This window comes from Balearica regulorum, chromosome 1 (assembly GCF_011004875.1).
Source record: "Balearica regulorum gibbericeps isolate bBalReg1 chromosome 1, bBalReg1.pri, whole genome shotgun sequence".
Lineage (NCBI taxonomy): Eukaryota > Metazoa > Chordata > Aves > Gruiformes > Gruidae > Balearica > Balearica regulorum.
The window spans coordinates 82,749,042-82,821,130 of NC_046184.1; the positions used below are offsets into that span (position 1 = coordinate 82,749,042).

Genomic DNA, 72,089 nt, shown 5'->3' on the forward strand with positions numbered 1-72,089 from the left:
GTCTTCTCAGTGCTGGCAATTTTTTGTCAAAGAAGTGGTGGATGTCCTCACCTCATTCGAATCTTTTGGCAGAAGGGAAAACTCAGGCTTCCGGTCTGCCGAAGATTTCAAAAAACATGCATTCATAGGTCACACAGCAGAAAAAAAATATAAAAACACATTGTGCTGGAAGATGTGAGCAGGAAAACAGGTATATAGCCACTTAAATAGGGTGAATAAAACCCAGGAATATCAAATCAAACCAGAGAACAAAAAGTGAGCTGTTTGTGTCTTGTGTGGGAATGGAAAAACTGTGCTGGGACAAGGACATGCATAGTGGCAGACAGGTGAAACCAGCAGTTAATCATTTAACTTTCCTGTACCTGATAATCTACTCTTGCTTTTGACATAAGACAGATAAAATTTAAATAATAATTTGGTTAAAGGTTGTCCACTGATCCTGACTGGATTGCTCTCAATGCAAGCAGAGTGCTATAAACCACTGATCACACATTCACTTAATGCTTCAAAAGGGCTAATTTCACAAAGATAGGGGAGTGGCGGGGGGGAAATGAGGAAGCAAATTTAGATGGGAAAAGTCAGGCAAAAAAATGTGAATGAAATCAGTGGGGTTTTTTATTATCTTATTATTGATTACCACGGTTCCACCACACATGGTTTGGTCAGAAATAAAACAAATCCCCTGGTGACAGATTAAATGATTCTGTCTGTTCTCAGATTTAGTTTCCCCTTAAAGAGACTGACAATTAGTAGTATCTTAAATAGTTCCTGTCTCCAGACTGGCTCTTCTGCCCACTCCACCAGACACTAAAGAGAAAAAAAAAAAACCCCAACCCAAAACCTCTTAGCTCTTCTAATTCTTCCTCCCAAGGTGGATTCCTGTTGCACATGCAGTAAAGCCAAGCTTGCTTGAGCACAAAGCCAAGGAGGAAATGTTTTACCACTAGGGACTACCAGCACAGTAGTATATGCCTTGGTCATTTTGTTTATACTTGCTCTGAATTAAGCTGTCTCATTCCTTTGCATTTGCACACCCTTTAAAAGCTCTTGCCTATTATGATATTATATATTACCTGTTTTCAGCGCATTGTACTGCAGTACTCTCAATTCATTTTGCAGGAGCTGAGGTGATTTTCTGCATTTCTGAAAGTTCAGGTAATGACTGTTTTTTAGGTCACGAAGGCATCCCACTCTTTATGCTGTGCCACAGTCATAGCTGCCTTCTCATGATACACCGTGGCAGCAGAGTCCTACCTCCACTGCTGACTTGCTGAGGAATCACACATCAATTGCTTCATCATGCACGAGTTGCTTCATCATACAGTGAATTTCCAAGTTGTCCTGGTGGTGCTCAGCTGCCGGCTGGGCCTAAACCACGACACAAGTTCAAAAGTATTACTAGTGAGAGCAATGTATTACTACTGTAGCACCCAAAACATTGAGTTGGTATTTATGTCTCATCAAGCATCACCAGAAAGTGCTAGTCTGAAAATTGAGTTCTTCTCTTATGGCTACTATATTTCCTCATTACAAAGTTATCCAAAAAGTCACATTTGTGGAGGGGCCTCAGGAAATTAAAAACCATTCATATTTGAGATAAATAAAAATATTTGAAGCATTTTGTTTCAATGTTGACCCCTATGTATAACTAGAGGTCATAGATCAAAAACCAGAAAATCTAGACATTCTGGAACATGTTGATGTTTTCCAGACTCTAAGTTCAAAACAAAATTCTTCAAATGTCCATGACATTCTATTGAAGTGGCATATTAAGATGGAAAAATGATTAGATGATAAACACTTTTTATTCATCATCACCAATAGGCCAGATTATGATTTCTGTCGTACTGGCAAAATTCCCACTGTCTTCATTGTGCTTGCCAAAATGCTAGTCCTTTGACTTTGGTAAGACACATTGTTGAAGATGCAGAAAACCACCAGAGCACATATTCCTCTCTCTTCAGTGTTGTTGGCATTGACCCGGGGCGTGGGAATAAAAGTTGATTTTAGAAATTTAAATCAAATCTGGTTAAAATGTGGCATTTTTAAGAATCATTTTCCAGAAAAGAAAAATACAGACCCTAAGGACCAAAGACTGTTCTTTAAGAAGAGCTTGTCAAATTCCATTCCTGAATATCAGGGCCAGATTGTTCACGTTAAGTTTACATAGAAATTAGAAAGGAAAAAAAAATATATTGGATTATATTCAAACAAATATTCAAACAAACCCCGAATACACTTTCTATTCAGATAAAATGCTTGGCACTTTTTTGATAACAAAATGACTTCAGGCTGAAACTCTATATAGTTTCAAGGAGTTTATTTTACAGGAGTTCCCTTTAACAAATAAACGTAGGTCCTTGGAGTGTTTACTCTAAGAAGTATGACAGCCAGTTCCACCTAACCCTATTTCTACAAAAACTCATATTGTGTCTACTGGAAGTTGCCTCCCATTAGCAACTCATGCCGTATTTCACTCCGTTTCTTCGACAGACCTATGCTATTGCATTGGCCTTGCATTAGTTTGTGGAAACCACTGAGTTGAATTCCCTTGTTTCCAAGTGGAATTTGTCCATGTCATCAGCTGGCTAGCATGAACCAACTTCACGTAGGTAAACACAAAACAGCCTTAGTGTGGCACACCGTCGAATCTATTAAACTTTACTGAGAAACTAAATCATGTCCAGGGAAATTATAGGGACAGAAGAACAAGGATATATTTCATTTCACCCACTAGCATGAGCATATCTCAACAAGAAGTTTTGCATTATCTATATGACACAAGCCAAGAAAAATGTTCCAATTCAGCCTGAGATAAACTCTGTGTACAAGAGGAAGTCACTAACTTTCGTTTCTTCTGAATTTTCATATCTAATCAAAATGCCAAAGTTAGAGACCTTACACCCGTCTTTCATTAATGAGCAAGAGATGTAAGGCAATGTAAGGAACTCCGGTGGGTTTAAACACTCTTAGACATAACTGCTTCTCTCCAGTGATAATAAAAGAGAGCAAAGACAATCCCTCTCCTAACTGAGGAAACTCAGGGTGTGATGGCCCAAGAATGTAAGGAGATGAACTTGCACTTGCGTGTGAGTAGTTCAAAGCTCCTGCAATAACTACTACATTGTAAAATCCCATGTAAACCAACTCTTGAAATCATTGCTTTCAGTGCTGCATTACGAACATAGCAATTCTCAAAGAAAAACATCCTCTAGTCAATGCTTTGAGTTCTGTGTCTTCTCTTCCAGGTCTTTTGTCTTTCCCCAGTCCTTAACCGTGTGTTGGATATTCCATCTTTGTCCTGTGCAGGTCTGCATAACAAGTCTGTATGAAACCGCATTGTCTTGTACGATTTCGAGGCATCTTTTAGTGCTTCTGTTGATTACAGCTGATCCCTAGAAAAAAAAGAAAGAAAATATGAGAGAAACTGAGGGCTTGTAAATGTGCTCAGACAGGAAGCAATTCTCTTGGCCTCTACAAATGTGTCTGAGAAGTACCAGTAGGTCAGAGACCTGAAAAAAAAAATAAATTGTGTTTTCCTCGGGCTAATGAACCAAGACATCTTATGGAACTCTCCAAGGCATATTAAAATATATTTAGAGGTTTATTTTGTGTCTGCTTTTTGGAGTTAGGGAGGCAGGGGTGTGTGTTTGGTTTTTGTGGGTTTTGGGTTTTTTTACAGTTCAAAAAAATCATTTTAGTAGATTTTAATACTGTATCCTGTTTAGAAAGAAGAGAGCTAATAACAGGTAAAAGTATATTCACCTATTATCTCTAAGTCAAGATTCCAGTATCAATGGGTGAATGGGGTGGGGTGTGATTAAATCAACTCATCGTGCTGGAAATGAGGATTTTCCTAAGGGGTTGGGCTCCAGAACAAACAGGATCTTACCTGGCTCCGTCAGGCAGCCAGTTGTTTCACTATGATAATTCCTGGTGCACACAAGGAACTTAAGGTTTACTTTTAAGGTGGGTCTAAATCTTCCAGAAACACACCCGCACATTTTTCTAAGTTTCGTGGTTACAGACCAGAATAAAGATAAAGGAAAGCCCATGTTAGTGGAATTTCTGGAGACCCTATATGTCTATATTATTTGGTGCACATCACTGAAACTTTTGTCTTTCACCAATTCAACTCCTCTGTTCTCTACCACTCTCTCACAAGATTTGTCTCCTGCTTAGTTTTTCACCAAGGGATACAGTAAACAGGCCCATACATTACTGTAAAAATAATTATTAATTATATAAAGCTAATAAGTTTTGAATTGCCTGAGAGGGGAGAAGTTGCATGGCTTGCTTTCCTACCATCCATCATTATTGCCACTGGCTGTTTATCCTGCCCCAGCAGCATGGCAGTATCTGTCTTAGACTAGCTGGCTAAGCTAGTATCATCATATTCTGTATTCAGAGGCACTGAATACAGAAAATGAAAGTATCAGTTAGGGTCTTAAGCACGTCAGCATTGCCTGACATAAATCCTGCACAAATGGAGACAAGTGAACATGGCATGAAGGCTCTCATTGCCAGCTGTAACCTCAGCTCTGAAAGGATGAACCTAGCCTGATCTCCAGCAAGGATTTCCATGCTCAGATGCTGGTACAGAAGATGGTACCAGAGAGTGAGCAGGACGAGGTGTCAGCCTGCTTTTTCCTTAAGACCAACAGGGAAAGGCTGGGAGGGCAGATGGTGGACAGTGGAGAGAGTTCACAACATATAGTCAGACCATCAAAAAAAAAACTAACAGAGGCACCTGGACTTGCACATTCCCTGCCTGTCAGCTGAGCTGTAGTAACTGAGCAAATGAGTGTTTTCAGTCAGCCTGGCTAAAAATTAAAATACCTAAACTTTTAAGTTAAAGGCTTAAACCAGCTGATTCTACCAAGATACAGAGTTAGACGAGTGGCTATGGTTCAGATAACAAGTGAGAACTGGTTAAATTGTGGAAACCCAGCTTCAGCTCTGTGACCATCCCTTTGTTTTTAATATCACACACCCCTGAAGATTCAATCAACTTCACCTTAGCTCCTGCAGTGGCATCTGTAAGACTTGAGATGGAGGCAATGTTATTCAAACTGCTTTGCAAGGCAAGTGTCTAAGGATTCCTTATAATGGGAAAGCTTATTGAAATGTGGGAATATAGAAATGCACCTACCTGCTTAAAATCCCAGTACAAGTTCAGGCCTTTATTCACAGCTATGTTACATTGCTCTAAAACTGGCAGGTCCCCATTCCCAGGGTCTGTTAGGCATCTATCAACTGTATTTCGTCGGGCACGTAAACCTCCTATATACATTTCTCCAGTGCTGTGAAAAAAGATGTGCTGAAAGGGAAGGTGACACCACTGTCAGTGTATTAAGATACCAAGGAAATCTCACCAGCAGATGATAGCAGAGACGTCCAAAACTGATGATGAGATATATCAGTTGTATAGCACCAGCATTCACTAATCTCTCAGTAATTAAACCAGGATGAATTTGATCCTAGACAACATCTTTGTCCTTTCTGATGAAAAAAAGCAAGATGCTTACAACTGAATGGTAACCCTTAGCTTCCCTCCTACTGAGGGGACAGGTAGTGAGGTGTGAGAAAGAGCTCCACCTCTCTCCCATTCATCCCACTGATCTGTTAATCAACAAGATCAATCAGCATCAACATGAGGTCTCACAATCTTTTGGCAAGGCTAAACCAAAAGCCTTAGTTTAATGCACTTAGATCTCCACAGGAACCTGCTCTGCTGCCAGTTGCATTGGGGAGCAGAATTTAATGAAATAAAGGTTAATATTCCCCTTTAGACAGCACAAAGATAAAAGTTTTGAAGTGCCTATTGCATGGCCCTGCGGATGCTTGAAAGGAACAATTAGCAACAGCTCATATGTGAAGATCTGATCACTTGCTTGCATTACCTGTGGTGAGTATGCATGACAGGGATACATAATCGGCATGTTTCCAGGGACAGGGCCTTGATCAATACAGATGTCTTCTTTCAATGTATTCTTCATCTGCAGAATAAAACAGGAAATTTACTGTGAGGAACAGCAATCCTGTTTTCAACTCCTCACCGCTAATTTTAGAAACTGCCCCGAGAGCAAGGCTACTTTATTCAGAGCTCTGCATCGAATCCTGAAATGGAAGATACAATATGGGTTTAGAAAAACCTCATATTACCTTTGTAGAAATGATTCATCACAGCAAAAATCAAAAGTAAGTCTAAGGTCCTTCAAAGACTCATCAATATTGTGCCATGTAGCATCATGCCAGAAGTCTCCAGGCAGCTCCATACAGGTAAGTGCCACTGCCCAGCTCCAGCAAGGTATGCAAGCTTGGGTCTAGAAAATGCCTACCTCTGTTAAGAAGCCACTGCAGCCTGGATGATTAGTTCTCATTTTGCAAACAGTGGCTTGATTTCCAATGTATTACATGCTATCTTGATTCATGTCTGCATGCTTTCCAAATTATCCTGCTAATCTCTGCAGGGAAAAAAATCCATTCAAAAATTCAGGCCCTTACAAGAAGATAGTGATCCATTCTCGTAGGTCAATGGATGAGCTTTGCATGCACTAAAAAAATGCGTGTTAAGCGCTTTCCCAAACTGCTGTTGTGCTCCCATCAGTACCTACACAATAACCACAGCTTAGAAATTCTAGACTGACAACTAATATGAAAAAGACTTCAGAAAACTTCAGTGTCTAGAAAGACATGTAAAAGTCTTTTTGAAGTTTCTAGGAAAATATATCATAATAAGCAAAACAGTCTTCACGACAATTCTTCATAACAGTAGAGCTAATGAGTTGTTCCATATTTCAAATAAACAGACTCAATACTTACTGTTCCATAGCCAACAATGTTGGGAAGAAATACTAAATTAGGGTAAATGTTTTTTATGTACCAGTCAAAGCCTTTACAGTTCAGTTTTTTCCTTAGCTCTTTTCTGGAAGAAACATCTCCGAAGTCTATTCCATGATTCTGCAAGAACAACATATTTAATTTCAAAAAGTTAAGGTGGTCTGAGAAACTATGGAAAATACAGACTTATTTCTCCATATTGTCTATTCATAACACAAATAAATATATTTAAAAGTTAATTTAAGCAAAAACTGTACATTTTTTAAACTTCAGAATTTCAGAATGTTTGCCTAGAAGCACCAATAAATTACTAAAAAAACTAACATGTTATGACTTCATAAATATAAAGAATATCAAAATTAGATAAAGCTAGGAAATAGTTTTCATACTGGTAAAAAATCTAGCTCAAAGTGAAAAATAAGACAGCGCTTGTTAACAATCGTAGTTTAATCAAGTCTGTTGACTGCAATGCTCATCTTATACGGGAGCAATCGAGATTCAAACTATTATTTCCAAGACTATGTAACTTCTTAAGCGAAGTGGAACAGTTCCAGCAGGAAAGTTCAACAGTAATCAGTCCAACAGGAGCTTACACCCTGTCTTCAAGCAGTTCTGTAAAATGCAGTCTGTGACCTGAATAAGTTAGGTTAGTAATTTCAAATAGACTTGTACATCCCAGAGGAAAAGAGTCATTAAAGATAAACAAGTTTTACTCAAGTTTCCTTCAGTGCTAAAACTGAATGAATGTGTTCCTACCCATGGCTTGGTTTTTGATGACTAGCATTTTCAGATGAAAAATCCCAAATATTTACAGTAAAAGTTAATTAATGAGGAAAGTGGATTCTTCTAAAGTTTTAATTTATGCTATATCACTATATATTTTAATTAGTTTCTTTAATAACTGTTCAAGAAAACATGAGGAAGTGTGAGGCTATTCTTCTTCTGTTAAAGATTCATAAATCCATTGAAGTGTGGACTGGGAAGATTCATACAGGTTTTTTTATTAACTGAAGTTATCAGTACTCAAAAGAGCTGGTCTTGACACTTCCAGTACCTTCAGCAGTTTGTGCAGGAGAAATGTTAAAACCATATTCAGAAGTACTGAAGTTAGTCAAAATGAGAAAAAAAACCCTGTAATTTAAAGGATTTAGATGATGATTATGATGATGATGATTAAGTTCTTAATTTCCTGGTATTACCATTTTTCAACCTTCCAAGGATGCTTTAAGACTTTCCCCTTTTTCTTCCAGGAAAACAAAAGTAAAACTTTGGGCTGCAGAGAGGAGAGCTTGCTTAATAAAAGTCATTGGGTATGTGATGAAGAGTAATTGAATTCTCTATTTCAAGTTCAATTTTGCTTATTTAAAAGATATTCAGGGACACTTAGATCACTTGAGACATGCTTTTTCATCTAAATTATGAATATTCCAAATAAAATATCCCATACTCTCCCTAAAAAATTTAAAATACATGTTAAATAATTTCATTTTATATTATTTAAGCTAGGCATAAGCTTTTGGTCTGAGCCTAAGAGGAACATGTCAATGATCATGACTCTTGGATGCCATCCATATCAATAATTATTAACATATCAATATTAATTTTTTGTCCACAGTGAGTCTTACAAGCACACTATGCCTTTTCTTTGTGTGACCACATGCTCTTATTTCACCACTTTTAGACTTTGGATTCCAATTTGAGACACAGAGAAATTCTGCCACCTCAATTGGAAGATTCCATGCAAAGTAGACCATGTACTTGTAGTCATCCATCCACACTTCAGCTACCCTCAAGGCGTTGCGTTTCACCGCGATGCTGAAGTCTGGCAAGTAAGGCTTGTGAGCTCTTTCCAAATGAGCGATTCTTGAACAGGGCAGCACTTCTACTTTACCTCCACACTGCCAGGCCTAGGTCAAGAAGAGAGAATTTGAGGTAAAGTTGCCTATTTACCCAAGCTCTTTGCACGTTTTGTTAAAGCGCTCCCATTTCTGCTCCCCCCACTCCTTCACCAGATAAACCCACATGCCATCAACATTCAAAGCTCTATTTCCTGGCTTGAGTGAATGAAAATAATTTTTCAATACCTTTAATTTCTACTGTATGTAGCCCTACCACAGGTCCAGGAGAGTAAAGGCATGTTCTTTCTTCTTTTTCTTTGCCATTACCATTAACAAAACTACTCACCAGTTTCCTGTGACAAGGCACTCAGATCAATTGGTACAGATGCACTAAGGCAAACTGGTACATACATCCAACTGATCTCGCTAGGAGCAAAACTGCAAAATACTGTGGTGGCTATGGACCTGAACCCTTCAGAAGCAGTGACATTGCCCATGACATGCCAAGAGCAAAACCGGTCCTGCAAAATCTTACACATTAGGAAGAATTCAAGAGAAAGAAAAAAATCCATTGGATTCCTGGAAATTATCTACATGGAATTCAATTCCTAAGCAGGCCACAGTCAATGCTTCAAAACTACTGAAGGTCCAAAACAAACACACCCAACTTAACCATACATGAACCAGTGTAAGTGTGGAAGCTCTTCAAAACGCGAGCAGCTATGCAGAACTGAACCCGAGCTGGCAAATCCACACGGCACTGCACAATGCCGATTTTTCGATCTCACACAATGCTCCATTATGTGCTATAGACTTCCTTCACATGTTCACATTAAATTTTCCAGGACTGGCAGCTGGCTAAAGAAAAACACGAGAGGCTACTTGCATGCTAACCAAGCATATTTGACACAAGAAACCCTCAGGATGGAAATAAACAGAGATCTTTAATACTATTTTTACAGTCAATTTTCAGAGCAGCTTTGGTTTTTAACTGACGCATTCTTCATTGTTTTTGCCTCCAGCACTTGTGTAAATGACTACAGAGTAGACATTGCCACCACTGTGAATGGTGCAGGGCAATAAAGAATAAAGTGGAAATGTATTTTTCACGCAACAGAACTGAATTATTAATTCACAACCTGCCTCACCAGTCATGAGGTGATGACATGTGATGTTTCAGTCTCACAGACAGAATATGAAGCATGGGGGTTTGGCCATCTCCACCACAAGTAATGGACAAATGTGCAAACATCTCCAATATAGTATCAAGTTAGCACATCCACGTGACTCAGTGTGATGCCTTACACACAGGGGCTTTGTTTAACATAAGATTTAACATGTCTGGAAGACTGTTGCTTTACTCCTCTTGATCATCTTTTCTACAAATCAGAAAACTTCATTTAGGCGTATTTCTGCTCTAAGGACACATATTATAGGAACTCTATTTGTTCTCTTTCTTTTCCTTCAGATTATTCAATTGCTTCACATATTTCCTGATGGTCCCAGCATTCAAAACACAACTCCAGAAGAGAACTTAGCGGTAGAAGGGAAGCATCATCAATGACATCATTTCCCATGCAGCTGTATGGCCATGTTGACTCATACAAAGCCTGTTACTCCCAGTTCTTTTCTAGCTGGATGATCCCCAACCTACGCTTCTGTAGCTGTTTATTCCTCATCTTTCTCCCAATTACTGCCATTTTTCTTTCTTGCATAAAGCAGGCTACTCTGTTATAGAAAAAAAAAAACCTAGACTTGTTTGACGTGATTTGTTTAGACAAATGTTTATTATCTGTATTATCTCTTATGTGCTTACTAATAGATACCAGAACAAAAAAAAAACAAAACTGTAAGAACATGAGAAAATGCCCATACCAGACCAACAGTCCATCTAGCCTACTACTATTCTGTATTCTGTAGTAACTGCAAACTTATTCCTGGGGAATGTTAAGAACAAGACAAGTACATACGTTAACTCTCACAGTCCCCAGTTACTTCCAGGTAGGGGACTTTCTGCATATTCCTCTTCTTTACTAAATCTGAGTAGGTTTTTCTTCCATAACTGTTCAGTGTCCCCACAAATGACTGCAAGTTTTTCAGACCCACAATACTCTTTGGAAGGAGCTCTGCTCCTCATCTGTTGGTCACATCTGCTACTAGAAGAATTAAGTACCTCCTCCTCATGCTCATTTTGAAACTGGCTACTGACTTCTTTCAAAGCCCCCTAGTTTTCATATTTACAGAGAAAAAGAATAATCAGACTCTTTTTTCCTAGATATTTAAGACTTGGTAACAGGTTTATAATTCTCATGTCCTACCATCCTTTCTCTTCTTTATAGAGATAAGTATTATGTTAATCTTTTTTCTTCTCAGGTCTAGAATGTCTCCAACTACCATTACTTTTAAAAAATACTCATCAATAGAATTTTTAGTGCTCTCACATGTTCCTTAATAACTACAGACACTCCAGATAAAGAAAAGAAAAAAAAGAAAAAATAAAATAAAATAAATAAAAAAATTCCTCCATTCTTGATTTGAAGACAACCAAAGTTGAAGAATACATTACTTTCTAGGGCAGATAGACCTCTTTCTGGTTTGTTTTTAGTTGGTTGGTTTTGGGTTTTTTTGTTTGGTTGGTTTTTCCTAATACATAACTTCATTTAACTTGATCTTATCTTATTCTTCTGCTGAGCCAAGAGACATATACCTTAAATTTCTACAGAGAACCACATCTTGTAAGATCCAGTATTTCCTCACTAAACTAGGTTTTTGTGTCAGGAGTCAAAATCCTTAAGAAGTATCAACAAAAGCCTGCTGATGAGCCTTAAATGCTATTGGAAATCTATCACTTCCCTTTGGTACACAAAACAAAACAGAACTGTTCTGAAATATTAACCTATACTTTGGACAATAACCAGTGGCCTGAGTGCTTTCAAAAAAATCACATACTAATTTTTACTGTATTTCAGAAAAAGATATAAAAAATAGGCTTACCCTCAGGCCAAGTTCCACATTTTCTCCGCCATATATGTGCATTCCACTGTCCAGTACACCAATCTCACCCAGAAATTTCCTATCTGCAGCAAGAATCCCCATTATAGACGGGCTCCTGGAGAGCAACAATGATGGAAATAAAGCAAAGTCACATCTTGAACTTACAGAAGGATTCCAGTTGTGTTGAAGAGAGAGTAAGATTTAATTCAGAACATGTGGATCAACGTTAAAGAATCCAGAAGACAGCAAATAAACTTGATCAATGGTTTAAAAAGCATTTTTTTAAGAATTAAATCTATTTTGAGTGGAGATGTAAACCACAGCTTTCACGTATTTAAAAAAAGAAGAAAGAAATCAGACCAAACTGCAGCAAGGAAGAATTAGGTTGTACATTATGACATTTTACCTAACAGTAAGGAAACTTAAACACTAAAGCCTGTTGCCAAGGGGGATTGTGGAATCACTGTCGATTAAGGTTTTGAAAGAGAGATGAGATGATTGTCTGGCAGGACCAATTCCCCTGTAGATTAATCCATCTGAAAGGGTATTTGGTGCTCTTTTCATATCCCCATTCTCTATGACCAAACGCGCTTCTATTTTCTCTGGTCTAAGAATTGTGGACACTCCCCTGTGAAATATTCTTTAACCTACATTTAGCTTGTTTTCATTCCATTCTTCTGCCCGAAACACTAATGCTCACTATATAATGTTTTTAACACATACGGGCTCCAATTTCACTCATAGTTCTTTAAGTATCTGTGCAGCCTTATCTCCAATGCTTGGCTACCAGCTGTAGGAGTATACAAATGAAGAAATGTGCCAGCTCATCTGACAAACAGAGTACAGTATTTTCAAATGTTTTCATGGTGCCTTCCCTCCTCAGGATCTACACAGTAAATTTTAAAGCCTTTTATATAAATAAGTGTGGTGGGTATAACCTTGGCTGGCTGCCACCAGGTGCCCACAAAGCTGGTGTCTCATTCCCCCTCCTCAGCAAGACAGGGGAAGAAAATAAGATGAAAAAGTTCATGGGTCGAGTTCATGGGTGTTGATCTCTGCTCTGACATGGTCCTCCATTGGCTGCTGTGAGGATATCTGGCCAGCACATTCCTCATGTGCTGCAGGGGGGCAACCTGCTTCACCATGGCCTTCTCCATGGGCTGCAGGGGAATATCTGTTCCCGTGCCTGGAGCACCTCCTCCCCTTCCTCTGACCTTGGAGTCTGCAGGGCTGTTTCTCTCATATTTCTTCCTCACTCCTCTCACTCACAGCTGCCATGCAGCATTTTTTACCCTGTTTTAAATATGTTATTGCAGAGGCACCACCAGCATTGCTGATTGGCTCAGCTTTGGCCAGCACCATGTTCATTTTGGAGCCAGCTGGAACAGGCTGTGTTCAACATGGTGGCAGCCTCTCACCTATTCTCACAGAAGCCAACCCTGCAGACTCACACACTACCAAAACCCTGCCACGTAAACCAAATAAAATATGATAGGACTAGAAAAATGTGATGACTATATCTTATCTCTTGTTAGGTTTTTTTAAATTTTGTTTAATAGATGGCTGTTAGTAGCTAAGGGACAATCAACCACATCTGACATCCTCGCAGAACAAGGAAACAAATTGATTTATACATTCAACATGAGAAGGCTGCTGGTATCATAGTACCAGCAACCATCTTGTGTTGAATACATAAACTAATCTGAACAGTTAAGGAAGGTATCAGGAACAGAAGCAAATATATTGGATCCTAAGCCTAGCAATAAAGGGTTACTTTAGGTATAACAGCTGTGTGTAATGTGTTCGTGTCTTTTTCTTGGTTTTGAGTGATACACAAGCAATAAGGGTTGAAAAAGTCTGCCCAAGATCACCGTAATCACATGTCACTCCAACATCTCCAAAGAAAGAACTGCACAACTTGAATCCATGTGAATCCTCACAGCTCAGCCATGCAATTGTCCAGCCAAGCTGTGAGATTCTTGGGCAAGCGTGGAGAGGGAACGCAGTTTATCTTGTACAGTCAATAAATATTGCTACCACACTCCTAGCTAAGGAACATAAGACAGAAAAATCAATGACTTAGGGATTGCCTGAAAATCTGACAGCAGGATCAGCGCAGGGCAGATTCTGTAATACAACCCTGCAACTGATATACTGAGACTTTCAGGGCTGCTAAAGAACCCACACTTCCAAACCAACTATCTAGATGTAACATACTTCATAGGTATCTATCCCACCACCTATGAAACATCTTCTTCCCTCTGCTAGCTCTACACTGGATATCACGTATCTTGGCTCACTCTCAAATGCTATTCATACTTACCTGACTGGAGCTGTTTCGTCTTTAAGAGCATACCATTCAGCTGGTAAAGGTTCATAAAGGCACCAGAGCCCCCAGTCAAATCCATCTGCAGCCACCGAATACTGAAGAAGCTCAAAGTCATCAAACCGAATATTGTCAAATACTGGTGATATTATAACAGTGCGATCTTCTTTTATTCGTGACAAAATAGGTTCAGCCCTACCAAAATTAACAAACAGAGACTATTCAGCTTGAAAATGTGGAAATGTATTAAACAGTACTAAATTTTACCACCCGTTTCTAAAACTGAGTCAGCTAGGTTATTTAAGTCGTTGGCCTCTACAAAAAGTTTAGTCTTGGAGTGCTAGTAACGCAAATTGCTAACACCATGGTTCAATTCTCCCTTTCAATAGGCACCTTCTGCATTTTGACTGTCACTAATTATAAAGTTCCATGCTTAACTTGCTGGGTTTATTGCCAACTGGGTCTGCTTCCTGCAGGCCCTAAAGAGTCTTCACTATCTGCATAAAGAGAGAAAGAGAAAGAAAAAAGGAAGGGAAGAAGACCCTGGGAGGTGCTCTAAGCCCTGAGGTTGATCATTCACCCTCTTTCTCCTGTGCCTTGATGGCATGGCTGCTGAATGAGGAAGAGGGTGTGATGGATCAATGAACCCCTATGATGGAAGAAGGCTCAGAGAAGATAAGCAAGGATGATGCACTCATAAAGCTCAGAGAAGAATGTAGGGAGGAACCACAGCTATTGCAAAAGAAGCTGAAGTTAATCCAACACCAAGGGGAACGGAGTGTGGCCTTTTTGTAGATAAATGGCTGTATCGGTTGAGTAGGTCAACTGATTATGTACATGGCCTTCCTAAAATAATCAATAGAAAGTATTATCTTTCTGACCCAGCTAGACCAACATAGGAAAAGTGTATATGAGGCTCAGCCCAACATAGAGTATAAAAACTGAACACCCATCAAAATTAACTTTGAAGAGAGCAACACACTTGACTTGGCTTCAACCCATGTATTCCTTCCCAGCAACTGGGGATGCCCAACATCTTGACAGTGAGTTTATAGAGAGCGGTAATATGAATCCCATTTGTATTGCGATTCAACTGTATACTGCAATTGCTATATTGCACTCGTGTTGTGATTTCAGTATATTGCTGTATCACTTTTCTAAACCAAAATCTTGTGTATCTTCAAGTAAGTATATCTAGTATTAAACATTAAACCCTCCTTGGGTAGGATATCTAAAAGAACTCGGTCAGAAAGTATTGGACTCTGACAGAGGAAGTCTTTTTGCTGGAGCCCAATTGTTGTTAGGCCTGGAAGAACTGACTTTATCTCTCCCTACATACTCCTGACAGCCCCAGCTATCCCAAAGAGTTCTGAAAGCCATGACTAAAGGACTTCAGTATCACCTTTAAAACTGTAACAGCAAGAGAGTCTCAATTAGTGCGTTATCAAGAGGCAAAGAGAGATCTGGACCACACAGAGACATTTTGGCTTGGGAAGGGCTGGGAGAAGAACCTTGTTCCTAGAAAGTGAGACAGCATGGACAATAGTCAGCAAGTGAATTCAACAACCCAGAGGGGTGAGAATGTAGAGATTTCACACAAAACAGTACCACGGACATCACTACCCAACAGAATGTAAATATCCATCATCAGCTGCTTGTTGTCTCTCTATGAAAAAGAGTCCCACAGAACAATGATGCACCGTTAAACTAACGGGCAACAGTAAATAGACATTAGCCAAAGCTGGAATAAGAATCAAACCAGTTTAAAGTCATTGGGTATTATGGCTGTCTAATATGCTTATAAAGAGCCACTAAACAGCTTACTCTGTTACCTGTCTGCTTTGCTACTTATTTCAAACAATTGTATCCATTTTCCTCTCAGAAATAAATGACTCAGTGGTTGTTAATTAACATGTGGCAGGCCAGAAAGGAGAACCATACATGGGATGTCTGACTCAGCTACACAGTTATACTCCTTGTCCTCCTCCCTCTCCCCACTTCAGAACCCCCCCAGTCTTCATAGTCTTACCACGCCGTGTTCACTTCAATATGGGCATCCAAAATTGCAACAACATCTGCAGTTGATGCCTCCCAGCCAGAAATCCGGGCTTGTGTTAGGCCTTGTCTTTTCTGATGTCTGATGATCTTCAGCAGTCCAGGATATTTTGCATTGTAATTTTTTATGTGTGTTTCCAAAGGTTCTTTCAGATCATCTAAAACCAGCCCCCACATTTTAATGATTTAAAAAATATTAATAAAAAAAGAAAGAGTTAATCAATATTAAGAAATGGAAAACATCATGGCTTTCTAGCTTCTTCCAGTTCCAGACTGAAAACTGATCTTTTTCTTTGCAATGAACAGGTAGAATTATTCAGGTACTCATCAATTCAAGAGTCTTATTTTTAAAACTACCTTCCATTCCAGGACTTCAGTTAAGTATCTAAATTTCATTTACATATAGTGCTACTGTATGGCTTCTAAATTGTGCACAAATACATCAGTGTGTAGAAACTTTAGACGTGTGCCATAACAGCAACCAATTAGCTGTCTGAGTGCCATGATTTCTGTGTGTATCTTCTACCATGTGAAAAGGAAAAGAGAAAATAAACAAGCCCTGAAAACACGAAATACTCCTATAAGAGTGGTAAGCATGCTAACTCCCTCATCAAAGGAAAAAATACCGTCAGAGAAAAGGAACAGACTGTTGGGATCTCTTAGCATTGTTTTGGAAATTCACTTAAACTCTTGCTCCACCCAAATGGACATGTTTTTCTAGCAGCTACAAAGCATTAGATAAATGAGAAATCAAACACATCTCATCAGGGAAGGGAAAAAAAAAAAAAGGAAAGAGCACCCTTATGATCAGGGCATGACTGTTTCTTACAGATGATTATACAATGCTTTGTTCAGCTCAATTTTAAGAGCAACGATGCACCCACTGCTTCCCCTAGGAGTATTTTCCACAACCCAAAACTCTTCAAGGAGTTGTTTCAGGTACTTACAGAGTTAGGGTTTTTAGCATACTCTTACTTTGGTACTTTGCCTGATGAGCCAGTGATCATAAACACTCTCCCACTTCAATTTTTAACCTTTTCAGATAGTTGCAGAGAATCATCCTGATCCCTATTAGCTCCTCTTTTTCAGGCTATTAAGGTGTATTTTTTTCCTCATGTACTCAATTTACTTCTTAATTTTGAGCAGTCTACTCTATGTGCACCCAAAAGGCCACCAACATTCATTTAACACAATAGTGGTATAAATTAGTAAGAAAGAGTCCTGCCTTCCCTGGATCACTTACCATTTGAACTGTAATCATCTATCAGGATGATTTCTTTCAATAAATGAGAAGGTGTTCGGTTAATTATACTAGTAATTGCACGTAAGATGATTGACAGTGCTTCATTTATAAATATGACTACAACACTGAGTGTTGGAAGGTCTTTCGGATATGTTTTCATTTTACAGCTGTAATAGAAGAATGAAAACTTTAGCACAGTTTCTAAAGAAAGTCAGAGAGCAAGACAGATGCAAGAAGGCAGAATTGGGGTGTTGGGCTTAAAACATATAGTAAAAATCAGCGTAAGAGTGGAAAAAACAGAATTCCCAAATCCAAGTTTCATTATTAATTTGAGCTGCATTATATATGTATATAAACTACTGGGGGGAGTTAAAATTTCTGTTAAGATAAAAAGAGCAATTACTGTTTCTCAATCCAAAATGCTTATAAAATATTGAAACTAAAGAATACAGTTAACACAGCCAGGGATGATTAGCCTACAAGGCAGTGGACATGTGAGTTGAAATTTGGCTTTTTGCATTTGCAGAAGATGACAATGGCCAAACTTGACAGCAGACAAAAGCAAATTAGATAATAATCCCTTTGTATGTGTAATGAAGGAGAACAAGGTAGGTCTACCTATAAACTGACGTGGGAGAAGGATTCCCTTGGACAAGGGATCTCTTTAGGAAATTCTTGAAAGAGCTTCAAAAATACTTACAGAGTAAATCAGACCTTGTGGAACTCCATGCTACCCCAGAATAACTTGTTTCCAGTACTGAAACAAACTTTTTTGTGCTATTTGAATACCTTTAGACTCCCTGCTTACCATCAAAAGATTTTTTAATATTTTTTTTTAAAGTATATATTTGGGATATTTATCAAGACGGTGAGGACTGGGTCTTCTTCATAGTGCTAAGCACTAACTCCCTCTAGAGCAGACAACAGAGCATAGCTGGATTCTCAGGCTGTTAATTCCCTCCCCTTAGAAATCCGCTGATGAAAGCAATACTCAGACTGCATGAGTTGTATAGATACACAAAGTAGCTCTCAGAGCCAGGTTCACTGTTCAAGCAGACCTCTACAGTGGCAATTGTGCACGAATTGAATGCATTTTTGTTGGAATTTCTCCATTAGCTTTATTCTCCATTAGTACAGGAGCCTGAATGACTGCAAAAGGCAGTCTCTGCAAATGCATCTTTATGATGTATTTTTATTTCTTTATGATGTATCTGTATTTCTTTATGATGCCAAGCAGAAGAGTGCAGTTGCATAACCTGCTCTTTACATCTTTCCAGAGGACTGCCAGTAAGACAGCTTCCCTTTCCCCAAGTGTGACATTGTTATTTCACATCTACTTGCAATCCACTCTGCCCTCCACATCTTTTTCTGAAACGCTCCATCAGATTTAATACAAGCGACCATGAGTACAAAGGTATAGGCTTTCAGTAGACCTGTGACATTCTTCCATGTTTACACTGTGGAATTTTGTTCCTCTAAAGCTTACTATTACCTTTTGCAATAAATTGTGTATCTTATCATACTATACAGAAAAAAATGGGTTTGCTTTTTTAACAGATACTTGTTCCTTATGGGGATTTTAATGGTCACCTGTGCCAGCTCCCATAGTACCACTGGTCTGCTTAAAAAATATTATCTATTGACTTCAAGAACCAATTCCTGGAAAAATCCCTTAAGCTTACTCATATGAAGTAGACTGCATACCTACATCTTAATCCTTTAGATGTTTACCCCACTATATTTTCCATGTAATTAATCCTCAAACTCTTTGATAACTTGAGAGGGGAACAGAGAGAGAAAACAAGGCTATAAGGAAACTCACATGGTCACCATTCCATTGTGGCTATGGCTACAATACTAACAATAAGAGTGACAGGATTCAGCTCCAGTGCTGAATCTTAAACCTCACCCTTCATGGGACTCACTAGCCAATAATTAGTTCCAGCCACCTCTCCTCTTTGATTTCTAATAATCTTTTAATAAGCAGTATAGGTATTCCCCACTTATGGTCTGCAACATAGCTAAGAAAAACAACCATTTTGTTAAAAAGGACAGAATTTTACAACATAGGGTCTACTTCTCCATTGATTATATTTTGGGGGCTTTCAAAAGGGGTTTGTGCATGTGTAATTAAAAACTCCTCTTTGGATATCTCAGCATATAAGAGGCTTACATAAGACAACATAACAGACAAGAGAAAGCATGCTTCACATGTCCTGCCTTTGGGGCTTAAATAGAATGTAAACAGACCAGAAGGTCTCATATCTTCTGAATATTATGGTTAGTTTTTCCCCTTTATATTGACAGTTAGAAGTCCTATATCAATTATAATGTTAACATCAAATTCTCTTTCTTAAATGTCTTCTATACACTGTGACTTCTTTTCACAGTCTTTGGACTATTACAAGTCTGAGCAAGACTTGGAAGAAAATGATAGAAAAAAACCCCTAAACAAACAGAGTACAAATTGAGATCTGTTAGTGGATTATTTAAACTTAGTTCAAAGCAATAGATCCCTTCCCCTTTAGTTTCATGTCTCCTTGTGAATGTAAAGAGGGCTTATACTGTACCTGGGAGATCTGGTGTCTCTGATAGGTCGGTCTAGAGGTAGATGATCACTGAGATAAACATTATACCCATAACTTAGAAATAAATTCTGTGCAACAGTTTGCTCCTCTTCACTTAAATCTGCACCCCAGCGTTTAAACAAAACTGAGTCCGGGTACAGCAAACGGTGTACAATCTTCTTTTCCTCCTTTGCATTGTCAGCTTTGTGTACTTCAGTCTTGGAACTACCTTGCAGCTTCAGATTATGCTCTATTTGTTTTATATTTTCATGGAATGCTTCCACTGATTTTGCTGATTGAAAATAAAAGAGGATTGATTATAACAGCAATTGAGAATGCTTTCTATTACCATAACTGAGCCAAATTCCTTTATAACACTGTAGGTTAAGAGATCTGTGAAGTTACAGCTAAACTGATATTCACATGAGAGTAGCATCAGACCCTCCCTCCTACATGAGAACAGTTTTTAAACATCACATTTCACAATAACCTGCAACAGATCCTGCTCTCAATTGCAGAAGTACAGAGCAAGGGACACTGTGCTGGCATCAGTGGAGAAATCTGGGAGTAGAAGCAACACACAAATTGTTAAATTTGGCCCAAATAATTTCCATGACATTATGCTCGAGTTTTACATTAATGTGTTACGGATTCATCACAGGATTCCTGTCTAAGTCAGGTTGCTGACACCATATTCATCTTGAAGGTAAATACAGTAAAAGAGCCTTTTGCCATCTCCTTTAATAAGCTTACTGGAATCTTTTGACTTCTGCTTAGAAAGATTTGAATAGGGTGAGCCCTAATCTCTCAAGGTTTTGTTAGGTTTGCAATATTGTGCCATAAAGAAAGGGCACAGATAGCCTGCGTAAGATCGTTTAGGACATCCTGCTCTTGAAGGTAAATACAATAAATGAGCCCTTCGCAACATCTCTTGAAATGCTTATTGTCAGTTTTGACTTCTGCTCTGTCAGAAACGTTTGAACAGGGTGAATGCTAATCTCTCAAGGTCTTGTTAAGTTTACAATATTGGACCGTGCCATGTAAAAAAGACACACAAACCCTGAACGAGTTAAAGCTTTCTACAATTAAATTACTGTCTTGATGAATGAGTGGAGCGGAATAGATGTTGTTTCAACTCAGGTAAGGCTTCTGATCCTGCCTCTCATGCACAAGCTGAGGAAGTACGCATTAGGTAAGTGGATAGCAAGGGGGATTGAACTGCAGGATCAGATGGTTGTGATCAGTGGCACAAAGTCCAGACGGAGACCAGTCATTAGTGGTGTACCCCAGGGTCAGTACTGATTCCAATATTGTTTTAATATGGTCATTAATGACCTTGAAAATGGGGCAGAGTGTACCCTCATCAAGTCTGCATATGATACCAAACTGTGAGGAGTGGCTGAAACACCAGAGAGTCCTGCTGCCATTCAGAGGGACCTGAAGAGGCTGGAGAGATAAGCCAACAGGAACTTCATGAAGTTCAACATAAAGGCAGGTACAATGTCCTGCACCTCTGGAGGAACAACCCCATGGACTGCCACAAGCTGAAAAGCAACTTTGCAGAAAAGGACCTGAGGGTCCTGGTGGACACCAAGTTGAACATGAACCAAGGGTGAGCCCTGTGGCAAAGAAGGCCAACGGTACCCCAGGCTGCATTAGGAAGAGCATTGCCAGCAGGTCGAGGGAGGGTGAGGCCACACCTGGAGTACTGTCTACAGTTCTGGGCTCCACAGTACAAGACGGACATGGACATACTGGAGCATATCCTACAAAGAGCCATTAAGATGATTATGAAATTGGAGCATCATCCTCCTCAAGGAGAGGCTGAGAAAGCCTGAGAAGGCTTGAGGGCAGATGGGGGGATTTATCGATGCATATAAATATATTATGAGAGGGACTAACAAAGACAGAAGAAGAGTTTTCTCCTGGTGTCCAGTGAAAGGACGACATGCAGTGGGCACAAACTGAAATACAGGGAATTCCATTTAAATATAAGACTTATTTTGTTATTTTGTTTTGTTTTTTTTTTTAACTGCTGGAGTGACCAAAAACTGGAACAGGTAGACCAGATAGGTTGTGAAGTCTCCATCCTTAGAGATATTGAAACCCCAACTGGACAATGTTCTGGGCAACCAGCTCTAGCTGATAATGCTTTGAGCAGGGGAATTAGAACAGACCATTTCCAGAGGTGCCTTCCAACCTCAACTATTATGTGATTCCATGACTAAGTGTTGAAATGAAGACTTCAACTTTCTTTCAAATGGATCTAAAATAATTGACAAAAACTATGCCCAACTATTGATGTCCATGAGAATAGGTGCCAGTGAAGACACTGTGAGTAATAATAGTGACATGATAGGACAGGGGATATTAAACGTGACCAAGCTGTACAGGGAAAATTCCTTATCAAGTTCAAGGGTGCCCCAAGTGGCATTTCAAACAGCTAGTTTCAGGCTTGGATGATTGAGACATTCCAAGTTTCTTCTTCTGTTCTACCTAACTCACATCCAGCTCTAATGTGAGGAGAAGCAGACAACACGACAGTCAAAGCAATGCCAGCCAGCAGCGTTCTGGCTGCTTTAGCCCTCCTACCATCGCCATGAAGTGATGACATTCAAACAACATCAAAAAAGTGTGAAATCAAGGGGTCCAAAGGAAATAAAGAGGTGGATTCTTCAGCCCTTATTCAGAGATGGTTCTATTGTGCCCACTTCCCAACAGCCCAATCAACCTACAACAGATGCCTGAAAACAAGGTCAAAATTCACAAACACTGCTCTGAGAAAGGAAAGGCCCTTTCTAAATTAATATTGCTCATATACAAGCATATCTGCTGGGACTCTGTTTGCCTTTCACTGTGGTGGGATGAGATAGAAATAGCCCTGCCAATAGATTTCAGCTAATGCTGCTTGAGAACACAGTCCAATCATGCAGGTGATGCAGAGTTCATCAACATCTTTTCCTCACAGCAGCTCCGTTGCCTTTATGCTCAAGGTACACGAAGGAAAAAGACTGAGTCACAGTTCCCCTTGTTGCTCACCCACACAGAAGAGGCTGAGGAAATGGGGCATTTCCAGTTTCTCTCAAAAATAGCTTTTTAATGGCAAACAAAATAATGACAGGAATAATAGCTGCCTGAGATGAGTATGCTGGTACAATCACCTTAAAATTACTTAACACTTCTAAAAGAGTTCAGGGTCAGGAGCTGTCCAATATGCAAAAAACCACGATGATGACTGTGAAAGACTTTATTGTTTTGTGTGTAAGTAGAGAAGCTATCACATCTTTTTCAAGATTGTAATTAATTGTAATTAAAAAAAAAAAAATAATCACAAGTGTCCAGGGAAACCCAAACAGACATTATTGCTGCTATTATTCTGTCCTTCAGAAAAATCTAGATACCTAATCCTTAAAAAGTTAAGCAGCATGGCATTTTACTTACAGAGGTTATGAATGTTCCTGTCCAAATGGTCAAGTCTCTGAAGGATGTTATTTTCTTGGTTCGGAGATCGAGGATTAACTTCCAAGGAATCAAGTTTTCCCTTTCTTTGATCTTGCATTAGGTGCACCAGATAACACACAAAACCTCCGTTCATGATTAACAGTGCAACTTTATGCGGTCTCTTCCAGGGTGCCATTGTAAGCTTAAAGAAACTCAGTGTTCTGCTGCTGGTTGGAGTTTGCCTGTGGTTCTAAGTCTGCACTAAGTCTGGTTTCCAAATGCACTTTCAAATTGCCTCTACTTGACTGAGAGCTTTGACTGCTCAGATTCAGTAATTAACAAAGTCTAATGAGTCATAAAACTGATGATGATAAGATACAGCTGACAGGCATTTTCATTTGCACGCTTATTTGTATCTGTACAAGTTATCAATGTCAGAGAATGCACGCGGCTCTCACTGGCTTGTGTAATGAGTCATGTGAACTGAGCAAGCACCTGTGGTAATGCTGTAGGAAGTGCAGGGCTGTTGGATAAAAGTCAGAAAGCCTGTCGTACAACAAAGCACATGTACACACACAGATAATTGAATAAACTGCAAGCCAATTCTATGTTTCCTGGTCATTAGCAGCTGGGGAATTGAGAATCTAATTAAGCAAAAATGTGAAAATACATTAAAATGGATTTCCCATCAGTTTTTGAGCTGGCTGAAAGCAACTGTACCTAGTAGAGGGCACTTCACAGCCCTCTTCCACACAGGTCATTCCTGCAGCTCCCCACTACCAAAACCCTACCAGTTACACCTAGTACACATACGTGAATTTGAAGTAGCACTCACAACAACAACTGGCGTAGGGAGCTTTCCTTTCCATAAAAACACCAAGCTTCTTCACGCTTCCCAGCATTGCTGTCCCAGTGTGGGTCCTCTGTTGACCACAGACCCTCAGGGCTGTCCTTGCCCCGGCACATGTCCCCCATGGGCCACAGTCCCTTCAGAAGTGTCTCCTTCCAAGAGTAGGTCTGCAGCCCCATGCCTCCTCCTCCTCCTCAGAACCCCATTGGTGCCTCCTGCCTTAAGGGCTGAAGCTCTTTCTTATGTATATTGATTCATGGCCTCTTCCACCACAGGGCAGCCCTGCAGCCTCTGCTACAGAAAACCTAACAGTTATGCCAGGTACATATTACTGTAAACATTACTTCAAATTCACATCACTAGTGTATAATCCTTTACTTTTTTTCCCCCACCATAAAAAACATCGAATTTTGGCCTGATTGATATGTGGAGAACCATGACTACTGAAAAACAAATCAGTCATGTGTGCCAAGGTCCCTCTACTATGTTAATTGCTCACTGAAAAGAAAAGACTGAGATCCTTCCTCAAGCAATAAAGGGCAGGAGAGATGGATCTATGGATCTCCTTGCTATTCAGCTGCATTTCTTTGTGAGGAGATATGGAAAACACGACAGTCAAAGCAGTGCCAGCCAGCAGCGTTCTGGCTGCTTTAGCCCTCCTACCACTGCCATGAAGTGATGACATTCAAACATCATCAAAAAAGTGTGAAATCAAGGGGTCCAAAAGAAATAAAGAGGTGGATTCTTCAGCCCTTATTCAGATGCCTCTATTGTGCCCACTTCCCAACAGTCCAACCTACAACAGATACCTGAAAACAAGGTCAAAATTCACAAACCCCACTGCTCTCAACCTTCCTGACAGCCACACCTGACCATGTGTCATGGTATAACCCCAGCCGTCAGCTAAGCCCCACGCAGCTGCTCGCTCACTCCCTCAGAGTCGGGATAGGGGAGAGAATCAGAAGGGTAAAAGTGAGAAAACTTGTGGGTTGAGATAAAGACAGTTGAGTAGGTAAAGCAAAAGCCACGCGTTCAGGCAAAGCAAAACAAGGAATTCATTCACCACTTCCTGTTGTTCAGCATCTCCAGGAAAGCAGGGCTCCATCACGCGTAATGGTCGGTTGGGAAGGCAAACACCATCACTCCAAACATCCTCCCCTTTCTTCTTCTTCCCCCAGCTCTATATGCTGAGCATGACATCGTATGCTCAGCTGTCCCAATGCTCCTCTGTGGCACTGAGCAGCAGCAGCCCCCACCTGCATCATGTGAAGCCAGGGCCCTCAGCCTCAGTTGGCCCTGCCAAGTCCTTGTACACCCCCAGCCTACTCACTGGTGGGGTGGTGTGAGGAGCAGCAAAGGCCTTGGCTCTGTGTGAGCATTGCTCAGCAGGAATCAAAACATCCCTGTGTTATCAACACTGTTTTCAGCACAAATCCAAAACATGGCCCCATAGTAGCTACTATGAAGAACATTAATTCTATCCAAGCCAAAACCAGAGCACCACTCTTGAAAGGCTCCTCAGCTGCAGACAGTTGGACAAATCAAGCCAATTAAAGCACTGGGTTTCTGCTCTTGACAGGTTTGGGTTCTCAATTTGGTAGTACAGAATGCTGTGACCAGGGACCAGCTGAGGGGAATCTCCTCCAAGCAGAGCCATTTTGCAATAACCAGGTTCAAGGGATAATCTTAAGACAAGCAAACTCAATAGTTTTAAAGAAAAGAACATGCATCATTTATTGCCAAAATCAACATGTTGCTGTTGCCAGAGTTTGCTGTTGGCCAAGACCAATAAGTCCATGCTAGAGAAAAATCATGGGGTACAACCACTGCAGTAAATAAAACTTTGTCAAGGCACAGAGTCATTAATTTCCCAATTATTGCCAACGCTGCGATTGCTCAAGTATTCCTGTCTGCACCATCTAGGACTTTCCCACAGAATACCCGCCACAATTTGCAGATTAACACATACCAGAGACGTTTCCCCACGGGAATAACTCAAGCTCTGTGAACGTGTTCTGGTTAGCACACAGAAGACAGGAGCTAGGTGTGCCACCAACAGTTGTCTCCTTTCACTCACACTTCCAAGGCCTAAGGACAATACTTCAACTGGCCTTTCATGATAACATAGAACTAACTCTGCATGCAAAACACCTCACCTTCTTCTGGTTAACGATGCTGGCCAAGCCAGAAAATTTGATGCCCTGTATTTCATCAATAATACGAAGGAAGCACCAAAAAAAAAAAAAAAAAAAAAAAAAAAAAAAAAAAAAAAAGCAAGGGAATTGTTTGGTTTAGTTCAGTTTTTTACAGCTCCAAGAATACATAAATTAGACATGCCATAGGTTGTTTGATTCATACCTGTTAAAAAGCTGACCTTCAAATGGAAAGGAATAATGGTAATTAATCTGATTTTTTTTCCTGCTTAAAAGAAGTGTGCTTACCTGTGCTAAGATACTTCTGCTTCTTTTAGACTTTCAGAAATTTTTTTTTCATGGGGGTGGCAAGGAGAGAGCAGGGAAGCAGAAATAATAAGATGAATCCCAGCATCACATTAGATTAGTTGTTTAAAAAAATAATAATCCAATTTCACTTTTTTCATGCACACTTACAAAGAGAAGACAAAAATATTTTCAAGAAGCATAAAGATTATGCTTTTGTTGAAATTTTAGGGAAATTCAGGAAAAAGAAAAATAAAGGATCTCTGGACAGAAACAGGGCTGGAAAAAAAATGACAGAATGAGAATCACCTTGGGGAAGAAAAAACTCAGCTAGCAAGAACATAGCAGATTTTATCGTGAAGTCCAGTAAAAATTCTAACAGGAAATGAACAACTGTCATCACATTAACTACAGTGTGAAATACGAGGAAGAAAAGGTAGGGCAGCTCAGGATTTGCATGCCACCACACACAGCAAGGTAAGTCTGTTGGCTGTAAACTCTGCTCAGAACACGGCAGAAATATTATGCTGATATTATTGCACAGCCCATTTTATAGCCAAATTAAAAAAAAAAAATAATTGCAGGGAGCAAAGATCACCTTGTACTGCACATACCATGGTTAAACCACGACAAGTACCATACTATGCACTGTAAATGCACAGGAATACCTTGATTAATGGTGCAAGTGCAGTACAATAGTATTTAAATGCACTGTATTTTAAAATATTTATTTTTAAAATACTCAATATTTGGTTCAAAGTATCAACAAAATACTTCTTTGCTAATAGGAATGTTTTCTGCATGGTTTGGGTGTACTGGGTTGGACAGGAGAGAGGAGACAAGCATGCCTACAAGAGCTGTACTATTCCACTCACTTTCAGGATCAAAGAATGATCCTTTACTGGTCTTCTATCACAGCACAGATACCACTGTGATACAATGAAGAAAGGAGGGAGGAGAAATGATTTCTAAAACGCAGAATTTCTGGGGGTTGCTGGTAAGCACACTCAGCAATCTCCACAGCTGACAAGGAAACTGGAGGGTTGACCCTGTCTGGATGCCAGGTGCCCACCAAAGCCGCTCTGTCACTGCCCTCCTCAGCTGGGCAGGGGAGAGAAAATGCAATGAAAGGCTCCTGGGTTGATCTAAGGACAAGGAGAGATCATTCACCAAATACTGTCACGGGCAAAACCAGACTCAGCTTGGAGAAATTAATTTAATTCATAAACCACCAAATCAGAGTACAGTAATGAGAAATAAACCAAAATCTTAAAACACCTTCCCCCTGTCTCTCTTTTCTTCTCAGGCTCAACTTCACTCCATTTCTCTCCCTCCTCCTCTCAAGCAGCACAGGGGGATGGGGAATGGGGGTTATGGTCAGTTCATCACACGTTGTCTCTCCTGCTCCTTCCTCCTCAGGCAGAGGACTCCTCACACTCTGCCCCTGCTCCAGCGTGGGGTCCCCCTCACAAGAGACAGTCCTCCACCAACTTCTCCAATGTGAGTCTCTCCCATGGGCTGCAGTTCTTCACAAACTGCTCCAGCATGGGTCTCTCCCACGGGGTGCAGTCCTTCAGGAGCAAACTGGTCCAGCGTGGGTCCCCCTCGGGGTCACAAGTCCTGCCAGCGAACCTGCTCCAGCCTGGACTCCTCTCTCCACGGGTCCACAGGTCCTGCCAGGAGCCTGCTCCAGTGTGGGCTTCCCACGGTGTCACAGCCTCCTTCAGGTGCCTCCACCTGCTCCGGTGTGGGGTGGATATCTGCTCCACTATCATCATCCTCCATGGGCTGCAGAGGGACAGCCTGCCTCACCGTGGTCTTCACCAGGGGAATCTCTGCTCTGGCACCTGGAGCACCTCCTGCCCCTCCTTGCACTGACCTTGGTGTCTGCAGGGATGTTTCTCACATCTTCTCACTCCTCTCTCCAGCTGCAATTACTGTTGCACTACAACTTTTTCCTCGTCTTAACTCTGTTATTCCAGAGGTGCTACCACCATCTCTGATGGCCTTGGCCAGCAACATGTCCGTCCTGAAGGCAGCTGGCATTGGCTCTATTGGACATGGGGAAAGCTTCCAGCAGCTTCTTGCAGAAGCCACATCTGTAGCACCCCTGCTACCAAAACCTTGCTGTGCAAACCCAATACTGAGCACAAGACCCATACAAGCTCAAGTTGGTGGCATTTTTGCCAAACTCAGGAGTTCTTACCCTCCATGGTTGAAACTGGGCACTGCCCAGAGCAGGGTCTTAGGGACATCGGTTACCTTCCAGCATAAGGAAGGACAGTGCATTGGAACTAGAGTAGAAAGAGATGGTCCACACCAAGGAAAAATCCTGCACTAGCCAAGAAGGGATGTTGTGAATCACTCTTTACATTCCTATTGGTTCTGAACTGATCTGAACCCCTATGTTTCAGGAATGGTAACTCTGGAGGAAAGATCATGAACTGGTATAAACAGTCATTGCCATAAACAGAGTTATGCCCTTTGTCACTATCCCAAGACATGCTTCCAACTTTTACTCTGTGAAGCCATCCTGTGTGCACCATGGAGCTGTTCACCATATTTCTTTCCAAAAAACTCCCTCTCACTTGATGTCTGATGATTTTCCTCCCAAAAATGCACTGGGCTGTATTTTTTCCTGACATACTTTTATTGTTTTCTGTCCACATTTATAACATCTTCAATGTCCCTTCACTTGCCTTTATTCTCACAGGTCTTTGCCAACCTTTCCAATTTAGAAACATCTACGAGTGTCCTTAATGCACCACCTGAATCTTGCAAACCATAGGGAAGAATTGCATTAAGACAAAATTCTGCCAGGGGTTCCTTCTCTTTAAATCACCACATTATGGACATGCACACTGTTGCCATCACTATGTTTGTTTTGTAGTCCTTAAGGTTCTGCAGCTGCATTTAAATCCACATTAGCACTTAACCCACGTCAATCTGAATCACTTTTCCAGTTTGAAGGAACACATATGGATGCTCTGGAGACAAAGAGATGGAACACTGCCAAGATTGCTCATTTTGTAATTAAATTTGAGGATATTGACATATGTATTCCTCGAGTGTTCTGCATTCATTGAGGTTCTTTCATCTTTCTTTTCATAATTATCTGTATTTATCCACCCAAGTTTTAAAGTAACACAAACTGAAAATTAATGGAGTTGGTCACCATAGCTAAAACTGAACAATGTGGTTTCCAGCTTATTCACAACCATACAGGTTTCACCAGAGCTGATTCAAAAATTTTATTTAACTATTTTTATGGAAGAAAACTTTTCAACTGGAATAGAAATACTTGGGTGCCCATGATTTTGTTAACTTCCCTATTTTGTATCCTGGGCTGCATAAAAAGCCCTGTCATATAAAGAACCCTACCGCATCCTGGGCTGCATAAAAAGTGTGACCCTTTACTTTCATGAGCCCCCACCTGGAGTACTGCATGCAGCTCTGGGGTCCCCAGCACAAGAAGGACATGTGCCTGTTGCAGCAAGTCCAGAGGAGGGCCACAAAGACGGTCAGAGGGCTGGAGCACCTCTCCTATGAAGACAGGCTGAGAGTGTTGGGGTTGTTCAGCCTGGAGAAGAGAAGGCTCTGGGGAGACCTTATAGCAGCCTTCCAGTACCTGAAGGGGGCTTGTAAGAATGACAGGGAGGGACTCTTTATCAGGGAATGTAGCGACAGGACAAGGGGTAATGGGTTTAAACTGAAGGAGGGTAGATTTAGATGAGATATAAGGAAGAAATTCTTCAGTGTGACGGTGGTGAGACACTGGAACAGGTTGCCCAGAGAGGTTGTGGATGCCCCATCCCTGGAAGTGTTTAAGGCCAGGTTGGATGGGTCTTTGGGCAACGTGGTCTAGTGGAGGGTGTCCCTGCCCATGGCAGGGGGGCTGGAACTGGATGATCTTTGAGGTCCCTTCCAACCCAAACCATTCTGTGATTCCTCATGGGGATTTATTTTTCCCCTCCATGTAGAGGAAAAAGTAGCGGCATAGGAAGATGAACAACAGAGTAGAAATACAGCCATGATAAACCCTATCCCAAAAAATTACTGTCCTATTTTTCTCACTCTTCTGCAGAAGCAATCTCCTTCTTCGTTCCTTGTTGAGTCATACCTTCTTGCAATGCACCAGGAAAGCCACAGTATTACAAAATCTTATTATATATACACACAAAAACTTTGAATGAAAGTACTAATGCCTTTTTTAATGGGTCTTATCAGACCAGAGGATAAACATTGGCCAATAAAGTTACAGAAGAGGTGTAAAACCTAGAAAAGCATTTGCTAAGCAGTAGCTCTAACTACTGGCCAATTTAATTCTAATTAAGACTGTGGCAATACAGAGGGTAAACCAATGCACATGCATTGCTATACAGGTTTCTCAAACTGGGCACTCTACGCCCTGTTCAAATTAGAACAAAATCCCTGGGATCTGGATGAGATTCCCCAGTGACAATGAGAAAGGCGACTGCCATTTTCTAGTTTTTAACCACCTCCCCACACCCCCAAAAAAACCCCCAAACCAACAACAAAACAAAAAAAGCCCCACAAAAGCCAACCACCAAACTACAATCAAACAAGCTTTGGGCATTAAACCACTCTCCAAAATCTTGGAAGTAGAACAGCTGTAATTTATTGTTGCTGATCTATATGCAAGCCAAAATAGAAATGTATGTCAAAACAGGCCTAAGAAAGCACAAAGGAAACCAAAAGTAGATATTCTGAAAGAAGGTAGTTCTGGATTCCTGTGAATTTTCTCCAAAAGTTCTCATTTATTACACAAATTTGATGCTACCAAGAATGGCATTTAGTGTGAGTGAGTCCCAGGCTATAACTAGTCATTAAAAGGACAGAAAGAAGCCATAGCAGCACACCGTCACTCTATTCTCAGCTCTGCCACCAGCCTTCCTTTGCCATTTTGTCAGTGTCCCTCACCTTCTGCCTCCATACCTCAAAGAGGCTGCAGTAACACTATCGTGAATTACTCGTGAGCTCTTACAATACTTTGAATTACTTTAAATATAGCAGTCCTCTGATCTCCTCATTTCACATAATGCATGTCACTTAGGGCAGGTGGAAAGGAAAGAGAAAACAGCAGGGAGAGAGAGATAACTACAGAAAAAATACTGCCAATGTGAATACTCTTCTCAGTCATTAACCATCTGCCCTCTAAAGTTTTAAAGCTTTCCAAGTAAGACAAGAAAGAAAAATTAAGAGGTAAGAATAAAGCAGCAGACACATGAGAAGGCTTAATTCTATGCAAGTCACCTGTTCCAAGTTAGAGGGATACACTATGAACAGTGTAATTTAAGAGTTATCACGTTTTCAACATAAATATGCACATAATTAACACTGAGTCCAAACCAGAGTCCTAACTGCTTAGGATACATACAATCTTGGAAGAAACATAAGGTCCAAATCCTTCTCTCCCCCCTTACATGCAGATACTATTCCCACCCACACAAGCTGTTCCTAAAATGCAAGCATCCTCCAGTCCTACTTGCACGGGGATCTCGAAAAGCAAAGTGGGTTAAGCTTTCTGCTTTTGCCATCTCCTTCTCCTTCCTCCATACCTACTTCTTTTCATACTGAAAAATTACACTAGCAGTTACTGTCCCAATAAAGGATGAAGACTAGCAGTATTTCCCCCACAAACTCAAAATACAGAGGTGCTCTAATTGATATGAATAAGACTGTTACAATATAATAACCTTTCACGATATACTCCTACTCCTTACAATTTCTCTTCACGTCAACCAAGATATACTGGTGCCCCAAGGCAGCATATGAACCAAGTTACTGACACTGAGCAGAAGTGTCATTTTCTCCTTTCAGGATAGCTGAGTGCCAAAACTGAGAAGTGAAGTTTTAGTGACACCTATGCACTGTTTCCTTTTTTCTATTCAGTCCCAGGAAAATGCATATCCTTTCCATCAGACTGTCCAAGGTTGGGTGGGGCACGTATCCATACGTTTCTATGCACATGCACACATGGATATATACACATAATGCATACGCTGCTGCCAGCATGATTACCTTCAGCAACTCTTCAGCCCTTATTGGTCCTTAACCATCTGTCTCAAGTGCACACATACACACCTACACAACCATGCAAATAATTCATCTAGGCCATAAACAGATGCTGCCAAGAGTCTACTTTTTCACCAGACCCTCTAGAGGAGGCTGAAAGTGGGCTATAGGTTAGATTATTACACTATGTGCTGGGAAAGGACCAACACTATGTGCTGGGAAAGGTTCCCTTTCCGCCATGTATTATTATGCCACCGTACCTAAATTTGTCAACGTGCAGTTTTAGGCCTGACCTGAAAATCCCTCTCTGGACAGCCTTCTGGTTGCGTGAAGGCAAGGAATGGAGATAGAAAAGGCAAAGTCTGAGCAAGAAACAGGCTGCAAAAAGAGGAAGCACCCAGCACGCTTAAAGATTACTGCCACTTTCTGCTCTACCAGTGACCTCTTGTGGGGAGGGTGGAAAACAACAGCCCCCTTTTTCCCTCTCCACAACGCTTTAGGCGACACCCCAAAGGCGTTAAACGTGAGCTTTGAGTGCACGCGTTTAAAGGACCTCCATTACTTTGCAAATTACTGAAAAACTATTGCAAGCTGACAAACTAGGAATAGAATAAGAACGAAGATCCTCTCATTGATAAATGAGTAGGGATAAAAATCACAGATAAAATTAAATTTTTGTAATTTTGTATTCTGGACTGTATTACAGTAAGTGACTTTTTTTTTTTTTAAACATTGAAGACCTCTACAGACATTGTTTTAGAAGAACAAATAATGAGAAAACACACTGTAATTTCCATGAGGTAGGAAACAGAAGTGCTATGTAAGGTAAAGTATTGTGGAAAACAAAGCTTGCAGCAGCAGCACTAATGTGATGCTCCATTTCACCCAGTATTCCCATCTGATGTGGAGCAGGCTGCTTAACGCAAACTTTTCATGGATATTCATCACCTGCACGTTCTCCATCTAATGGCTGGCTGAATTAAGATTCTGTGGGAGTGGTCTGTGGTGGAACTGAAGCCACAGGAAAATCTGTGCTTTGAATAGAAGAAAAAAAAAAAATCACCACATTATGGTAAGCATTCTCAGCATTGGCACCTAACACTACAGCATTAGCTTTGACAGTTTTTTCTGGCTCAGTTTGCCATGTGAAAATGGAAACTGCTTGTTATCCATGCAGGAATATCATGATAACTGTGTATCTCTACTCTATGTGGCACTTGCAAAACAGTTCAGCAATCGTACCATTTTCACAGCAGGATGTGAATAAAATGGAATAAATCAAGATTAGGGCCACACATATTAAACAAACACTAAGAAGGCTGCTTATTTACAATTAGAGTCTTATGGAAAAAAGCTTGCAGTCAGAAAAATAATAAAACTTAAGGATCAAATTATTACCACTACGCACTTCACTTTCAGTTTGTCCTAGCTTTTGAATGTTTGAATTGGCAGATTTATTACAAAAACTCACCCTGAAGTTATGTTTCAAAAGAAAAATGAACAATCTGTGAGACCCAAATTGAATACATAGTAAGTGGGATCAAAAAATTCATATTATCACAAGAGCCTACCTCTTCCTAACAAAGTAAACATTAGCAGCAGTAGATTTTATGTGGAAGAGCAAGAAGCTGAAGCTGTTGAAATTCAAGAAACACTTTGCCAAACTACTGTGAAATTCTTCAGCAACAACACAGAAATAGTGAGATTCTGATCTTTCGCTCCAGAAATCAATGTGATTCAAACAAGAGACTTCTGTGCTTTCCCTAACCCTAACCTTTTTGTTCTTTTCAATCTGTCTATTCTCTCTTTCCTGCTCTCCTTATTCACCACCTATTCTGCCCCAGTCTCCAGTTCAGATTTCCCCTCCACTGTTAGACTTCCACCTTTGATACCCATTTGACCACCTTGTCCCAGTTCCTTCCCTCCAATTTCACATCCAACAAAGGCAATAGTAGTAGGAAGCTTGGAGGTGAAAACACAAAGTGTTTTGTCACTCATTTTATCCCCTCTCAGCCCCAGTTTAAAAACAGTTTCCTCACCAATCTCAACTCATCCTAGTTAATGTGATTTGGCCTACTCCCAGAACCAGCTGCTCATTTCTTGATTCAAGAAATGGCTTCTTTCACAGCTCAAAGCCATCAGAACACTGCACTGCGTATAGAACACCTAGATCTCTGCTCTCAGTCCTGTGCACAGACTTACTCAGCTCTAAGCTGCACCCTAGCTAACAATGTCTGTGCCAAAACTTAACCAAAAGCCTCCAGCAGCTCTTTGAATATGGAAACAGAAAGCATGAGTCTTAATCAATTTCAGGCAGGGATCTTTCTCTGATATTAAAGTAACTGAAAATATTTAATCTGAAGGAAAGCTTATCCCTCTTACTAAAAAAAAAGATGATGTCCCAGCACATAAAAACTTTAAGCATCTAAATATAATTGGATTTTCTCATTTAAAAATAGAAGAAATGACACATTTCCTCATGTCTATGAGCCATGGCACATGTAATTACAAGAGATCAGACGATACGTACTAACTTCTTTACATGTCTCATTGATGCTCCTTGACCTTAGAAACAGCTTGTGCCATTTTGGTTGGCATTTGCTATAATAGTTCTGCTCAGGGCAGAAAACAAAGCTCAGAAAAGTCAAGAACTTAAAAATGGGGTTTTATCCAAGACCCCATAACCTGAATAGGTGGCAGTACCAGCTCTCCCTATTGGAAAGGATGTGTTCTCGGCCAGGTAATCCTGAACTGCAATGTTCTCAAACCACTTGAGCACTTACTAAAGCTCAGTGGTATGCTTCCTTTGAGAACCAAGGGAGAAACTGACTAGTGTTAAGACACCTTCAAAATACTTTAACGCTTACAAGCTAAGCAACAATATGTAAATTTGCTTTCATGAGCTTTTAAAGAGAAAAAATGCATTTCAATGACAGTCTTCCATAATTAAAAAGACAACACTGGTGAAATATCGTTTACATGATTAATATATTTTACTCAGTATGTACACAGTTCTCCAAACAAATTGGGTCATACAAAGGCAGTTTAAGAAGCGTTAAGTAACCACCTTATCAATTGTTACATGGGATATGTCTTAGCTGGTTTTGCTTCCTCCAGCTCAGTGTCCAACCAGCGGTATCTGCGGTGACGGCGCAGAACTTCAATTGCTTTTTGTTCTAGTGATGTTGGTTGAATACCCAGGTCTTCCAAACCAGGAAGATCAGGAAATGTCATGTCCGTTGTGTGAAACTTTAAAAAGAAAAAAGAAAAAAAGAAAAAAAGAAAAGAGGGAATTCACTTGATAGAATGAACAGCATTACACCCAATGCAATTATTCATGCACTAAAAAAAAGTATTGTGTACTTATACCTGAGGTCACCTTTGTTCTTTTACAGAAATAAACTAGCATAAATCTCTAGTAGTAGAAACATTTTAGTAGGTGTCAAAACAATTTTCTACAAATGGCAGCTCCTGGGAGATTCTACTGCAATTTCAAGGCTGCTGCTGATCTAAGACTGTTTCGCCCAAGACAGAACTCCACAATACAATGCACTGCTGCATCTTGTACTAGATCTGAAGAACTATTCAAACACAAACGTGGACTCAGCCTACTATGTGTCAGTCCCAGTTCTTTGACCGTAGCTTTGGCTCAGTGTTTTCCCTTGGGAGGAGGAAGAGATTCAATGTGGCCCTACAGAACTATAGCATTATTATACAAGGTATTGAGTACCCAGTGTACTTTGACAGGAGACACAGATGTTCTGCATCTGGCAAAAAGTCCTCCAGGCTTCAGATTTAGATTCAGGAATAAATAGCAGAGACACATGCAGAAAGTGTCTTCATTTCCTCTCCATTGGGTATACATTAACAATAAGACTGTAACCACAAAATTAGGCCAAACTTGCAAGGGCGTATTTGAACTGCAATTATATACATTCTGTTTTGTCAAGAAAATGTATGTTGAATTACTGCCTTTGGTAGGTTGTTTTCTCTGTTCATGGTTTACAACAGGGTCCTGTACAGGACAAGTATTTAATCCTATTAACATATTTGCAACACATATGACCTATATCTTAGAAAATGGGGATTTCTCGTATGCTATTATTCCTTGAAAAGTCTTTAAGTCAACTACATCTGATTTTTTGTAGATTACTTCAGACGAAAAGCTGGGAAAGAGGAACAATCGGACACAGAAATAACATAGAGAAACTCCCTCTTAGACTACCCATGCTATAGCTGAATTACAGTAGTTTTGAGTGATTTGGTGCAGGCTTATTTTACGAAATTTAACTCTATAAACTACAAGGCAGCTAGAAGTAAGGTTTTCAGGAGATGTTACATCTACATCCCAGGTCAATACAGCAAATAGAACTACAATGCAAACTCGCTCTAGTATGGGGGATGAGTCAGTGCAGGGGGGAAGCTTTATACAAGACTGTGAATAAACTTAACTCCTTTATTACACATACTGTCCACAGTTTTTCCAAACAGAATAGGAAATCAGTTTATTTTAGAGATGGAGAAATGCTGACATAGAAATTAATTGTGTACAGCTATTCAGTAAGTAGCTCTAAGTACAGTTCTCCCAGATTCACGGTAGTACCCTGACTCAAATTAATTTCAAACAGCAAGCTTAGAGTCTGTCAAAGTGCATGACCCTACCTTTGCTAACCTATGCATATGCCAACAGTTTTGACATGAATACTTGCGAAATCACTACTTTTTCCTCACTTGCAGTTGGTTTTTTGCAAGTTATTTCTCCACTCCCACTTGGAGACTCAGGAATACACATGAAGTTGCAACACGCTCATGAGAAACGCATTCTAACTTTAAGTGAGAATTTGGGCTGCATCCAGCACTGTTTAAAACACCATTATCTGGATGGTATAAGTCATTTTAATGCATCTAGAGGTATATAAACTTACTAGTTACCTAAAAGTAGGGAGCACTCCCTCGCATCAATTAGCTGCACATTGCACATCCAACCTCTGCTTTGGCTTTGCTATTTTCAATAGCATGTGTTTTGGGGGAAGGAGGTGGGGCACAGCAAAGCATGCAGCCTCGACCACTTTTAACGCTTAAGAAGGTTGTGCCCTTTCCCCATCCCCATCATGTTACTTCTTGCTATATAACCCTGTCACCAATTGTTTCAACCACTTTCTTAAACGTATTTAGAGAAATATGTTAACTATTCTTCCTCCACCAGTGCTAGTAGAAAGACTACATCATAATGCTGCCTTTTAAAAACAATTTCTGTTAGTCCCTCTCTCTTAATAAGTCTTTGTAAGACTACAACAGACTGCTTTGACAACGTATCCCCTTGGCACTGTAACAGGTCTGAACAAGTAAGTTAAGAGCAAGATTGCAGAACAGTAAGTAGCTGCAGCAATTGTATGGTAGGAACCAGAACCATTTTTGAGGAAGGTTTTATATATAGACACCTTTAAAAATTTACATTTTTGTAGCATCCAAACAGCAACTCTTTATAATCAAATTCTAGCCATTGAACAGACTGAAATACTACACCACATGAAGTACTACACCACATGAAGTACACACATTTCAGCACTCCTTGAATGCATAACTACAAGTGCAAGTTACAAATACACAATGAAACATTTCCCGAGAATTTGTGGATTATCCTATACTTACCCGGTCCACTTTGTCTCGTGTTATCCATGGTTCAAATGGACTAATCTCAAAGAATCTTGCAACTAAACTGTAATCAGAGTATTGCAAAAGTATAGTCATTATCCAATGCAGAGAAGAAAATGAGAACTGGTAAAAATATTTCACACTTAATAGACAGTGAGCAAGAGATTGTTCTCCAGCTGTTCTTGCAAGCTATGAATTCATTAAAACAGTGAACATGCCAGCCAGCAAGTTCTTAGCTGTGTTTCTGGTAACTTTAACTGTTTGCTACTGAATTATTTGATTTCCTATTCTTTTACTTTGGAAGGGAATGAAGGAGCAGATATCTAGTAGAAAAAATGAGCATTAGTGGCTGGGGAAAATAAACCTCTACATCCAATTCCCCACACACCAGAGGGTTCAGTCTTGCCCCTGCCTTTCCTCCAAACTCTGTTCCCTAGTAGTCTAGGCAGTAATCCAATTAGTCACAAAGTTTGATTCAATGCCTCCATGAGAAAACATGCTTGCTGACAACTAAATGAGTTAACAGCTGTACAAACAAGATGATGGAATCTGGAGCAATCTGCATCTGTAAAAAGGATGAGGATTAGTATATTTGCGGTTTCCAGGAATGAAGTTTCCCTTGAAACAAAGAAAATCTGGTAGAGAGAAGAAAATAACGCTACAGCTCCTGCTCTGTGTATCAAGACCAGCAGCATTCAAGGTAGAATCTCTCACTGAAGTGCTCATCTGGCAGAACAGGGTGTTACTAAGTTACTGCATGTAACCAGAACTAGGCTTATCCACCTTTCAGATGCACTCTTTTCTCAAAAATATGAAATACCACTTAATAAAGAAAAAAGCATGGACTGCGGCAAATGTGAATAAAACGAATAAACACCAACAGTTACTTTTTAACAAGCTACTCAGTGACAGCTGAGCCATGTTAACCTGATGGCTCTACAGCCAATTCAGAAAGAGCCACAACAGTTTAAGATGTTGTTCTAGCATTAATCACCATTAGCTACATCAATCCAATGTTGAGTCCTATCAGCAGATTGGTAGGAGGGTTATAACATCAGTGACTTTTTTAGCTTATTAGTTTGTATTGTACTAAAATTGAAGACCACCAGCACTCGAAATATTAACACATCTCAACCATGCTGAGGGCAACTTCTGAAACTGCATTTACTGCTTGAGGTAGCTCCTCAAAAGGATGTGATTATGCCTTAAGGAGTAGGCCCAGGATCAGATTTTTACTGCACTTTTTCATGCATTATTATTCAGTAGCTGCAATTCAGCAATTCCGCTTCTATCCTCAGTACCTCGAGGCCAAAATGTACAGCTGCAGAAGCTCAGTGCACGCAAACAGAGCCTCAGTTCATCTGCTGTAGTCAACTGAAATGATGCTACACCTTTCTCTTATTACCTCCCCATTTATTACTGTCTTCTAAAAGGTATCACATCATATCACAGACAAGGAAATGCATGCTCACAACTGCACTGCTCAAATTCCCAGGCCAACATCTCAATACAAACTATCACCAACACTAGCTCAAATCAATACAAAGGACTGAACTAGAAAGTCAATCAATACCCATAACCCACCCTTATCCCAACTCTGCTGCCAAGGTGGCAGTGCTCACCAGACTGGAAGGAAAGCTGACAGTAGCAATACCTGAAGCTGGTGCAGAAAAATCTGTCAGCAACATACACACAATTTCCCCTGTGGTACTATTAAAAGTTCATTTAGTTTGCTATTGATTGTCACTACTTAGGACCTTTTGCTACTTCTTGACTCAGTAAAGCCTTTCAATGACTTTGGAATAAATAGTTATGTGAAGTTTATTACAGGTCCACCTTTCATACGCTAACTCATCAAATACAGGCCTATACCTGAGCAGAAGACTCAAAGCTAGCTAATGAGTACCTAGGGAAAGACAGTTTCTACAATTCTACTGCATTAAATAACAATTGGCAATATTAAATGACCAATGCAACAGTTATTTATGCTTCTGTGGATCCCAAGTTCCCAGTGAAGGGTCCCACTTACTGGTAGAGAGGACGAGGAAGCGGATAGGGAAGAAAGGTTCGAACGGAAACCGCGTAGATGTATTCTACCATGTCGTAAAGGAGGTATCGGTTCGGTCTGAAAGAAAAAGCAACAAACTTTACAGGTAAGTTAGGTATACTTAAATATTTGCAGCAAGAGACAAAAATTTTAAAGCCTTCCATCTCCCAAGCCTACCGAGGACCTGTTTTCTTTAATCTACATGATTTGCCAGATTTGTCATTTTCCTCATGAGAAGGGAACCAATTTTGACTCTCCAGATTCTGTGCTGTTTGAAATAGAGAGGGATTAAGTAGAAAAACATATCATCTAACACCAGTGATGGTAACAGTGTAAGTCACAAATTGCAAAATTGTTCTGTCACTGTGTTGGGTGCCAGTGCCCAGGCACTGGCGGGGGGGCTGCAGCGGAGGCCTATGTGGAGAGTTCAGGACTGCCCCATGCTGGGCACAGCCGGCTCCAACAGACCCACCTCAGGGCAAGGCTGAGCCCCTCAGAAAAGATGGGGGCACCTTGGGGAAAACATATTTAAGGAAGGCAAAAAATGCCACACAGGCAGAGAGGAGTGAGGGGGGAAAAAGTGTGAGAAACAGCCCTGCAGAGATACCTAGGTGTGAGCAGGAGGAGGTGCTCCAGGTGCCCGAGCAGAGATTCCCCTGCAGTCCCTGGAGAGCCCACGCTGGAGCAGGCTTATCCTGAAGGCCTGCAGCCCATGGAAAGACCCACAGTGGAGCAGGGGAACAGTGGGAGAAGGAAGGAGCGGCAGAGAGGAGCTGTGATGGACTGACACCGTAACCCACCATTCCCCATCCTCTGCACTGCTCAGGGAGAGAGGGTAGAGGAGTTGGGAGTGAAGGACTGAAGCTGAGCCTGGGAAAAGGGTGGAGGAGAAAAGGTGTTGGTTTATTCTTTTTGTCTTTATTTGACACTATTCAAATCTATTTTAATTGACAGTAAAATAAATTAATTTTTCTCAAGTTGAGTCTGTTTGGCCCATGACAGTAAATGGTAAGCAATCTCCCTGTCTTTATCTCAACCCATAAGCTTTTCATATTATTCTCTCCCGCTGTCCTGTTGAATGAGCAGCTGGATGGGCATCTGGCTGATGGCCAAGGCTAACCCACCACGATCATACTGAATACAGTGTATTCTGCGTACTATTAAAGCACACCTTTAATGTGCCTCCTCCATGCTGTAACTACTGACTCAAATTCCAAATACGAGATTTTCAGCGCTGGGACAGGACTGAATTTGTACAAGCACACTTGGCAGTTTGTAATAGAAGGAAGCCAGAAAGCAAATGGTAAAATTAAAAAAGGTTTGTTAACAAGACATCCCATCTTTGGTAGCAAATGACTGCAGGGAAATTGATTCACTTGACTTTGCTCGACTAAGAACATACTGTTGTCTTCAAAAGCAAGAGGAAGAAACTAAGATAAATTCCCCCAAAAGAACACATTTCCCCTCTCAAGATGGAGGGAAGGAAGCAGTCAGTCTTCTGCACACCTGCAGTAGTTTAAGAGAAACATATACCATTGGGAGTTCCCATTCCTTTCTTATTCAGTCTTTGCCTTAGCATTTTAATACTCTATAGATGGCCCAGACTGAAACAGCTGTCTCCCGTGGCTTTTAAGGCAACTTGCTGGTATTCCAAAACATTCTGAAAATCTTCACAACACGTAAGAGCACACTGCTGAGCACTGGTGTGTCACTTGGTGCTTCAACCTTCAAAATTACATCCTGCTGATCATGATCAAAGCAGCAATGAATACACCAAAAGTGTGTGTCTCCTAATGATTTGCTATGCTTTCCAGCTAAGGCAGAGACCTCAGTGACATGACAAGGACCTTGAGACCAATTACTTCCCAGGTAGGGCCCTCCCTAAAAATACAACTCTGTAGGTTTTTTCATCTTCAGTCTCCTTTGTGTTTGTTGGGGGTTTTTTTGGTTTTTTAATAGGAGACACTGAATTACTCTTAGAATGTAAATCCCCACAAAAATGAAACCATGTTAGCGTAAGGCTGTCTAAGTATGCAAAACTTCACACCATCCAAAAATCCAAGACTATGATAAAATGAACATGAATTTCAGTTTGACAAAACCAAGATCTCAAAGATATCAAGGTCTGAGGTTGCATGCATGAAAACTGAGCCTTCAATTGACATGTTCTTCAGAAAGAACAGCAATGCTAATATCAACAAGTTTTGTTTGTGGTTAGATGCTGGAAAAAAGACAGAAGCCCAAATTACTTCCACTTTAGTTTGTAAAAGCAAATTAGGGCAAAACATTTTAATGGATATATACTTAAAGGTAGGTCAGCATATTTGGGAGAATTCAAAAGAATTCAACACTCAAAACTCCTTATCAACTTCACCCAGGTGGCTGGATTACAGAACCTGAGAGAGATCTGCATTTATGAAGTTACACTAAAGGACTACCATCAAAAACAAGTTATTAAGTTTTCTTCTGCTAAGAGAAGTACAGCAAAAAGTGATAATGACAAATTTACTTACTCAGGTGAGAAAAAACAAACAAACAAACTTCATTTTCATTACTTATTAGCATGTTTTTTTACCAAATTTTTTGCCCTCGTGCCTATCTAAAGGTAGCCAATTTCACTTTCATCCTGATATGTAAGGATGTATGGTATAGCCAAACTTGAAATTGTGAAAATAAAGATAAATACTGTCTGTTTCTTTACAAATTATGAAAGATTAACAACATAACTTCACCAGAAATAAAATTACATTGAAATGTCATTACATTAACCATGATACTAGCAGACAGTAAGCTCTGGAGAGCATTAGCATTCAAGACAGGTTTAACAAGTGGATGAAGCAAAACCAATGCCATGCGACAAAGAAGGGAACAGATAAAAAATCCACATCAAATCTTCAGTCATTCAGAAATAGCAGTGACACCACTAATTGTCACAGTTAAAACTCTATTCCACCATATAGTAGGAAAGGAAAAAAAAAAACAACAAAAAAACCCTCTAACATAGAAATAGAATGCTCTTACAAAACTAGTATTTTAAACTCAAACTGGTAACTCCTTTTATAAAATAAAAAGTCTCATATACAGTTTTAGTCAAGGGTTATGCTACACAGTTTGTTTGTTTGTTTTTCCGACACTGATTTGGATCTTTGGTTTAGACCATCATTTACTCAAAGTCTTTTCAGTCACTGTTAGGTGCCTGAAACTCTGTATTCCTTGCAGTGAGAGCCTGACATCCTTGCTTGAATTCCTGCCTCTGAAACCTGGGCTCTCAGCTCCTGGCCTTCTGTAATTTGCCAAAAAATGAGACTTTGAAACTAAGAATACATTCCAAGTTTAGCCAATTCCCCTTCCATTTGACTGCAAATAGTGATCTATTTAGTGTGCAATTCTCAATTTCTCCTGCAGTTGGAGCAGTTGCTTTTGCTGAGACAGCAATGAACCTAAAAAGACACCTTTCCTTCCTCTTGTAGCAGGCTGCTTTCGATACATATTGACCCATCTTCAAATCTGGCCCCAAGAGATAAAATAATCACTGAAAGCATTAATTTCATCACGTTTTCCCATTAACAGTGGCCATCTGACACCTATGTATCTATTCTCTTTGGTTAAAAAAGTGGTTGTGAATGGCTGTCTAGCATTTTTTTCCACTTGTTCTTTAGCGTGACACTTCATATCATCCCAGTGATTTGAAAGCAACTTCAAGTTACTTAATACCCTTATTGTTCCTGTTAGTAGTCCTTTCAGACCATTGTTAGCTTCTTTCTCTTATTTTGCTAGTTTTTGAGCAGAAGTTGGTCAGAATGATCCAAAAGAAGTTGAAGACCTGGTTGCTGCCTTTTCCAGAATACCAGCATACAGCACACCTAGGCTAGCTGCCAGGATAACATCTTCCTCAACAGCTCAGTTAGAGCGCTGAAGAAAGTCATGTCACAGGAGTAAAAGATGAACCAGCAATTATCTCTGCTCTATGGGAATAAAAAGCTGTCACTGTAACAGCATCACAAAACAAACAAGGAAAAAACAACGTAATCTCAGATAAGCCTTTTGCAAAATCTATACTATGCACATTTTCAGTCTATAAAGGGGAGAAGACAGAGATATGCATGCAACAGAAAAAAGAGAGGTGTTCAGCATCATTTCTATCTTGATTAATTAGCAATTGTTTATCAATGAATCTAACGTTCCTTTTACCACATATTGGATGAAGACCGGTTCCAGTGCTATGTTACAGTATCAAAACATGGATACATTACCTTGGCCTTTGCCATGTTGTTTATTCTTAATGCTAATTAGCCTATTCTGACTTGGAGCTTTTGTACACAAAAATATTCCAAGAGATCCACTGCCTCCACCCATTCTAATTCCAGGTGGTTTCCACACAGCTTTACCAAATTTTTCTCCAAATCTATGTAGTCTTGTTTCCCAAGACTGCCTATTTCTTTGTGTGCACATACATAACATTAAATGTAATGGGGCCCAAACTAGGATTTTCAGAGTACACACAATAACAGCTTGAGTCATTTTTCCTCCCAAAAAGGAGGTGGAATTTATTGCAGCTCAAACTGTGTGCATGGATAGAGAAATTAAATGTACTGTGCAGCATGCCAAAAAATGACACCAAAAATAAGTATTTCAGTTAATTAGATTCAGAAAATTAACCTACCCAGCCAAGGCGTATGTTTTTCCTTTAGCATCAGGATCCTTAATTGTGTTAATAATTGCCTTTGCTACATCAACCACCTGTGAGAAAAATTCAGACAATTACCAATAGAAAAGAGGAATGCATGCACATACTTGTCTTTGAGAAGTGATTTACAGGGAGAAAAGAAAAAAAACCCGACACACACATACAGAGGATTTGGGATTGTCTTGTTTGATTAAAAACTTACATATACTGGTTGCTTCACTGTTTTTTTGCCCAGAGAAATAAGAGGCACACCACCAAACCAGCCCATGTCTGATAGAAAGATAGATACATAATGTGAGAAAAATATCTGTGAATCCTTTCGGCACAAATAACCAACCATGCTGTGCTACACTGACTGTGGATCTCTTCTGAAGCCTAACTTTAAAAAAAACCAAAAAACCCAGAACTGGGAAGAATTATCATCCAATTTCAGTAGCATTGTTTTCAACGCACATATAGTTTTCTGATTAACAACTATGGGAAGGCTGTATTTACTTTTTACCTAGACAGGTTCAGAGATATCTCAGCTTTGCAAGACAGATTCCACTCTAGCCGATCTAACAATTTTGTTGATGATACATCAGAGTCATTACATTTGTTTCGGAGCCCAGAACAACTCAGGTTTATTTTTACATTCCTGTATTACCAATTTGAAAAACTACTTTCAGGATAAACTATTTTCAGGGTTAAGATGACCAGACCTTAGCTCAGAACAATCTAAACTAAAGAAAAAAAAAAAAAAATTAGTATAACTTCCCCCTCTTAAAAAAAAAAAACAAACCAAAACCAAAAAAACCCCAAATACTAAAGTCTAACTTGATTCAGAAAATTCAGTCATGAGATAAAAATTCATAATGTTTCCATTACACACCTTCAGTTAAAAAAATTCATTACATTTCTGGTAAAAACATACCTCTCTGCTTTTCAAAAGCAAATCACATTTTCCTTCTGTTCTCTACAGACAGATATACAAATCATACATGGTTTTATTATTTTAGGAGTACATACTTGCATAATGATTGAGAAATCGGTCCTCTCTCCCAAACATCTCTGAGGGCTTCAGAATTATAGCATCTGGAAATTTTTCCCTCACTGCTTTCTCTCCAACAGCCTATCATTCAATTAAAATGAAAACGTCCATTAGACCCCTTCTGAACAGACCAGAACAGGATGCCTTTTCAGAACTTAATGCATTCTGACTACAGCACTATCAGAAATGACACCAGCAGCAGCACAAAAATTATTCATATCTAAGCCATTTGATCTTCGAGATGCTATGCTAAGATACAGTTCTCTCAGAACATCCCAAAAGTCCCATAAACATGTATCTCAAATAGAAGAAAGTATCTACAATACAGCCCCATTAGTGAAGTGACACAAATTTAAAGTGACAAAGTTCAAAAAGAAAGAAGCCTAACCTAAGTACTTCTCTCGCTTATGTCAGATCAGAGCTTGGAAGAAAACAGAATGTTTACATAACCCCTACTACATTAGCAGAACACTCCAAGAACTGCGAAGTACAGTTAGAAACTTCAGTGGTGGCTACCTGCTTTCCACGTGGGACTGGCCAATACAATAAGGCCTCACTATCCTACAGAGTTGTCACATATTGAGAGGTACCGAATTTTAACACAGGTTTTAAAAAATGTTTATATTAAAGACAAAGTGGAATACAGTGAGCTTAAAAAAAAAAATACCTGAAACTGGGATAATAGCTATATTATAAAGAGAAAATCAGTAATAGAAAATTATACCTCCTAAAAATAATAATAAAAAAAATTTAATAAGAGTAGCTAACAATTCCACTCCAAAGGCCTGTAATTGTGACACTCATCTGCCTTTGCAGCATTCATTTTGGCATCAACTCTTATTCTGCTAGGTCATTCCAGCCTTAGATGTTAGGCCTGATATCAGATCCCAAACCATGACCAAACTAGTTCCTCTTTCTTAATGACAGTAATTTTAGATGCAAAGATATTAAGGACAGAAGAAAGGAAGAGTTTTCATGAATACAAGATCTATTCCCCTTCAAGGCACATGAAGTACTAAGGAGGATTTCTAGTTCCAATAAGCACAGTAACTCAAAAATTCCTCAGCTGCAGAAAACATTCCATAGTAAATTCATACACTGATTTCCTTCAAACAGACCCAGTTGGGGGGAGGAAACAACAAAAAAAAGTAGCCTCTTGGAAGATGTATTCTAAAGGATTCCAGACTTACTTTACTCCTGAGGTATTTGGAAGGACTCTTCATGCTAGCATTCAGGTGAGAGATATGAACGAGTGTTTCCACACCAGCTTCCCTAGCTATCTGCGCAATACTTGTAGGAATGTTTACAAATTCATCTTCAAAACTGAAGTTTCTAAAACAAGGCAAAAAAACCAACTTTTAATTTAAGAGCTATCAACAGTGGCTGCCTACCAACCAATAACAATCATTACATATTACTTGAATATATTTCAAAAACTTATCTTGACACTCTTTGTTAGGAAGTTTCCTTTCATGAAAGGACTTTTTATATAATCAAAACATGAGGCAAGTGAAAAACAGTACTGTCTGTAATCTTCAATTACAGTAACAGTAGTCTGCTTTTTCACCTGTTAAAATTAAATCAGTATGAAAAATCCTCTTGCCCGCTTGTCTGTGACAAATGGAAAACTCTACCCAAGTGATTTATTTTATTATTTTTTATAAGAGAAGTGCTGCATCTTGAAATCTGAGCAAAGCTGCCTTTTTACACCACCTGGTCAAAATTTGATTTGATTTAATGCACTCAATTACACTACAAAGGAGCTCAAAAATTCTGAGCAGCCTAAGTTACAGCAGATGCTAGGTGTTGGAAAAGTGGACAAAAACAGACCAAAGAACTCACAGGTGCTTATGCAAATGGAAAATTTTATACCGACAGAACAGTTAAGAACCATTTTATAGCAGCTGTAAGGGACTTCAAGGGGAAGCATGCAGAAAGAACACCTCTGCTCACTTTATGCCATTCAAGGGGCCTAAATTAGGGGGGTTCAAATGTAATCTAGTTTGGCATTCTGATCAAGAACAATACAGAAGCTCTGTCTCCAAGCAGAACTGACACTATAGGCTGGCAACAATCCCAAAATTCTTTCCAACTATCCCAAGACTGCAAGAAAGAGAATTGGCTTCTCATGTCTTTACACTGTCTTTGTAAGCACCCGGCCCCATCCTTTCCATTTGCTTTGGGTAACAAACATCTCGTCCAAATGCCTCTCTGTCCTTATCTACTCCCACAGCTCTTCATATCCCACTGGAGTCTAAAGAAAGACTTAAAAATAAAAAGTTATTTTTGACCCCTCAATAACTAATCTGATCCTGGGAACCATCACTCCTGTTCTACTCACAAAAATAGATTTTAGAAACACACAAGAATAACATCCCTCCTGTAACTATGGAGTTTTCAAACAACATAGTATACACAGATGAGACTGTACACTAATACTAGGCAAAGAGGAAAGTATTTAATGGAAGGCTTTACTTTTTTTTTTTTTGACTGATCTCTACTTCTAATCTTACTCTTTTTTTTTTCCTTTTTTTTTTCTTTTTTCTCCTGTTTAAGTTTTTCTTAGACTTGGGGATCATTACAATGGCTAGTCTGACCTTGTGTTTAACAGACCACAGAAATTTATTTCAGGGTTCCAGCATCACCACTACCAACATGGTAGATAAAATACATGATAAGAACATTTGTGCAATACAGTCATAAGTTTTGGAACATCCAAAAGTCCTTAACATGTACCAACACCTCTGCTTTTGAATCTGTGGAAATTGACTGGAGTGACAAGGTTTGGGGTTTTATAACTAGAATGAAACTTTTTGTTGTTGCTATTGTCACACTTCCTTTCAATAACAAAGAAACCCTACCTTACATAAATCAGACTTTTTACAATAGTCCAGAAATTTTAAAGGGGGAAGTACACATTAAATACCCATCTGAAAGATAAAAAGAGATTACATTGTCCTTTTACATTGTACAGGCTTTCTTTTCTTCCCTTGCCCCCACATTACAAAGACATTTCTTCTGTTCTGATAGCAATAGTCATTTGAACTCTTTATATTCATCATTTAGTAACAGCACAAAAGAATCCTGACAGGTTGGTTTGTACATTTTTACCTGTATCTCAAAGTCTGAAGAAGATATAAAACCCCCCAAAAACCTTGTCAAATGCACAAGACTGAAGTTAATTTAGGTTGAGTGGACTCTTCCCCAACTAAACCGTTATAGACTCCAACAGTGGGACAAGGAACTAAGTGAATATCAGAAAAGGAAAGTACCTCTACAAATTTGAATGTGAAATCAAAGCATCTCCCAGAAGTTATGTATGATATTTGACTAGACAAGAAACAGCTGAAATAGGTGCTTGCCACCAAACACACTATTTTAGGAAAAATAATTGTACAATTTGAGAATACAAAACCAAATGGCTGCTCAAAAAAAAAAAGCAAAGAGCAACAAAGGCATTAGGCTTATAAATGCAGATGAAACTGATACCTGCATTTGTTTCTGTCTACTACAATAGCAAAATTACATAACTTATAAAGGCAAATCACAAACTAGTAAGTTTTTGTCTGGCAGTTCTACACAAGGCTTTAAATAAAGTGGACATAATCGCATGCATGCAAAAAAAATATGAGGCTGTTATAGGTATTTTTAACCTCAAATAAATAGGGGATTTTAAAACAGATTTCAAAAAGGAACTATTTTTAAAATTATTACCAAAAAAACATTTATGTAGCGAGCAGCATCTATGCCAAAATTCTCTCAAAGAATGATGTTATTAATCATAATCTTAAGGACTCTCCATTAGCTATTCCTTTTTATTAGCATTTACCAGAGAAAAGGAAAAGCTTGATCATAGCTTATTCTGGTAGGCTACAATTCATCACTACCCCAAAGTGACATGACAAAAGCCCACTTCTGTAACAATGTAAATACAAGCTCACAGAAACTGCTGAGCCTCATCAGCTATAGGAACGCACCCAGCTAACATCTGTAAGGTGTATGAAAGCAGTACATTGAACTCTCTGACAGAATAAAAGCTGTACACTAGAAAATTGTAGAAAGAATGCACTTTTCAAGAGCAGATCATAACCAGGATTCTAGTTAACCATTTAAAGAAATAGAAGAACTTTTATATACAAAGTTTCATTTTTGCCTTTTTGTAGAAGCCAAGAATAGTGTCAGTGTCACTGCATACTGTACACATGCTGTAAAACATGGCTACAATGTCCAATACCTGGTACAAATCTATCTATATAGGGAAAAAAAAAGGAAAATTACTTTGTTTCCCATTCCTTTCCAACAAGATTAATGACCACATTGCTGTGTTCCACGGCTCTTCGGATCGAGTCTTTGTCCTTAGAGTCCCACTCCTGTAACCAGAGCATCAAATGGGAAAAAGATGAGATAATGTGTAAATAGGCATAATCAAAGAAAGATCTTTCACACCATTTCCATTTAGAGGCTAAACAATAGCTGGAGTTCTGACTTTGAGAATGATTAACAGACTTCCTTGTATAGCAATGGTATTGTATTTGATCTAAAGCCAAAGCAAAAGACTTACTAAGAAGAGAAGTTGCCCCAAGTCACCCATCGGTCGCAGATACATGAGGTCATACTGATCACAACGATAGGGTATGATTACTTGTGATCCAATGCGACCTAGGTGTTTAAAAAAAAAAAAGTTTAATTTATCTCAAGCTACTATGTAACTCTAAGTAGATGAACTTCTGAATACACAAAACTTCCTTTTTTTCCCTGGTGTTAAAGCACAACAAATACACATAGATATCTTGAATAGTTATCTGCAAAGCTAGAAGTAAGTTTTTGAACCTACATCACTGGAATTCTTAAGCAGGGACATACTTGAATGTTTGAGCTTATAAGATAAAATATAGAAGCTGGTAAGACAAACAATATAAGCTCGTTAACAAACAACAATAACAAAAAAAATAATCACAATATGTGCTATAAAACAGTGTAATACCTAAAAATGTGTCACATCTAAGGATATTTGCATTTTTTAAAATTGCATGGAGAGGAGAAGGAAAAAAAAGCAAGAGTTATTTTTTAAAACTCAAATTCAAAAGGGCAATTCTAAAGAATTCCAACCAAATTCCTGCAAACATTTTAGTAAAATGTCCTAATAAGGCCAAAACCAGAAGAATCAAACACGTGCTGTATCTCTCCTCTGATCTGCATTTTACAGACTAGAAAAACAGTACTTGAAGGAGAATGACTTATTTTAATTACTTTAATCACATTCTAAAGCTTCTAAATTTCCTAGATTAAAATAGTTTTTACCAATTTTCACATCTTGGCACTTTAGCAGACCAAATACTATGAAAGTATCACACAAAATACTTCTTCACTTTTAAGATCCAAAATCCCAGAGATTTCTAGATAATCCTGCAACCTAGAGAAAAACTAGAGTTTTGTTAAACACTTAAATTTTATTATTTAGTACTCCTGGGGAACATTACCTAAACGGTTGACAACATATCGCCCCAGGAAACCTGTAGCCCCAAAGACAGTGGCCACGATGCCACTAACAGATGATCGTCCACTTCGTCCACGAGGGATCATTGCATGATGAACTTGGCGGTGCTGATGCAACACAGACGGTGCTGCAGCTAGCACAGAGATACCAGGGCCTACAACACAAAATGGGAGAGAGCATGTGATATAAGCTAAAAGTTATCAGTGCCAAACCATAGTTAATGTTATTTTTCTCGTTACAGATCCATTTTCTCTAATCTCCCTCAGCAAGATTTCCCATGTCAAGACTCCTGCCAGGCTATTTCTGGATAGGTCAGAGGACAGTAGACTTGAGGGAGCTGTTGATAAAAGTCAAAGACCAAACTTAGACATGAAAAGAGCAGACTAAGGTTATCGGCTCCTAAACCGCAAGTAAAGCTTAACTGGCTAGCATTAGTACTTGATGTATAAGGTGAAGCACAGAGGTTAAATAAATAAATAATACGTGCGACAGGCAGGTCCCATCCAAGTACATCCACATCCCACTCCCTGATCTGAGAACTGTGGGACAAAGACCTCAAAAATCACTCTAGACGCAGTTAACCAGACTTTTTACCTCAGTCTAAATACAGCAGACCCAAATGTTGGAGGCAGCAATCCTCCTATATTATAGCTCTGGAGTGAAGGGAAATTAAGAGATGCAAAGAGCCAGATCCATGATGCATAAAATACTGCCTCAAAGCTGTTCCTTTTCTCAAGGAGCTATGAAAAGTTGAAAGCCACAGAAACAGGATATCAGTAAGATATTGACATAAATTGATGAGGTAGCTCCAATAGGGACTTTGAAGAGAAGAAACATGTCCTCTCCAACCAAGTTAGCCAAAAGCAAGAAATAAACTGCTTGTAAGAGATTTGTGAAATTAGAAGCGTTTAAAGTTACTACGTGTCCATGCTCATAAAAAGAAAGGAACAGATGAAATGTAGAGTGCATTAACACAGTACAGACATCTGGCTGTTGACAACAGCAGACTGTAAGAGGTGTTACTGGAAAACTAGCTTGAGGATGTAACAGAAATCCAGTAACTGACCTTTCAACTTTTACTAAGTCATGGCCATAAGCACTTTCTGGATAAGAACAAGCAAGTTTCATCTTCCCCATATAAATGTAAGTAGCAAGATTCATAAAGAAGACAAGACTAGTATTTGATATCAAAATGACAGATGCATTAGGAAACAACAACAACAAAAAAATCCCACTTGTACAGCGAAGGAGGACATTTTATCCCAATATGGGTAGGTATTACCAGTTACACAGTGGCACTGATGCTGTAGCCATGGTGTTAAGAAGATAAAAAGGACATGGTATGTTTGGACATAAATTCTATTTTGTTAGATCCGCTGATGGAATTCAAACCAGAAAATCCAGCTATTTCAGTGCCTGAAGGAGGTGTTTCTGTACCCAAAAGTTTGTCTATCCAAAGCCAGAAACTGGAATAATACAAGATACCACATCTCCAATTTTGTCCTTAAAGGTAGTTTGATACCCACTTAACTAAATAAAGCAATCCCACATATACACTTGTACTTATCAAATTAATATACTATGTGTACAAACTATACTCCAATTGGCTGACAGAAACAGGACAAAATAAGATATTACCTACACAAACTTAAAAGTAGGTATAGGACTTCCTAAGAAGCAACTCTCCCACAAAATAGGTCCAAGCTCAGGAACAGTTAAACTGGGTATGGTATCTGCCCTGAAGTGACAGATATGCAGGGCCTCTCCATTACTGAAACAGAGACCTTGAGATTAACTATGAGAAAGAAGGAAAATACACCCTATGATAAGTATCCATTAAAAAACAAACAAAATACCCACCAAAACTATCAACCCCTGCAAAAAACACCACAGTCTGTCAAAGATCTGCTGGAGTTTAATAGCAGTACACATTCCTGTGGTATCCAATTAATGACTAAAAACCTGTCATGCAGTTTTAAAAGTGACACAGTATGTTCATATTACATTTTTTAACACCCCAAACTGAAATTTTAAGGAATACGCCAACTCATCACTGCCATATTCACCACCTATCTTCACTCTCTGATTTTTCTATCATCCAGTTAATTTAACATTGCACTCTAAAATCCGTGTATACTTCTGTGGAATTACAGTGAAAGTGAAGGCAGTCATTTCAATAGATTTCCAATACAGCACATCTTAAAACACATTACCACACTTTCCTTATAATGTCATCTGACACAGACTACACAAATATACAGTCTATACCCTAGGTTTTAATGTTGAAAACTCTTGGAGAGGGGGAGTTGCTTTTATTTCTTTATTCTTTTAAATGACAACAACAGAACAAACCTGCAAATGAAATCAGGGGTGTATACCGAATACTCTGTACAGAATAAAACCTGTAGCTATGTAACGGGTACCCGAAGAGCAGAGATTGACAAATCTCAGTACAAGGGCAAGCATAAAGGATAACACTGAAGGAAACAGTTGAATGAACTTGTTACCTTCATTAGTGTTCTAAAAACTAGAGTTTTGTTATTTATTTTTTTAGGAAAAGCAGACTCACAGAAAAATGACCGGGTTCTTTATAACCAGCAGGATTCTTTCAAGTATGTGAAAAAGCTACATGGTATGTGGAGATCGTGAAAGAGAAAGTTTGATGACCTATACTCCTCTCAGTACTTTGTTTACATACACTTCTCTCTGTAAAGGTTTGTAAAAAAAAAATTACACCAAAACCATATTTACCAAATTAACACTACTGCTGTTACTCTTAGATAGGAAGATTTTAGTGCTTACAATATAAAAACCTAAAAGCAACAAGGTTTTAGCCCACTGTGAGCAACTGTTGAAAAAAGTATTATTGAGCAGATCAACCCATGTAAGAAGGACAAGAAAGTTAATCTGAAAAAAAATCTACACATCTTTCAAGTACTTTGTGGGTTTTTTGCTGTTATTTCTGCAAAAATTATTGGTGACACACTCTTCAGGATGCTGTCACTGTCATACTAACAAATAACATACAATTACTGTCTTGTATTCTCCCATCTGTGTGTACACGTCTATTATTGCTTGTCTTATGCTGTAAGGTCTTTACTGGTGTACATCATTTCTTGTTCCATAGCTGTACAAGATCTGTCACAATGTATCACCATCTATGGCTAGGTGCCAAATGACTCCTATATTACCAAAAAAAAAAAAAAAGTTGAGTTTTAAGGATATCCATGAGACTCAAAGTAAGCACTGATTCATAACCAGTGAAGGACTTTCCATACAGATTGGAGCCCTGTCAAGACAGGCCTTTATTAACTAAATAGAGCCATGCAGCTTTCACAACTCATGTTAGTATCTCCAGACTGAGTATCACTGCTTAAAGCTCTGTGCTTCCATGTAACACAGAGTTGCTTGGAGATTCTTTCCCCAGAACAGTAGGATTTCATCTTCTTCACTAACCAGAATCCATTTGTCACTGGAAATTTACTTTGGCAATCCATATCTAAAGCAGTTTATGAACACTGATTTGAATTAAACCTCAAATATCCACAGTAAACCAGAACCATCTTTTTCTTGAAAAGACACATTGTTCCCGTTAAAAATATTTTAAATTCCTTCCTCACCTTCATCAAACAACAAATCCTGCTTGCCATCTCCCGATTTACATGGCAGAGCACATGCTGAATCAATTTCATTAAAAATCAGTTCTGTTTTAGCAACAAAGGCCCAAATACAAGCTTTAAATATTTTGTTACTTGAGCATGCTTACAGACCATTCCCAAAATGTCAAGGTCACCTAAGAAATCGTAAGAGGAATCCAAATTTTTAGCCTGCAGGACAGCATTTCCCTTGCTGAGATTTTGACAGTCCGAGTGAGACAACCTACAGTGTAGCTATACCAGCAGCCTGAGCAATCCCATGCGGCCCTTTGGACTACAAACCCCAGTTCCCTAAAGAGAAGGAAAGCAGAAAACGGACCATTTCTGCTGCGAACAGTTACTTTAGCCAGCTGCTTTTCAGACGCTGCCCTGTCGGCTCCCTCACCCAGCTCTACTCCCGAGAGCGCCGCGGTGAGAGAAGGGAGGCCCGCGGGCAGATGGCTGGCACAGCACCGCACAGGCTCGGGCAGAAAGCGCAAGGGCAGCCTGGCTCGCCGCGGCCCCTCGCCGGCGGTGACACTCACCTGCCCTTGGCAACAAGAGGCCGCGGGGAGCCCGAGAGCACCGAGCCACAGCCGCCATCTTGCTTTACCCACCAACCCTCGCGCCGGACGGCACACGGGCAGGGTCAAACCTCTGCCCCACTGCGTGCGCAAGTGCAACCATCGCGCGGGAGAATGCGCCTGCGCAGAGCCGCCTCCCCCCCCCCGCAGCGCGCATGCGCCTGGAGGGCACGCAGTCAGTTTCTCTGTTCCGTGGGGCGGGGAGATGGGCGGGGCCCAGCCGTCGGGCGGGGACCGCACGTGCTCCCGCTGAGGGGAGGCGGCGCGCGGCCGGGGCTTGCTTCGGTTTGGAGAGGCCTAGCGTGCTCGTGCTGGCCGCGCCGAGCCCTCCTCCCCGGCCCCTGGGCAGAGCCGCGGGCAGTCGTACCCCCTCGTAGCGGAGCGGCTCCCGAGCTGGTGGGCTTGGAGCCAAGCTGGCCCGTGAAGGACAGGGAGGCCGAGGGGCGAGCACCATGGTGGGGTGTGGTGTACACTCAGGGCCCGACTGGGGAAGGGCACTTGAGGTCGTAGACTCACAGCTCTTGAGTCAGAATTTTAGAAGCACCCAAGGGAAGAATTTCGAAGGGCGGGTGACCCTCAACACTTGCGGGTGCATTTGAAAACCCAACACTTAAATATTTATTAATCTCTCTAGGAGAACTGCTGTTTCACAGATCGTTCTGCCTGCTTCCAGCTGCCTGTCTAGCAGGAAATGAGCCAAGTCCAATAATTAAATGACAATTTTGGCCGCTACTGAGCTGGACTGATTTAAAACACTTTCAGTAACTCATTACTTATGACTTGAATTACCTGGCCTCGTTAAATTAGCCTTAAGTGGGGATTAAACAATTTTATGGTTACAGACATGCAACCACTCTGAAATTCCAAACTCCCATTGTCAACCTAGGTCTTCAACATTTCGCTGAGACTTTTTTCCCCTAAGCATGTGCTTTGTGAATTTTGCAATCACGATCACACACAGGGCACTCTAAATCTGCCACTCGCACTGTTACAGCCTCGTTTTGCTCATGGGTTCCCGTTGCTTTTTAGTCTGCATTGAATACAAATGGCCATTCTTTTATAACCTGGCTTACACCACTGTAGCCAGTGTTCATATTCACCAAAATGTTTTTAAAACATCAGTGCAGTAAAAGGCAGAGCAGTCAGATAATATTTCTAGCCATTTGGTACAAATTCCAAAATAGTAAATTTTAACTCAACTCCTGTTCTGACACAGATCCAGAGTGGCATTTCTGCCAGAGCTGTGGTGTAGCAGGTGACTTGCAGCAAAAATCTGGATGCTCTGTGAACTCTAGCCATCTCCAGTTCTCAGCCAGGTGTGCACTGAACTAAACCTGCTCATCTCTTTTAGCTGGTAGACAGAAATCACAACAGCAGGGCCCCTCCGCCTCCCACACGCACACTACCTACCCACCACGGCTCTCTCCACCTTTGTCATGCCTGATGGTCTCACCACAGCTTTTCTGAGCAGCCCAGCCTGCCTTAATGCCTTCGGGAAATCCCATTTTTATGGTTATGCTTAGATATGGTACCAAAAGGCCGATGCTCACAGTCTACAAAGGTAATAAGTGCTCACGGAAAGCAATGTAAATTTACCAAGCAAAACTGGGTACCTAGCCTCATTTCGGAAACGGTACATGGCTACATGAAAGTGTCTATCCGATTCCTGCATCTCACATGTGCATCTTGTTCTTGATCCAAGTCAGAGTGCTTTGTGGACTTGACCCTTAATTGTTCTGTACAGTGGCATAAATATCCATAGGAAGTGATTTTATAACAAATTCTAAGCTTGGACTAGAAGGAGAAGGATGAATTAAGGCTAAGGCAAAGGACTATAAATCAGGATATCTATCTTCTGCTCCAGGCTTGCCACTCCCTGATTTTAGGAGAGATGAACCAGAGCTCTGTGATTTCCACTCTCCATTTAAAAAGTATTTTCCTATTTCAGCAGTGCTATTGTAGGGATAAGATGTGCTAGTTGACCAGAGATGCTTAAGTCTTGTGGTGATGTAATCATAAAAAAAAGCAGTAAGGTAATGGACACATCCAACTTGTTACAGCTCCAATTACAAGTTAACCAGGTTAAATGTGCAATTTACGGGGAGCTGAATTTGATTTTAAAAACAATTTGGAACATCATATTGTTGCTTAAGGACTATCTCACTGTATTTGAATCCCGGGGGAGTTAAAGCCAAACATCGAAAAGCAGCCTCAGGGCTACTGATCACCTAAAATGTGTGAGGATTTATTAAGAGTCCCACACTGAGTGTTTCTGGCATCTCTCAGCTCTCCTACATTAGGGAAAGGCAGGCTAGTTGCAATTGCTGATGTTGAGGGCTGGCAGGTGTAAATGATGTGCCTCGGTCTCTACACATGCCTGCACCCTTGGTCTCCACGTGGCCTTAGTGTTGTTACAGAAATACTGATGTCATTCTGCTTTCTGGCTGGAGCAAGATAAGCAGGAGACCAAAGAGCCTGTCTGGTGAGGATGACCAAACAGCTTAGTTATAAAACCATTCTATAAACCAAACACACCAGTGCTGCTGAGGTAGGAAAGTCCAATCGATTCTTCAGATTATTCAGTGCATGTAAGGGATAAGTAAGACTATGAGTTAATGCCTGGAGACCCCATTTGCTTTCTGATTTCACCATCCTTTGAATTCATCTGGATGATTCAGCTGCCTGAGAAACCTCTTTGAAATAGTTCTATATTCACTTCTGAGACTTCCATTCACCATAGTCTCCCTTGTCCCTAATCTGGCTTTTTTCGAGAGGTGTGTGAAGAACAGCCAGCAGATATTCTCCTTCCTCTGAAAATTCCTCCTTCCTTTTCTGCTGGGTTTCTCCACTGATGTGTTTGGGTGGCTTAGGCCAGCAGTATGGAGGGGTGCAGGGTGGAAGGCAGGAAGTAACTCTGCTCTCTATACATGCTATGTTGCACCTACTTTGTGCCGTCTTGCATGTTTCGTTTGTTAACTCCCTTAACAGTGATTTGTAAGATGTTATGTAATTTCCCCAAGGTGTCAACTTCTCGTGCTACAATTAAAGCACCCCATGAATCAGAATGAAAGCCATTTCTGAGTGCAAGAAAACAGACATATGCTGCAGAGATCTTTGTATGATAGGTTGTTTCCTGTGATGCTACTTAGGAATTTGACTTAGACAAAGGTAGACTACATACTGTAGATGGCAGAAGGGGATCACAGCATTGCCAGTGGATCAAGCATAGGATTAGCACTCAGGAGACCAAGGGTGTGTTCCCAGTTTTGCTGCTGGTCTGCTCCATAACATGTAAAAGTCATTCACATTGTCACATCTCAGCTTCCCCATCCATAAAGTGGAATAATGATGCCTACTTTGTTTAACACTTAGAAATATACTAATGAAAAGCACTATATTAGAATAAAGTATTGATATTATTGTTAGTGGTTAACTTTATTTCCTATAGGTAGCATATTTTTAAGTTAATTTCCCAATCCTAGAGCTTCTGCTGTTCATATAGAATTGTTACTTATATGATACCCATTTTGCTTTCAAAAAAAAAAAAAAATGGTTTCTTAGTAGTGGGATACAGTTAATGTTTTCTTTGTCCTTGTGTCATGGTTTAGCCCCAGCCAGCAGCACCACATGGCCACTCACTCATCCCCACCCCCCCATGCGATGGGGAGGAGAATTGGAAGAAAAAGGTAAAACTCGTGGGTTTGGATAAGGACAGTTTGCAGCAAAGGAAGAGGAAAATACCAACAACAGTACTTATAACCTCCTATACAAAGCAGGTGATACACAATGCAATTTGCTCACCTCTGGAGCCCGATGCCCAGACCATCCCATAGCATCGATTCCTCCTCCCTGGCCAACTCCTCCTTACATACTGAGCATGACATTATACAATATGGAATACCCTTTTGGCTAGTTTGGGTCAGCTGTCCTGGCTGTGTCCCCTCCCAGCTTCTTATGAAAATTATCTCTATCCTAGCCGAAAACCAGGACACCTTGTAAGAGTAGTACCCTAAGTTATCCTAGCTACCCCACAAATTGCTCTCTCGTAGTATACAACAATAAATAACTTTGAGAAATACAGATGTGACCATCTCACATTAAGACCTACATGAACAAAATATTTTAGTGCTGACAATAAAAGCTTGTTCTTGGATAAATTAAAAGCTACAGCAGGTTAAATTCATCCTTGGTTGAAATTGATGCTACACCTACATGTGGGGCCTCTGGGGCAGAAGTGTCATAGGAAGAGGAAGATGAGGGGCACACAGCAACCGCATCTTCTGGGGCTTAGAGCAAGGTGCAGAGGGACCAAGGGGTGTCCACAGCATTGTTATGCCACCAATGTGAATTTGTGCCTACTTTGGTCCAGAGGTAACCCCAGGGAAAACAGTGAGCACCTACATCTGTTGTCCTTCCAATAGATCTTGGATGTTACTAAGCTAAGGGGTCACTGATATTTGCGCTGTCCTGGATCCCACTTGGCACATCTGACCCAGTGTCAGAGTCCAATACTCTCTAATTAGGTGCTTTTAGATATTCCACACTTGGGGAGGGGGGAGGTGTGTTGATGTTTAATACCAGGTTTACTTGCCTGAAACTATTTGATGTTGCATGGGATTTTGCTTTAGCAGAATGACACAGCAACATACGTAAATCACAATACAAATACAAATTACACTTAACAGACTATAGCACTTGCAGTAGACAGCAAAATCACAATACAAACATGTTTCTCATTGTGGATCTCCATGATATGCTCACCATCACAATGGTGGGTGTCCTCAGCTGCTGGGAAGTACTACGTGACTGAAAGGCTGCTCAAGCCCAGGACAAGGAAGACTATGGTGAGAAGAAGCCTCAGAAGCCTAGAACTATTTCAAAGAGGTTTCTCATGTGTATACTCCTCATCCTCTTCTGGCTAATGCAGGAAGGCATTTGCACTCTTTGATTAAGGCAGGGATGAGCCAGCCAACCTAAGCTGGTTGATTCACACAGCTGATGTAGCCATTTATGTTGAACAAAAGCCACCCTCTGGTCCCCTTCTTGTCAAGGGAAGTTCAGCTTTCTGTGCAACAGCTGTGGTCAGTCACTCCAGGCATTCTTCCCTGAGCTTCATGAACACGCTGCCCTTGCCTATCTCTTCAGAGGCTTTTTCCATTGTTGGGGTTTCAGTGACCGGTCTCACCCAGGATCTGTGTAAAACATTGCTTCAGACAATTATCAGAATGCCTCTATTTACGTTGTCTGTAATCCATAAATCTTAATTTCCAGCAACTCTTCCTCAGCGAGCACTAATTGCCTTATCTGGTAAGAGATTCACTTTCCGAGTAGGTCAGGGTGCATTAATCTTCCTTTACAGTTAGGTTCAATGACAGCAAGACATCCCTGAGGCTTCCCATTCCCATCCTCTTGCTGAATTGCTCCAACAGAACTGTTTTTCTTGGTCCCCTTTGCTCTCCAGCAAGGTATGCTTCATGCCACCATAAATTAGTGGAATGAATTGAGCTGGGTGGGTTTTTTTGTCTGATTTAAAGGTATACAGTCAACTTGAAAATTAGTCATTTCCAAAGTAAAATGAATAAAAATAATTACAGTACCATATCTGTTCCTGAGATTTCCTTATCAGGATTTTGTAATCCAAGCTGTAAGCATTTTGTCACACCACTAGCAACATGGAACACTCAAATAAAGTAGGAAATTGGATGAGAAGGTTATATGATTGAAAAAAGCAATCAAATTGTATGTCAAATGCACAAAATACTTAATAGAGAATTCAAATTCCCCTCATGGCTACTGTTAGTAATATTAAGTGGGTTTTGTAACATTAAATAGAGAAAAACATCTGTGGAAAAGAGAACAACTCTGCAGTTGGCAACCTTCCTCTATTTCACTGTATCGATAACCAAGCCGTTGCAGCAAAATTCGTCCAAATTCTGCAGCAGTAGTGCTACCGACTAGAATTTCTGTGGCATTTTGTGATACTTTTTAAAAAATAAGATTGCATAAGTGCAGTAGAATAAAACAGCATGTGTTATGTGAATGCAATAGCACTAAAATCAACGGAAAATCTTCAAAATAGCAAAATTAACCATCTGCCTAAGACTTTGAAGGATCTCGAGCATTTAAAACTTTGGAGCCGAACTCTTACTCCACACTGTTGAATAAGACTAGTGATATAATGTCTGCCCAGTTAATTATATTTTGGTTGATACTTTGCCATAATTGCAATTGTTATGGGGTAGTTTATATAGCAAATGGAAAAAAACCTGGAAAATTCCTGTGGAGAAAGATGAACATAGGATATTGGTGCAGAAGGATTTTATATAGCATGAAAGGCAGTTGGCATTTGAATTATGCATGCTACAAAAAGAATAATATTTAACAAAGTGGGTGCTCTCTCTGCAAAAGTAGATTTTCAAACAACACATATCATTATGCACCTGGGAAGGTAGACAGAGACCTCCATGTGCACAAGCCTAGATTTCTGGAGTACAGAGCTTCAGCAAATTCATGCTGTGGACTAAATGAGAGCCCTAAAACCAGCAGATTATGTACACCTAAGCTGTCACTTTTTACCAAATGAGAACAAGAGAGAATTTGTTAGGATCTTGTTTTGCTGCCTTTCTCTTTTTCACACTCTTCCACTATTATTTCAGCATCTAACGAGTTTTTCTAAATAGTAATAATGTTGCTGCATTTGATTTATGTTGTTCTCAAATGCATTGTGACACCCCTAGTAAAGATAAAAATTAGCAAAAGTAGAGTGCTAGTGTTGCCATTAACGAAGATATCTTGAAAACAACTTTTGTCCATTTTAGACTCTAATTATATATGGCTGCCTACAGGATTTTTTCTTGGAAATGCTGAGGAAAATCACGATCTTTCAGCCTGTTGCAGGACCAAAAAGGTAAGTTATTTCAGAAACTTAATTTAAATACAGCTCATTTCCAGAAGAGGCAAGAGGCATTTGCTGGAGCTAAGACATTATATTACAACTTTCTACTTCTTTAGAAATCTGTGTGTAATATATTCACTTGCATGAAGTTAAAAAATTGCAAGCTCAGCCTACAAAAGTTTCTTTCATTTTTGATATTCGTATTTTCATTCAGACAGAGATTTTTGGAAAACCTTCATTTTCTCTGAAAAATCCCAGTTTCAGTGTGTGAGTCTGTCCATAAGTGCAAATAAAACATAAAGCTACCAAATCCAATTCTGACTTCTCTCTGGTGAAAAAATTGAAAACCTCACATTTCCATAATTCACTACATACTGCAAACACTTCTTTTCTTTTCATATCCATGCCTTTCTTGGATTTTTTTTTTTTTTTTTACTCATTGATATCTGATAATATTGACTAGCTGCAGAGCCAGAGAGCTCTGTGAAGTGGATCGTTATATTTTTGGAGGTGAGACAGAACAGAATTGGACAGTAAGAAATGTGTTTCTTTTAACTGTTTTGTATATGCATCGGCATGTAGAAAAAACACCTAAGAAAGCAAGAAAGAGGATTGTGTCTGGTTAAATATTTTTAATAAAGTTACACCTTTTCCTTGTTAAATTTGCTAATAAAAGGAACACTCTCTGCTACCAAATACTAAACATTTGTACGTGTGCAACATAACTTTGGATTCTTTTCACTGCTTAATTCTAGGACTGCCATCCCTTGAATGTAGAATGTCGCTGTTGCTTACATACGGTAGTTACTGCTGCTTTGCAGTAAGGAATTCGTTGTCTAAATAAGGGAAAGCAAAATTCTTCAGTTTCTTGTTCTGTAAATTGGGTAAGCACATGCAGAGAACTGAGATTAGAATTCCTCATCTGATATATACGTGTTTTCTTATCAGCCAAAGTAAACCATTGCATACTTTTTCAGACCGTGTTCCTCAGTGCTTAATAACGTTATCATTGGCACAAGCCAGGAGTATTTGAATTAAGATTTAGTATGTAAATCAAAACCAACTAATTTTGAATTGAAGCTAGACCTGGGTAAGTCTAGACCAGCTCTTTCAGACCGCTTAGCAAAGGTGCTCTGGTTTCTTAGAGGAACTATAAAAAGTTCATTTCCTGCATATGAGGACTTGGATGTCAACAGGGAGTATTGCTAAAACCATGTATAGTTCAGTCTGCATTCTCTGTGTAGCGATCATATATTCAAAATTTTGACTGAACATTCTTTGACATAGTAGTAATTTTCTATCTCTTCAAATTCATGCAGCCATATACCCTGAGTTTAACAGATTGCTTGGGTTTTGTTTAACTTCCAGAAACTGATACAAAGATTAATAGGAAAAAAATGGCAAAACTCTCTGTTGTGGATTGTTTGCAATGGCTTTAGAGAGAAACTAGATACAGGATAACTGGAAAATCCTGTTTCTAAGTAGAAATTAAAGAAGAAGGAACAGGTGAGAGGAAAAAGACATAGAAAGAATAAGAGGCCATGGACAAATAATGTTTTTTTCCACTGAACCTTTATGATAATCTCTGGTATTTCAGCTTGCAATATATATACACCTTTCAGAAATGACAGAAAAGGTGGTGGTGTTTGAAAGGAGCTAGTCTGAGAAAGGTAGAAGAAAGGAGATCACTCCATTCAAAGGAGTCACTAAAAGAGGAGAGATGAGAAAATAAAATGGAACATAGTGAAGGATTGCAATTTCTTATCCTATGTCCGCTGGTGCATGCCAGGGTAAACAAAAAATCTAGAACATTCAAACAGCCAGGTAGGCACATAAATCCATGCTCTGTGACGGAAACATAAGGAGGAAGGTAATCATTTGTGGAACAGCCGCAGCATGGAAGACACAGCTGGCCACTGAAGTAGATGCCAAACATACTGACTGTTCGAGCCAGCGGATATAAGCCTTTAAGTGCAGTCAGAAGGACTCAAATATTGTCTAATGCCAGTCTGAAAAACTTGAAGCTTTTGGGCAATAAGGAGTGGCACAGCTGTAACCTGCTTCATATTTCTGCTGTGGCTGTGGAAATACTGTGTGGATGAGAGTGCCACTCGTAAAATGTCTTATCCTGAATTGTAGCAGGCTAAATCAAGTCCCTGCCATTCTGCTGTTACCTGACTGGGCTACAAATACATGAATAAGCTCATGCGTCTCTTGATGAGCATACCTACAATTTTGAAGTCTACCAAAAACTTCTGCTTGCGTCAGTACTAAGTGTAAAAGATATTCTCCAAGTGCAAGCCCTTCTTATGCCAAAGCCATTTTTAGGCATTCAGAGGGGATGAGCCCAGGAAATTCTGCCACTAGAATTAGTGCTGCCTGGTGAAATGGAAGAAGTGGACATATGACATACCCACATGCTGTGTCCCTGCATTTTTCCCAGTACTCACTGTGCTGTTTATACTGACGTACACATTTTTTTCATACAATCTTGCTGCAGATGCTGGCTTGGGAGCAATGCTAGGCAAAAGAACTAGTTGTTTCAAGTCCCCAGACAGGCTCAGAAAATGCAAAATATTCCAAGATACCTGTCCATAAATCCCCTCGCTGTTCTGGGCTTCTTCTGTCACTCTTTTTAAATGCATGTCTCCTTCATTCTGTGGAAAGATATGCAGTTGGAATAGCTGGCTGACTGCACACTGATTGTAAGAAACAAAACCACAGAGGATTAGTGATTAAAAGTCCATGTTTTTAATCTAATCTGAAATTAGAAGTGTCCTCAGTAATGAAGCTGCAATAGAGCCTATTAGATAGCAGCAACCATCACTTACAAAGCAACAGTAGCCCTCAACAGAAAAAAATAAGACAAGCTTTAGTAGCACGATGGCAAAACAACCTAACCTTTATTCATATTGGTATTCACATAGTGTATGCCATGGGTAGAGCTAGTTGCTACCATTGACAACATACCACTGAGATCAGTATACATACTGATTCTTCTGTAGTCACCAAGACCAATCAAAACTTCACTTGGTACTCACACACAGCTTCTTGACATGGAAGGAGCCTTTGTGCCAAGGGACAAAGGTATGGATAATGAATCATTATGCATTTCCATTTTGTTTTATTCCTAAGACTGATTCACTCAAAATCTTAGGCTGGTTTCAAAAACACCCTGAAAGGTGTGCATTTGGCATTGATGATATGCTGAAAAGCATAAAGGTGATTGATAGAAATTCAAGACAACCATCTGCTGAGAGGCAGATATACCAGTGCAGTATATCACCAGGAGGATTCAGTGTCTGTAGTGAATGTATTTGTGTGGATGCCACCAGATTTTCACTTGAAGATGAAAGCCACTCCAAATCCAAAGGACCCAAAGGGCGCAGGGAATGAGGCCACTACTTGAAGGCAACTGCAAGTTAGAAGAGGTTTCCTTTTATGCTGACAGACTCTCTAACCTTGTCATTGCAATGGCACATAAAGAGATTAATGAAAAGTCAGATGGCCGTGACCCATGTTTTGCTGTTCTTGGACAGCCTAGTCATAAATCTGTTGGACTAGGTACAAAAAAGATAAAAATAATCCATCAGCAAATGTTACTCATGTCAATACGAAAGAACCTAAATATGAAGAGAGTCCACCTTCCAAGAAGACATTTTTTATAAACAAATAAACCAGTCTTCCAAAAGAAATGAGCTTTTCCAGAAGAGAAGGGTAGGACAACACGAAAAGGAAAAATGCCATCACAAGAACATTTTGGCCAAGATTAATTTGCAAATAATTTAAGTGAAGAGATACTAATTTATGCAAATAATGTGTCATAGTGGTCTCAGTTATGAAGACCATGGAAGGCCAGGGAAATGACTCAAATATAGCTTGTATTGTGCTGAAAACTTGTTACTGAAGCACTCTAAGGCCATGGTTTCAGACTTAATAGACTCCTGTTTGAAAAACTTACATGACATAGCAGGCAAGTTCTTGACTAATTCAGATTTTGCTTCTTCAGTGAAGTCAACTCTGTTCATCCTAGGCAGTTGTAAGGCTGCAACAATTGTACAAGCAATGTTGAATAATTTTCATTCTACCATGATAGTGGAAAACCTGGAGGAGATAATGCCTAGCATATGCCTCTGTGAAGACAGGTTCAAGAACAAATGCAAAGGCTCAGAATTGAGGTCTGCAGCAACAAGGACTGAAATATTGCCAAAAGAAAAAGAAATGACCTGTGCAGATGCAGTGGGTAACCACATTACTGAGCAAGGGTTTACCGTCTGGCATGAAAACCAAATGCAACGCATCCAGTGCTCAAAATCACAACCAAAAAGGGAGCTGAAACAAGATCACCAAAGAACATGCCCTGGAATTCAGAAATTTGGGATGTAGCCAAAATGTTACCAGATTCATGGGCTTGACTGTGATTGCATTATTGCCCATAGATTGTCATCTAATCTACCTGAAGAATGCCAACAAGAAAGCAACAGAAAGTGGCAACGCTACCAAAGCCTTTGGGTTGTTATTACAGGGGTCCTGTGATCCCACCTTCCAGATATTTTCAGAAAGATGTCAGGATCCATCAAAAGAAGCTGAAGAACCAGATTCACAGAAGTCAGACAGTGAAAGGCAGAAGCCCGAAAATGACATGTCTAGTGCTACATTAATGCTAATCTGGAAGTTAATGAACAAAAGTAGAAGAGGCGCTTTTTTGTTTGCAAAGTAGAAGGTCAGGCTGGAAATCCAATTGTTGCTGAAACAAACCAAAATACTGGCAAAACCACTAAGGGACATATTGGCTTTTCAGGCACTGAGCAATCCTGTGAAGGGGCCATATCTAGACAGACTAAAACGCTTACTGATCAACTCGACCTGAGCAGAGAAGACAGCAGCAGCGCACAATTTATTGGCAGTCTGGTGGATACAGTGCTAAAGCTGCGTCTTGTGACAGTTAAATACAGCAACCCTGAGTCAATTCTGGCAGAGTCGAGGAGCAGGGAGGATGGCACAAGGTCAGTAGGCTCTAAGGGCATGGGAACTGCTGACTCCATGGCTGGATCCAGTAAAGGTACAGTATCAGGACACAGGGTGGTAGTGGTGAATCAGAATCCTTCTGAAAATGTATGTAACAACTCTGAGCCCTCTTGCAGTGGATGATTGCCTCTCAGGCAGACATGCCTGCGCTCTACTTCTCAGGTGGCAATGAGTTCATGAATAAGCAAGGCAGAAATTAGAACGCGATTGGATTTAGATATTTGGTCAGTTACCCCAGTCTTGCTGCCTTCTTGGGAGCAAAAATCTTTTTCCTCAAGAAAATCTTTTTTAGACATTTCTCTTTTTAAGCTAGTGCCCTGAGTAGGAATGCGGGCTACTTAGCTACTGTCTTGTTACAAAACAGTAAACTAACAGGAAATAAAGACATGCAGAAAAATATATTCCTTTAGCTCTGCACAAAGGCAGTGCAAAATTATCTTATATGCTATATTTCCCACAAATTCAGTGGGTCTAATTTTAAAGGTAACAAAAACATGTGCTTTCAACATTTATTACATAAATTAAGATGTTTACATTCAGAAATGTTCTAATGAAAATGCTATTTAATAAAGAAATATTTACATTCTAAACATTATGAGTTCTTCACAAACATTTTTACCCATGTTACTGAATTGCTATGGATTCCAAGTATTGAAATAATTCAGAATCCCAATTTACTTTTCACAATATAATAATATTTATTATATTTCATTTAACTTGGACAATGAAGAGCAGTCTGAGTTGTGTTTGGAGACTTCTCCCCTTTACTAATGACCCAGCAGACAGCAGCTCTTCACCTCTTGTAATCATACCTTTTGGCAGCCTCTTACGGAATCCAACCATGGAGAACGTAAACCCCCAACAGCAGGATGGAAATGGGGGACTGAGATGCATCTGCTACATCATGCTCACTCACACACACAGACACATGCTTGTGTACAATCTCTTCAGTTCCTCTTTAAAATAGCTGACCTTATCAGTTCATCTGGTGTATCACGCCTGTATATCGCTTCTGGTGTATAACACAATTCTGTTGTGTTTCTGGTTTTCAGCAGCTTCAGAAACTGTTCATCAGTAGCAGTGGAGAAGGGATACAAAGTAGGAGCAATTTAACTAGCCATGCCGAAATACAAGAAGGAAAGACAATCTGGTGAGGCTGTAGGCAACTCTGTTCAGTTGCCAGTCTTAAACTGGCTGCTTAATAACTTGTGAGCAGGGCCATTGCCTGTCATGTCCTCACCACCAGCGTGATGCTGGACCAGCAAAGCACAGCATGCCAATGTCATACACCAGTGATCTGTAGGAGCTGATATTAATTGTACTCCTCCTGCCTGGCAAACATATGAATTAGAAAAGCATGCAAAATAGCTGGGGAAATCTGTCTGAAAAAATGCCAGTCACAAAAACCACCATTTACCCACCTCCTTGAAGACAATTTTGTGTGCTCTTCTTGGCTGCCTCCACCACAGAGTTCCTGTCCTTCCTGAGTATCTTTTTTTTCAGGCAGAGTTTGGCCCAGTGCAGAGGGAGCTAAGCCCTTCACCTCGAGTTTTCATTGTGCTTGGAGTCAAACCCAGGAGGTACTGAGCCATTACCAGGTTTTCTCCTCCTCTGTATGCACTGAATGCAATACGGATTGATTCTCCTTTGGTTTGTTAGGTAACTGCCCGTGAACAGCATGAGAAGCGGGAACATCCAAAGAAAGGCAAGCTCCTTGCTCTCTGGAGTGACTCAGGGTTTGCAGCAAAGTAGTCTGTCACCCATGCACTCTGGCCAGCCCTCGTCCCCCAGCAAGCGCTATGGATTTAGCATTCCTCAAACTTTGGTCTTTATCTACTCGAAAGCATTTGGAAGTTTGAGACTGGTATCTAAACAACCCAAGTTTTTTGTTCTGTAACAGGTAGTCTGTTCTTTAGAAATCTGCGTAGTGACACAAGAAAAATCACAGACATCCAGGGAGAGCACATTGTGACACAACTTTGGGGACTGGAGGTTAAGAGTGATTTTATATAAAGTGGAAAATAGAGAAAATAGTATATTATTGCAATTTTTAGATGCCAATAAAGAAAAGACCAAAATTACCACTGAGGGCATAGAATATGACCCAGAAAAAAATTGTAACATAAGGAGGAATTGCATACAGTATCAGGGGAGAGAGAATAATATAATACTTATAATTTATAATATCAGGAAAGACAGAATTTAGAAAAATGCAAGGTAGCTGTAAAAAACCGCTAATATACAAATACACAGTGGAAAGCAGAAGCCAGGAAAACACCACCAAAAGAGATCAAGGAGTGACAGTGAAGATCAAGTGAGAGGTGTTTTCAATACACTATTTTGCAGAGGCAGAGGGACTATAGGGATATAAGTTAAGGCTTGACTTAACAAAGTACAAGGGTACCATAGTCCTCAGTTGTACGCCTTCATACAATTGCTCCTTGAATAGTAAATCTAGTCCAAGAACCTACTTTAAAAGAAAAATACTGAAATAATGGAGCAAATTTAGAAGACAGAACATTGATAATGGGCCACAAGATACGATTTTTTTAATAATTAAATATATCTACATGGGTTACAAGATTTCATGTGAATGGACATGTAACATGATGTCTGCTTGTGCAAGCAATCTTCATATATTAAAACAAGAAGCGAATTTATTTAGAAATGTACTAGAAGGCATAACTAAAATAAGAGAGGTAAAGTAAATACCGGTAAGTAATCACTACCTTCATCGGGATTTATAACTGTGTAGTTTGTAGCTGATCCTGGCCAGTTATTTGTGTTGCTTTATGAACACTTATATAGCCAGTAGATATACATTAAGGTTACAAAGAAGGTCAGTGAATTGAGATCTCACATTTCTGTTCCTTGCAGCCTATTGAATGCATTTTTACCCAAGTTTGATCATGTTTCCATTAAATCCGGAATGACTCCGTTGAGTTCAGCAAACAAACTGTCCCTCTGCACCCTAAAGGGCTCCTGCGACAGAATTAGGACCACAGCGGGGAGACAGCATGAGTCTTGGGTGACCTGGGCTGTGTCTTCGCAGATGGCGCAGCTCCCTGCATGGGCAGAGTTTGCCAATCCAGCATTTCTCAGCAGGAAACTGGCATGGCTTGTGCCACTAGTCACACTGTATTTTCCACCACTGACGGCCCTCAGAGAGAATCCTGCACAACGAACTCAGTAAATTATTTTGTCCAGCATAGCTTCTTTGTGCTTAATCTGCTGAAGCCCCATATCAGACCTTTTCCATGTGTTCATAAGATACAGTGATAGAAAGAAAAAAATATCAGATAACAAAATTCCTTTCACAGTGAACAAGAGAAGTTTCATGGAGAAAAGCACTCTGCACAGCTGGAGGACCACACAGATCAATCTCATTTGCCAGAGTATAGCAATGATCTCATTTCAGTGCATGATGTAGTTAAAACAGGGAGGTCTAATTAAACTTGCTTTGGAGAAATAGTATCAAGAGCAGGGAGAAGTGGAAAGATTGGTTTACTCTGTAGCTATCATCTTAACAGAGCTAGGAGACAGACTTCTCAGATTGTAGGTTAGTTCCTTTGGAAACATTACGTTCTGTTTCCTTCCAAAGGGACAAGTAAGAGCTGACACAAGCCCATGGAAACATCCAATTGGAGTATTTAGAAAAGGACACAACAACCACAAAGTGACTATTGGAGGCAAAAGGAACCAAGCTAATTTTTATATCTGATAACGGGACATCTAACTCCTGCGTGTAAGTACAAATAGGTTCACTATGGGAGTCTGGAGATCTCACACAGGGCAAACACGGACTTTCCCATTGCTGCCATCAGCTGATGTAAGGTCTTTTCATGAAGTCGTACTGTGCTTGGACTTGTGCTTATGGCAGGACATGCTGAGTGTGCCACTGACAGAATGGAAAACTTTGTGTTAAAGAAAACAGCTAAAACAAAATTATTGCTCCTGGACTCTGAGGAAATAAAAGTCTCTGAAATTACTATGTTGTTTTTCTCTGTAACAAGGTAAAAAGGTGCTGCCAGCAGTACACCGAGTGGGTTGTAGTATTTCTGTCATCTCTGTCTCCCCACATTTTAAAGTTCCTTGCATAAGCAAGGGTCTGGGGTTTGAATTGATTACTCTTATCAGGTGGAGAAGGAGTTTTCCTCAATGGCTTTAGATCTCCTTGTGAAAAGACAGGTAGGGAACATAGCTGCTAGCCAAGGCAGGTAGAAGGGATTATGTCTCATAACTTGCAAGAATTGAAAAGCTAAGAGATTGTCAATATCTGCATTCATGGTTTTTTTACCAGTTCTTCATGCTGCTTTCTATGTTTTATCTCATCACCTGAATTCTTCCCCACCTATTGCCTAGTTTTTTCTCCCAGCTAATCTCAGAAAATTTGACTATCC

General features: G+C 39.9%; 3 protein-coding genes across 3 annotated transcripts; 1 reads left to right on the forward strand and 2 right to left on the reverse strand.

Annotated features, from left to right (window-relative positions):
* Positions 1-2,303: 2,303 nt before the first annotated feature.
* On the reverse strand, positions 2,304-23,672 carry GALNT8 (polypeptide N-acetylgalactosaminyltransferase 8). Its single transcript, XM_075742900.1, has 11 exons — positions 23,308-23,672; positions 19,870-20,158; positions 17,300-17,466; positions 16,031-16,214; positions 13,999-14,196; positions 11,676-11,790; positions 8,565-8,750; positions 6,826-6,963; positions 5,904-5,999; positions 5,153-5,320; positions 2,304-3,395 (listed from the first exon to the last, which is right to left on the reverse strand). Exons 1-11 carry the CDS (start codon positions 23,501-23,503, stop codon positions 3,216-3,218), a joined length of 1,917 nt encoding a protein of 638 aa, XP_075599015.1. The 5' UTR covers positions 23,504-23,672; the 3' UTR covers positions 2,304-3,215.
* An 11,928-nt stretch (positions 23,673-35,600) lies between these two features.
* NDUFA9 (NADH:ubiquinone oxidoreductase subunit A9) lies at positions 35,601-55,844 on the reverse strand. Its single transcript, XM_075761532.1, has 11 exons — positions 55,728-55,844; positions 51,531-51,701; positions 50,612-50,709; positions 50,329-50,420; positions 47,241-47,382; positions 46,029-46,131; positions 45,223-45,290; positions 44,997-45,073; positions 40,316-40,411; positions 38,284-38,350; positions 35,601-35,880 (listed from the first exon to the last, which is right to left on the reverse strand). Exons 1-11 carry the CDS (start codon positions 55,783-55,785, stop codon positions 35,710-35,712), a joined length of 1,143 nt encoding a protein of 380 aa, XP_075617647.1. The 5' UTR covers positions 55,786-55,844; the 3' UTR covers positions 35,601-35,709.
* Positions 55,845-66,053: 10,209 nt separating this feature from the next.
* Positions 66,054-67,889, forward strand: AKAP3 (A-kinase anchoring protein 3). The gene is given in 7 exon segments (XM_075746169.1): positions 66,054-66,225; positions 66,439-66,480; positions 66,483-66,554; positions 66,557-66,958; positions 67,101-67,349; positions 67,463-67,780; positions 67,783-67,889. Coding segments are annotated over 7 exon segments (1,362 nt in total).
* The last annotated feature ends 4,200 nt before the right edge of the window (positions 67,890-72,089 follow it).

What these genes read in the sequence shown, in the direction of transcription:
- GALNT8 (XM_075742900.1), bottom strand. Translation starts at nt 23,503, where the DNA reads ATGGCACCCTGGAAGAGACCGCATAAAGTTGCACTGTTAATCATGAAC. An exon ending in ATGTGGAACTTGGCCTGAGG is followed by an intron (nt 8,751 to 11,675) that starts GTAAGCCTATTT and finishes TTCTTGACCTAG; the next exon opens with GCCTGGCAGTGTGGAGGTAA. An exon ending in ACATTGTTGGCTATGGAACA is followed by an intron (nt 6,000 to 6,825) that starts GTAAGTATTGAG and finishes TTTATTCTGCAG; the next exon opens with ATGAAGAATACATTGAAAGA.
- NDUFA9 (XM_075761532.1), bottom strand. Translation starts at nt 55,785, where the DNA reads ATGGCGGCTGTGGCTCGGTGCTCTCGGGCTCCCCGCGGCCTCTTGTTG. An exon ending in AAAACATACGCCTTGGCTGG is followed by an intron (nt 40,412 to 44,996) that starts GTAGGTTAATTT and finishes TTTTTCTTTCAG; the next exon opens with ACCGAACCGATACCTCCTTT. An exon ending in CACGAGACAAAGTGGACCGG is followed by an intron (nt 35,881 to 38,283) that starts GTAAGTATAGGA and finishes TTCTTTTTAAAG; the next exon opens with TTTCACACAACGGACATGAC.